This window comes from Lithobates pipiens, unplaced genomic scaffold (genome assembly GCF_037356315.1).
Source record: "Lithobates pipiens isolate NorthernLeopardFrog02 unplaced genomic scaffold, aLitPip1_a1.2 Scaffold_25, whole genome shotgun sequence".
Classification (NCBI taxonomy): Eukaryota; Metazoa; Chordata; class Amphibia; order Anura; family Ranidae; genus Lithobates; species Lithobates pipiens.
The window spans coordinates 50,863,398-50,935,486 of record NW_027507787.1 but is presented as its reverse complement, the minus strand read 5'-3'; the positions used below and the strand labels follow the sequence as shown (position 1 = coordinate 50,935,486).

At 43.0% G+C, this 72,089-nt stretch overlaps 1 protein-coding gene across 1 annotated transcript; it reads left to right on the top strand.

Annotated features, from left to right (window-relative positions):
- Positions 1–34,628: 34,628 nt before the first annotated feature.
- NODAL (nodal growth differentiation factor) lies at positions 34,629–59,075 on the top strand. Its single transcript, XM_077453735.1, has 3 exons — positions 34,629–34,923; positions 44,048–44,781; positions 58,663–59,075. The coding sequence occupies exons 1-3, from the start codon at positions 34,629–34,631 to the stop codon at positions 58,813–58,815; spliced, it is 1,182 nt and encodes a 393-aa protein (XP_077309861.1). The 3' UTR covers positions 58,816–59,075.
- The last annotated feature ends 13,014 nt before the right edge of the window (positions 59,076–72,089 follow it).

Here is a 72,089-nt window from a genome sequence, read left to right as displayed (position 1 = left end):
TGGGAACTCCTAGGCAAGGACAACGATAGGGATGAGCTTCGTGTTCGAGTCGAACGTACGTTCGACTCGAACATTGGCTGTTCGGCCGGTCGGCGAATTCCGAACGTTTGGGCCGTTCGCGTCAAAATTCGAGTGGCGCGCGCGGACCACAATGCACTGCGGTGGCGCAGTGCATTGCTGGCTCATGATTGGCCAAGCATGCACTGTGACCCCGCATGCTTGGCCAATCGTAGCGCCAGCAGCGAGGAGAGCCATGATTGGCCACAGGCATCCTGCCTGTGGCCAATCATAGCTCAGGCTGTGTAGTGCACGCCCCACACTATATAAGGCCGCCTTTGAGGCGGCCTCGTGTAGTGTGTTAGCATCTGAAGCAGTGGGTGTTCTGTGTACCTTCAACACAGTACACACCGATCGTTTTTGGCTGATTTCCTATCTTGCTGCTGTGTAGTGGTTGTTGTCTGTGCCCTGACCACAGTATACACCACTATATTCACCTCACCTATATAGCTAGTGATCTAGCTTTAACCACTTAACAACTGCCCATTGCCGATTAACGGCTTCAGGGCGGTTGTTTAACTCTGAGAGGCCGTTAATCAACGGCCTCCCAGAATTCTGCTCTCGCGCGCCCCCTGGGGCGCGCACTCGAGAGCATCCATGACGCCGTTTACCACGTGACCGCTACGTCAAATGACGGAGTGATCACTTGTAAACAAACCGGCGTCATGTTATGACGCCGGTTCCTCCCTCCCCTCTCTGTACCGATCGGTACAGCGGAGGGGAAAGAGATCGGTGTCAGCAGCGATGTGGGCTGCATCTGCAGTGCCCACATCGCTGCTCACCGAATTTAACCCCTCAATTCCCTGCCAATACTCTGCAATACCAGTGCATACTCTGCAGTACCCTGCCATTACTCTGCAGTACCCCGCCATTACTCTGCAGTACCCCGCCATTACTCTGCAGTACCCCGCCATTACTCTGCAGTACCCCGCCATTACTCTGCAGTACCCCGCCATTACTCTGCAGTACCCCGCCATTACTCTGCAGTACCCCGCCATTACTCTGCAGTACCCTGCCATTACTCTGCAGTACCCCCCATTACTCTGCAGTACCCCCCATTACTCTGCAGTACCCCCCATTACTCTGCAGTACCCCCCAATACTCTGCAGTACCCTGCCATTACTCTGCAGTACCCTGCCATTACTCTGCAGTGCAGTACCCTGCCATTACTCTGCAGTACCCCCCATTACTCTGCAGTACCCCCCATTACTCTGCAGTACCCCCCATTACTCTGCAGTACCCCCCAATACTCTGCAGTACCCCCCAATACTCTGCAGTACCCCCCAATACTCTGCAGTACCCGCCAATACTCTGCAGTACCCCGCCATTACTCTGCAGTACCCCGCCATTACTCTGCAGTACCCCGCCATTACTCTGCAGTACCCCGCCATTACTCTGCAGTGCAGTACCCTGCCATTACTCTGCAGTGCAGTACCCTGCCATTACTCTGCAGTACCCTGCCATTACTCTGCAGTACCCCCCATTACTCTGCAGTACCCCCCAATACTCTGGAGTACCCCCCAATACTCTGGAGTACCCCCCAATACTCTGGAGTACCCCCCAATACTCTGCAATACCCTGCCATAAATTGCCATACCCAGCCATACTCGGAGATACCCAGCCATACTCGGTGATACCCTGAAATACCCAGCCATAGACGCCCCCCACCCCTCACCGCCCTCCGGTGCTTCTACCAACTCGCCAGTACGATCAAAGCCAGAATCTTTTTTTTATTTTTTATTTCAGGCTTCCCAGCCTAGAGGTGAGATGTGGGGTCATATTGACCCCCAGATTTCACTGTAAAGAGGACCTCTCACCCCATATTCCTATTACAAGGGATGTTTACATTCCTTGTAATAGGAATAAAAGTGATCAAAAATATATTTTTGGGGAAAAAAATGTCAAACTAAAATAAATAAAGTAAAATGAACAATAAAAAAAAAAAAAAAAAATTTAAAGCGCCCATGTCCCCATGTGCTCGCATGCAGAAGCGAACGCATGCGTAAGCCCCGCCCACATATGAAAACGGTGTCAAACCACACATGTGAGGTATCGCCGAGAACGTTAGAGCGAGAGCAATAATTCTAGTCCTAGACCTCCTCTGCAACTCAAAACATGTAACCAGTAAAAAAAATTGTAAGCGTCGCCTATGGGGATTTTTTAAGTAGCGACGTTTGGCGCCATTCCACGGGCATGTACAATTTTGAAGAGTGACATGTTTGATATCTATTTACTCAGCATAACTTCATCTTTCACTTTATGCAAACATTGGGCTAACTTTACTGTTTTTTTTGTTTGTTTTTTAAGCACAAAACTGTTTTTTCCCCCCAAAAAACGCGTTTGAAAAATTGCTGTGCAAATACCGTGTGAGATAAAAATTTGCAACGACCACCATTGTATTCTCCAGGGTCTTTTGGTATGCATATGCTGTGTGTGTGAAATAACCTGATAATATGAAAATTTTGTGGAAAAAAAAAAAAAAGGAAATAGGCCGTCAGTACTTCAGGTGTGATCAATTTTCAGATATTGGCACCATAGCTTGTGGACTCTATAACTTTCACAAAGACCAAATAATATCCACCAATTTGTACTTATTTTTACCAAAGATATGTAGTAGTATGAATTTTGGCCAAAATTTATGAAGAAAAAATTACTAATCTGCTAAATTTTATAACAGAAACGAAGAAAAATTCTTTTTTTCGCAGAATTTTCGGTCTTTTTTCTTTTATAGCACAAAAAATAAAAAACTGAGAGGTGATTAAATACCACCAAAAGAAAGCTCTATTTGTGTGAAAAAAAGGACAAACATTTCCTATAGGTCCAGTGTTGCATGACTGAGTAATTGTCATTCAAAATGTGAGGGCACCGAAAGCTGAAAATTGGTCTGGTTATTAAGGGTGTTTAAGTGCCCAGTGGTCAAGTGGTTAATAATAGAGCTTGAAGTCAGTAGTGTTAGGAGATAGTGCGTGCTGTCTGCGTGCTCTGTACCCAGTACATACCACTATAATATAGGGCAGGCCCCTACTTTCAAACATCCAACTTACAAACATCTCCTACTTGCAAACGCAAGGAGACAGCAGCAAGTGAGATGAAAAAAGATGGACGACAAAACAAATTATACAGGGGTGATAACCCTTCCCTATGTTTTCCAAAAAGCTTAAAAATAGTTTGTTTGACTGGAGCTACACTTTAAAAATGTACCGGTTGAAAATTACAAACAGATTCAACTTAACACAACAAACCTACACAGTCCCTGTCTTGTTTGCACCGCCTGTATACTGCTGTTCTGAGTATATAGGGCCTGGGGGCCACACGCATTTCCTTTTTTTAATATGGGTACGGGGTTCCCCTTAATATGCGTACAAGACCCAAATAGGCTGGTAATGGGCAGGGAGGGCTACCCATGCCATTTTTCTCAATGATTTTCAACCATATTGCAGGAACCAGATATAACATTAAAACCGCAAGCAGTTTTAAATGGTGTTATTTCCGTTTAATGTCATTTTGTGCAGGGACTGTTCTAAACACAGGAAACACGTGGCACTTCACAGGCATACTACAGACACCCCCCAGGCACCCTATTTAAAGGAATATTCACCTTTTTTTTTCACTTTAATCGTCATTAAAATCAGTGCTCCCGCCAAAACGGCAGTTTTTAAAACTTTTTTTGCAGTGACCCATGTCCCCTGAGGCAGGAGGCAGGTCCCCAAACCCTTTTTAGGACACTATCTTGCATATTAGCCGTTAAAATTAGCACTTTCCATTTCGAACGTTCGAGTCCCATAGACTTCAATGGGGTTCGAACGTTCGTAACGAACGCGGGGGTCGTTCGCAAGTTCTGGTGCGAACCGAACCGGGGGGTGTTCGGCTCATCCCTAGACAACGAGTACGAGCTCGAGGAGGTAATCGGTAGGCCCAGAAAATTCAGCAGCTCCTTGGGGGGTTAGTGCTACACTTACTAACTATGTAACTATATAACTGTGCCATTTAGGACTAATTTACAAGGATTCCCAGACCGGTACACTTGTGCAGGGACTGTGTTTACCCACCCAGGAGGCACCTTTGGCCTGTGCGCATCTCTGCTTGTACATCCCTGTGCACAGCTTTGAATACTGCCTCATTGTATTGTAAGCCGTGAACCGCCCCTGCACAGATGTGCAAGTAGAGATGCAACTGAAGATCCATGCAGCCATTGGTCTGTCATTGATTTTAATCACTTGACCTCCAGAACATTTAGCCCCTTAATGACCAAGCCATTTTTTCTGTACAGCACTGCATTACTTTAACTGATAATTGCACAGTCATACAATGCTGTAGATCAGGGGTCTCAAACTGGTGGCCCTCCAGCTGTTGTAAAACTACAAGTCCCATAAGGAATTGCAAGGCTGACAGTTACAAGCATGACTCCCACAGGCAGAGGCATGATGGAACTTGTAGTTTCGCAAAACAGATTGAGGGCCACCAGTTTGAGACCCCTGCTGTAGATAAATGAGATTTATGTTGTTTCTTTCTCACGAATAGTTTCCTTTAGGTGGTATTTAATCACCACTGGGTTTTTTTTATTTTTTGCGCTAGAAACAAAAAAAAAAAAAAAAAAAAAAGTAATTTCTGTTATAAAACATATCAAATAAAAAATGTAAAAAAATTCAAATTTCTTTGTAAATTTAGGCCAACATGTATTCTGCTACGTTTTTGGTAAAAAAAAAATAATAATCACAATAAACGTATATCAATTGGTTTGCGCAAAAGTTCTAGCGTCTACAAACTATGATGTAAATATATAGATATAGATATAGATATAGAGAGAGAGAGAGAGAGATATATATATACATACACACACACACACACACACACACACACACAGGATTTTTTTTTAATACTAGTAATGACGGCGATCAGCGACTTATAGAGGGACTGCAATATTGCGGCGGCCAATGAGACGCTAACTGGCACTTTGAGGGAACCAGTGACGCCAATATAATGAGCAGTAATAAAAATATGCACTGTCACTGCACAAATGACACTGACTGGGAAGGGGTTAAACATCTAGGGCAATTAAAGGGTTAAATGTGGTAAATGTTCTCTCTGTGCCTGCGTGGGTTTCCTCCGGGTACTCTGGTTTCCTCCCACACTCCAAAGACATGCAGGTAGGTTAATTGGCTTCTGTCCCAAATTGGCCCTAGTATATGAATGGGGACCTTGGATTGTGGGCTCCTTGAGGGTAGGGACTGATGTGAGTGTGCAATGTACAGGAATAGGGACAATTGTAGACTGAACTGGATGGACTGGTGTCTTTATTCAACCTTACTAACTATGTAACTATGTGTGCCTAACCAGTGATTTTGTGTGTATAAAACCACCCGATGACAGGACAGAACTCTGCATTGTTTACATATGCAGAGCTCTGTTCAGTCTGTCCCATTAGTGATCAGTGGGTGCTGGCGGATATCCATTTGCTGGCACCCACTGATTGGCTTCTGCTATGATTATTCACAGCAGAAGCGGCCCGTCCCCTACCCGGTAGAGCTGAATCACGTACATATACGTGACCCTCACTGTAGCAGATGTACAGTGCATTGTCAGCAAGTGGTTAACAGGCTGACTACATAGCCCACTTGGCAACCCATTTGCGGCATGGTGGTGTGGGATTTTATGAGTTGAAACAGGTGGCATGGAGATGACATGATGGAAAAGGACTTGGGGGCTCCTAGTAAATGATAGGCTCAGCAATGGCATGCAATGCCAAGCTGCCGCTAACAAAGCAAACAGAATATTGCATGCACCAGTCCTCATGAAGGATGTACTGGAAATGGAGCGAGTACAAAGAAGGGCAACAAGGCTAATAAAGGGTCTGGAGGATATTAGTTATGAGGAAAGGTTGCGAGCACTGAACGTCTTCTCTCTGGAGAAGAGACGCTTGAGAGGGGATATGATTTCAATATACAAATACCATACTGGTGACTAGTGATGGCCGAACGGTTCGCCCGGCGGTCGTTTCGCGGCGAATTTCGGTCGTTCGCGGTCCGCTCGTTCGCTCGCCTTTTTCCCGTCGTTCGCCCCGGCGGACTTACGTGTTTAATGTGTAAAAGAACTTTGACCTATGATGACACGTCTATCATGGGGTACAGGACAGCCAATTGAGACATGACAGCACATGGACACTTGGACATTCCCCCTAACCTATAAATACACCCGATCCGGTGGCCATTTTACATTCTTTCTTCTGTCACTATAGGGAAAGGTTGCTGTGTGGAGTAGGGACAGATAAAACGCTAGCTATTTGGTACACAAAAAGTTCTTTTCAGAACTGGTATAGGTGTTAGGTGTATATAGGTTTGCTGTGCTACTGATTCTTGCAGCAGCCTGAGTGTCTTTTGTCAGTTTAGAGAAAGGGAAAGGACGGTGTGTGCTACAGGGACAGCCAGATTAGTCTTTCATCATCATCATCATCATCATCATTAGCTGTTACTATCAGGTCCACAAAAGAGCTGTTCCAGTAACCACTAATCGTTCCAGTCTACTCTTTTTTGCCACTTTGTATAGGGACAGGAAGGAAGCAGTGTTGTCAGGCAGTGAGGGTCAGTTTAAAGACTTGCTGTTACTATTAGTTCCACAAAGGTTCTTTTCAGGACTGGTATCAGTGGTACGGTAATAGGCTTGTACACGTATAATATTCTTTCTTCCAAATATAGAAAGAATATTATACTTGACTGCTACCCTTCTGCTGCAGTCTGCTAAACATTCACAACTCACTTGTTCCACAAAGCTCTTTATCAGGACTGGTAACTTGGTCTGTGTAGGGTGCTACAGTACATAGGGTTGAGTGCGGTACAGTCTGCTGTTCTGTAAGGACCGCTATCGGTCCACAATAGATAGGGTTGAGGTGCACCACTGCTGACCGCTGCCCTATACTGCAGCAGTCCTTCATTGGTATAGGGACTGACGTGCAGTCTGCTAATCACTAACACACAACCTGCTTGGTCCACAAAAGTTCTTATAAGGACTGGTAACTTGGTCTAGGGTGCTACAGTACATAGGGTTGAGTGAGGTACAGTCTGCTATTCTATAAGGACTGTTATCGGTCCACAATACATAGGGTTGAGGTGCACCACTGCTGACCGCTGCCCTATACTGCAGCAGTCCTTCAGCGGTATAGGGACTGACATACAGTCTGCTAATCAGTCACACACAACCTACTTGGTCCACAAAGGTCCTTATAAGGACTGGTAACTTGGTGAAGGGTGCTACAGTACATAGGGTTGAGTGAGGCACAGTCTGCTGTTCTGTAAGGACCGGTATCGGTCCACAATAGATAGGGCTGAGGTGCACCACTGCTGACAGCTGCCCTATACTGCAGCAGTCCTTCATCGGTATAGGGACTAAGAGTTTTGTCACAGGGTCATTTAAAAAATGACAGGCAGAGGAAGAGGCAGGCCCTTCCGCAGGGGTGGTAGGGGTAGGGCAGGAGCAACAGCCTTGAGCCAAAGTGGGAAGTTGCAGAAGGTGCGTTCAATTACTTTAAAGGACGCACCAGACTTGGTTGAGTGGCTCACTCAGCCTTACTCTTCTGCACCCTCCTCATCCTCTCGATCTGCACCCTCTTCTTCACTCTCTGCTATGTGCACCCCCAAAGACACTACCACCAACAACACCACCACCACCACCACCACATACCTTCCGCTTGAGTCACAGGAATTATTTTCCGATCCATATCAAGAGGACATTTCTGATGCGCAGCCACTCTTGGTATTGGATCAGGAAGAGGAGGTAGCAACAACCGCTACTCAGCAGTCTGACGACAGTACCCAGATCAGCCCAAGGAGGAGGTTGGTCCCCGGTGTTGCTGCCTACTCCGAGATCTCTACTTATAGCGGTGGGGAAGGTGACGTTGATGATGACGTGTCTAGTGATGTCACGTGGGTGCCCACAAGAGAGGAAGAGGAGGGGAGTTCAGAGGGAGATATGGACCAGCAGATAGGGAGGAGAAGCAGGACTAACTTACATTGCACAGGAGGGACAAAGCAGACTGCAAATGTATCAGGAGCGAGTCATCGACCATGTACGGTCATATCTGGCGCTCCCAGGACACCGGCACATGGCTCCGCAGTGTGGGCTTTTTTTAACGTGTCCGCTGCTGACAATAGCGTTGCCATCTGCAATCTTTGCAGTCAACGCATTAGTCGCGGTAAGCCCAACACTCACCTAGGGACGACCGCCTTAAGAAGGCACATGAGCAGCCATCACCGAGCCGAGTGGGAGCAACGGAACACTCAAAGCCACACTGCAGGCTCTCACCGTCCAGCCTCTTCTTCTACTTCTCCTCTCTCCTCACAATTGTCCTCCACTCCACCTTCCATCACGCCAAGCTCACGTTTTTCTGCAAAAAGGCAGGCTTCCGTGGGCCTAATGTTCGAGCGTAATAAAATGATGACGCCGGATAACCCTCTTGCCCAACGGTTGACGGCTGGCTTGTCAGAACTGATAGCCCGCCAACTACTGCCATATAAACTGGTGGACTCGGAGGCCTTTCGCAAATTTGTGGCCATTGGAACACCACAATGGAAGGTCCCAGGAAGGAAGTATTTCTCGGAGAAGGGCATCCCAGAGCTATATGGCCATGTTCAGCGGCAAGTGAATGTATCTCTGGCACACAGTGTCGGTGCCAAGATACATCTGACCACAGACACGTGGTCTAGCAAACACGGGCAGGGCAGGTATATCAGTTTTACTGCCCACTGGGTGAACCTTCTGACGGCCGTCAAGCATGTAACCCGTGGCACCCGTGTAGATTTGGTTTTACCGCCACGGATTGCATGCAGGCCTGACTCTTCTTCTCCTCCTCCTCCTTCTCCTCCTCCTCCTACTCCATCCTCCTCCTTCTCCTCCTCAGCTGGCTCCTCCTTTTCCGCTTCTAGCATCTCTTCCGCTGCACCGCCCAAGCTCCCCAGAACCTATTCCACATGCCAGGTGAGACGTTGCCATGCCGTTCTGCGTCTGTTGTGCCTGGAAGCCAAGAGCCACACTGGCCCGGCACTCCTTTCAGCTTTGCGTTCACAGGCAGATCAGTGGCTAACACCGCTCAATTTGACAGTTGGTAAAGTGGTGTGTGACAACGGTGCCAATCTGCTTAGCGCATTGAAACAGGGCAAAATCACGCACGTGCCATGCATGGCACACGTCTTAAACTTGGTCGTGCAGCGATTCCTTGTCAAATACCCTGGGGTCCAGGACATCTTGCGGCAGGCAAGGGAAATCTCGGCCCATTTCAGAAGATCTTACACGGCCATGGCTCGCCTTGCTGACATTCAGCGGCGACACCATCTGCCGGTCAGACGTCTTATTTGCGATTGCCCGACGCGATGGAACTCAACCTTCTATATGCTTGATAGGCTGCTCCAGCAGAAACGTGCAGTTAACGTCTACCTGTATGAACTCTGCGAAAGAAACGGTTCTGGGGAGCTGGGTTTTTTTTCACCGCGCCAGTGGCTGCTCATGCGCGATGCATGCAGACTTCTGCGGCCATTTGAGGAGATCACCAAACTGGTCAGTAGCAGCCATGGCGCCATCAGTGACATGGTACCTTATGCCTTCTTTATGGAGCGTGCATTGCGTCGTGTCATTGATCAAGCTGTGGAGGAGCAGGAGCGGGAAGATGAGGAAGTCGCAATGCTGGATGAGTTCCCAGGGGGGGCTACTCTATCTGAGACAAGTCAACAACAGGAGTCTGAAGAGGAGTCAGAGGAGGATGGTGCCGGGGCGGATGAGGAGGAGCAAGAAGAGCGTGCTTTAAACCTTTCTGGGATCCCTGTTGTGCGTGGATGGGGAGAGGAGAATGTAGAGGACGACATTATCCTGGATGATGAGCAGGAGCCAGGCCACCACACCGCTTCCACTTTAGTGCAAATGGGGGCCTTCATGCTCCAGTGTTTTAATAGGGACCCCCGTATAAAAAGCATAAGGGTCAAGGACCAGTACTGGGTGGCAACGTACTTAGACCCCCGGTACAAACACAAAATGGCGGAAATGTTACCGCCGTCGCAGAGGGCTGTCAGAATGCAGCACTTCCAGGCCTTGCTTCGAGAAATGCTGCATTCTGCTTTTGCGTGCGCTGGCAGAGGAGCAATTCCCACTCCCAGAGAAGGAGTTGCGGGTACCAATCCAACAGCGCCTGCAAGAAGAGGCCGGTTTGAAGATGTGTTGGTGACTACGGATATGAGGTCATTCTTTCAGCCGACCCATCGACAGGTGTCATCCGGATCCAGCATCAGGGAACGCCTAGACCGTCAGGTGTCCGACTACATTGGGTTAACGGCCGATGTGGAAGCTCTGAGGAGTGATGAACCCCTGGACTACTGGGTGGGCAGGCTTGACCTCTGGCCAGAGCTTGCCCAATTTGCCATCGAACTGTTGGCTTGCCCCTCATCCAGTATCCTGTCCGAAAGGACGTTCAGCGCAGCAGGGGGGATCGTGACCGATAAGCGTACTCGCCTAGCTCACGACAGTGTTAACTACCTCACATTTCTAAAAATGAATGAGTCATGGATCTCGGAGGAATTCAACACATGTGACCAGTAGACCATGTATATGTCTATAAACAATTTTTTTTAATCAAGCACACAGACCTTCTTTCTTCATTTGGCTCACTTCCTTGTCCCAAAAAAGCACACCGTACTATATGCCCCTACCCTCCTCTTTGAAGAGGTTGAGCGGTGTCATATTTCTACTGGGGCTGCTTATGAGGGGATCACACCATCCCTGTGCTTTGCTGACTTCCTCCTGGGGGTTCTTATTATGAGGGGATCACACCATCCCTGTGCTGTGCTGACTTCCTCCTGGGGGTTCTTATTATGAGGGGCTCCCACCATCCCTGTGCTGTGCTGACTTCCTCCTGGGGCTGCTTACGGTGCTGCTGTCAGTGCTGCATATCACGGTGCTGGTGTGAGTGCTTAATGTCACGCTTCTGATGTCAGTGCTCTCTGTCACGGTGCTGCTGTCAGTGCTGTATATCACGGTGCTGATGTCAGTGCTGTATGTCACGCTTCTGATGTCAGTGCTGTATGTCACGGTGCTGCTGTCAGTGCTGTATATCACGGTGCTGATGTCAGTGCTGTATGTCACGCTTCTGATGTCAGTGCTCTCTATCACGGTGTTGCTGTCAATACTGTATGTCACGGTACTGGTGTTAATGCTTTATGTCACGCTGCTGATGTCAGTGCCCTCTATCACGGTGCTGTTGTCAGATGCCTCTATCACGGTGCATGTGTCATTGCTGTATGTCACGCTGCTGGTGATCATCTCCTGCACCCTCTTCTCTGCCTACCCTGGTCCCTGACCTTCCCTCTCCTCCATTGCCTTCATGCGTGCCACAGTCCTGAATTGTCAGAACAATTTTTCATATAAAAAAAGAATGCTTGTAGTTATCGATCCCAAATTCACCCCATACATGTGTTATGTCATTGGCCATGTGGTGGGACTATGTTTGCCCACCTAATAATTATCCTGTGGCAGCAAATTCGACCTAAATGTTTAAAACGTTCGCCTCCCATTGAAGTCAATGGGGCCCGCCACGAACGTTCGGTTTCGCGAACGGTCGGCCCCGTTCGCGGTCCACGTTCACGAAACGTCCCGTCGGAAGTTCGTCCATCACTACTGGTGACCCCACAATAGGGATAAAACTTTTTCCCAGAAGGGAGTTTAACAAGACTTGTGGCCACTTATTAAAATTAGAAAACAAGAGGTTTAACCTCTTACAGTTCTTTACTGTAAGAGCGGCAAGGATGTGGAATTTCCTTCTACAATCTCAGAATTCTTTTTTTTTATTCTGCACTGACTGTCTTTGAAAATTGCCCCAGCTCCTGTTGAAGTCAAATCCAGGGACAAAACCGGGGCTTGACTTGGTCCGCAATCAGGGGACTGTCCTCAATCAGGGGACTGTCCCCTGATACCGGGGACATCTGGTCACCCTATACTACAAGTGTATGTCTCCATCCCTGAATCATATTGAAAAAAAAAGGGGGGGGGGGAGTGTGTGCACCTACAGTTGCGCTCATAAGTTTACATACCCTGGCAGAATTTATGATTTCTTATGCCCCATACACACGATCAGAAATTCAGACGGAAAAAGTCAGATCGGATTATGTTGTCGGAAAAAACGATCATGTGTGTGGGCTCTATCAGACTTTTTCTGTCGGAATTTGAGACAGAAAACGTTTAAGAGCTAGATCTAAAATTTTCCGACAACAAAATCCAATCCGACTTTTTCCGATCGCGTGTAGAGAATTCCGGCACACAAAGTGCTATGCATGCTTACAAAAAATTTGGAGACGAAAGGTATTGGCTACTGGCCTCTACATAGTCCCGTCGTACGTTTTGTACGTCACCTCGTTCCGAACGATCGGATTTTCTGACAACTTTGTATGACCATGTGTATGCAAGACTAGTTTCGGGCAAAATCTGTCAGAAAAAATCTGACAGATTTTGTGATCGGAATGTCCGACCGTGTGTATATGGCATTAGCCATTTTTCACAGAATATGAATGATAACACAAAAACTTTTCTTTCACTCATGGTTAGTGTTTGACTAAAGACATTATCAATCAACTGTGCTTACTCTTTTTTAAATCGTAACTATCCAAATGACCCTGATCAAAAGTTCACATACCCTGGTGATTTTGGCCTGATAAATGATAAAAAATCTGACAGCTTTTACATAGGAATAGAAGTTCTTACGGAGAGAGGGCCACCAAAGCCTGAGAGAAATCAAGGAAAATGTTTTAGCAATTCCTGGGTGCCCAACAGTCTTATCATGTGCTTCAGAAAGCACTTTAAGCCTAAGATGGAGGGGAATAAACAACTTTCCTGGGGGGAGATTGGATGGAGCCGTAGACTAACTTAAAATAGAGCCTGAAAGGTCAGGTTAAAGGCCCCTATCATTTGTGCTGCAGAAGCGGCCACACTGCTTCTGGCTTCCTCACTATGCTATATGTTTTCTGCTGCACCATTGACATGGTTATATGTTCTTAGTCCTCTCCATAAAATGATCAGAAATTTGTGCTTAAAGTAGAACTATAGGCAACACCTTTTTTTTTCCGTTTTGGATAGAATAAGGGAGGCTTATAGCCCCTGACAGTTTATTTTTAACCATCCCTGTCCCATTGCAGATTTCCCTTCACTTTCTGCCCCATAGCTGAACAGGAAGTGAGAGGAAATCTATGTCAATTAAGGGAATCCATTGCCCCCCCCCCCCCCCCAAGGCCCTCAGAACTAGTGTCCCCACTCGAAGATTTCAGGGAGGGTCTTAAACAGCAAGGGGTGTTGCCTTGACAGGAAGGGGTGGGTCTATTTTAAATTAGGGGGTGCACAAGTTTAGTCAGGCCTAGGGCAGCACAAAACCTAAATACACTACTGGTTAGGACCCATGCAAGCCTTCCATATAACCTTCAAAACCCTCTGTGGCTTCCCTCTAATTCAGAATCAGCTAACATCCCCCCTTTCATAAACAGCTTTCCTAGGGGGACATTGGATGGAGCCGTAGACTGACTTAAAATAGAGTCTGAAAGGTCAGGTTAAAGGTCCCTATCATTTGTGCTGCAGGTAAAATATTATAAATTTTAGATGATGTTCCCGAACAGGACTCAAAACTGCGAGACAAGGCATCTGCCTTGGCATTGTTAGAACCAGAACAGTAGGTGATAGTGAAATCAAAGCAGGTAAAGAATGGTGACCAACGGGCCTGACGAGAGTTAAGGCACTTGGCCATCTTAATGTATTCCAGGTTCTTATGGTCATTATAAAATACAAATGGATGATGAGCCCCCTCCAGCCAGTATCGCCATTCCTCAAGGGCGCATTTGACGGCTAAGAGTTCCCGGTTCCCAATGTCATAGTTTAGCTCTGCACTGGAGAACTTCAGGGAAAAAAAAGCACAGGGATGTAGCTCGTTAGACGAAAGCGACCGCTGGGAAAGGATGGCTCCTATCGGAGGCATCAACTTCCACAATAAATGGCTTTGTGGGGTCAGGATGGGTAAATACAGGTACTGAGACAAAGGCAGATTTAAATATAACATAGGAAGTAATAATTGGGTCTTTTCAAGCACAAAAAAAACAAACAAAATTATTTAGAAAAATAGAAAATGTATTTAGATTAAAAATTCATAAGTGATAAAAATCCACAGTAAATCAGTAACAAATATCAACAGAAATATAATTGTATCTCTACATATTTCACCGCTAATGGCTTCTTCAGGAGATTGTGTTACAATAAATTCTGTATGTATATACTGATCAGTACAATAGAAGAATATACAAGTCAGAAAAACAACAATTTAAAGAAAGCAAACAATATAAAAACAGCAAACACCAATTCTATATATTGATATAATGAACTCATACGCAGTGAGCAACGAGCACGTTCTGATCATGGCACCAACCTTTAAAGATTCAAAGTTACAATCATCAACCACTGTGGGGAGGCATGCAGGACCACTTGGGAGCATCATAGAGAAGGGTAATAGACTAGGAAGATCTGAAATTCCATCTAAATTAAAGGTAAGTATGCAAAAAATATAAATATAAATAAATATTTACCAGATAACCAAAAAAGGTATAAGAGCAAAACTCCCTATTGGTAAGAGCCTACCTTACAAATTTTTCCGGACAAGTCAGAGTCTTAGTATCACCAACAAATTACAATTGCCCTATTTGCATACAAGGGGAAAATAGACTTTCTATACCGAAAAAAAAATCTCCAAATATTCCGGACTTCCCTTAAAAAGAAATACAAGAGCTAAATTTCAATACAAAACTATTTTTAGGTGAAGACAAAGATAACCCAGTCCACATCACTCATTACCTGTTATTTACTGGAGCACTGCAAAATACTTCCTTCCATGGACCAAACCTAACAATGAATGAGGATTACTTCCCTTTATACCCCCCTCCAGACCACTTGGCGCCAAAAATGGACACACAATTGGCTAGATTCAACAAGAACCCAGTTGCACAGGGAATGATGATTCCCTCTATGCCGGCGCGCCGGAAATGACATCACGGCTGCCACAGGAAGCAAAAGAAGAATTCTATCACCATAGAGTAAACCCAGGGCCTTGAAAAATTCTTCAACTGACCCTCTGGCTGGGTCAACTGTGGGAGACTAAAAGCCCAAGACTGGGGATCCCCCTGCAACCATGTAATAATCAGGTTAACCTGCTTCTGAACCAGAAGAGTGTGGCTTAAACTTAAAATATCGCATACAACTATTTTCAAGGTTGGAAAACATATGGGGGTAACCAGAAAAATGATAGGTGGGTTAACTTTGGGTTCTGGCTCTTGCCTTACACGCAAAGATAGTTCCAGGACTTGGTGGGTCAGTTTGCACATTTCATCAGCAAATAAACGGGCCTGAGTAAAGTCCAACTTCACAGAATTGTGATAATGTTACGTCTACCCTAACACAGGTGGTCAGACACTATAGCTGGCTACTGTGTTCTTCACCTATAGCAGACCACTTTCCCATAAGGCAAGCAGGCCTACTGGTGTACTCGGTTGTCACCAGGACTTATAAACAAAGCTTTAGTGCCTGGCCACCATGCCAGGGCAGATGCGAACTGAGCAAAGCAAAGAGATACTTGCGGTTAGCAAACAGATAGTGTGGTTCTATGACAGTCCAGGTAGGCAGGCTGAGTTCAGGGAATAGTTTAAAAAACTCTGGTCCAAAGTCATACACAGGGAAATCCGATCTAGCAGAGCAGACAGACAGGGAGCTTGATCAGGAGCAACACACATATCACTGTCTATCAACAGCATGAGGCCGAATGTTTGGCTTGATTATAACAGGTGATTGACCACATCAATCACCTTGCAGGTGGACAAAGACAGGGAGAATGCAATAGCCAAAACCCTGGTACCTGCCTGCATTGTTAGTGTCTCAAGAAATTAGACAGACCATCAGTACATCAGGTATCATACATTTTTAATGATTGGTACCATAGCTTATAGACTCTATAACTTTCACACAGACCAAATAATATACATTGATTTGGGTTATTTTTACCAAAGCAATGTATTGTATTGTAGCAGTATAAATTTTGGCCAAAATTTTCAAAGAAAAAAAAAAGGAAATTTTAAAAAGAAAAATTACTAATTTGCAAACTTTTATAATAAAAACTAAGAAAATTGTGGCTTTTTTTCAAAATTGTTGGTCTTTTTTCATTTATAGCACAAAAAATTAAAAACCCAGTGGTGATTAAATACCACAAAAGAAAGACCTATTTGTTTGAAAAAAAAGGCCAAAAATGTCATATGGGTAGAATGCTGCATGACTGAGCAATGGTCATTCAAAGTGTGAGAAAACAGAAAGCTGGGCAGGAAAGGAGTATAAGTGCCCAGTAGGCAAGTGGTTAACAGGCTGTCTGCAGCGGGACTGGAAAGTGCACCTGTGTCTTCTGCCCACACCTGTATGTAGAAGCCTCATGTACAGGGGCTAAACACCCATGGGGCCTAAGTCGCATACCATCTCAGAGCCACAAAGGATATTAATGCTGGAAAGACTCCCTCTGCTATGTGCTATGATAGCAGGTGAGAACAAGAAGCAGATAGCTACATATCACTCAGCAGCTGTCACTAATTGTGAGTCCTTCTCTGATTGAAGTCTAAATTGAAGAGGATCTCTACCCAGGACCAACATCTCAACATATATTATTTTTACTGCCCTGGGGGGCAGATGCCTCATTGATGGAAGCTGTCTTCTGTCGCATCTTAAAGCGGATTTCCACCCAAACGTGTGTGCCCCCCCCCCCCCCCAGTGCCCCATTTGGTGCCTTTTGAGAGGGACGGAGGAGCGGCAAAGTCGGCAGATTGGCTCCCTCATCCTCCCACTGCCACAGGGCCAGTAGGAGAGTGCAGCGGTGCCTCACACATCAGGGACCCGGCGTGAAGCCGTAATGCTGCACTACCGGGTTCCCTTACCCGCAATGGCGGCGACAGCAGTACCTGACAGTTGATGGAAACATCATCTGCAGTGCCGACATCGCTGGACTCCAGGACAGGTAAGTGTCCTATTATTAAAAGTCAGCAGCTACAGTGGTCTCTGAGTGTTTGAGTGTCTCTGGTGCCCCCCCCCCCCACCTCTGGCCACATGCAGTACTGCATACAATAGCAGTCACTGTGGAACAAATTATCTGAGTTTCCATTGACTCCTATTGGGAAACTCACTTTGATATATGAGTGCTTTGGATTACAAGCATTCTTTTGGAACTAATTATACTCACAATCCAAGGTACCACTGTATATGATGCTCTGAAAGTGTCGCAGCATTGTCCTCTGTTATATTTGGAATACCAGTTGCTTCTTATAATAAGATTTGACTACTCTGTGCATAGACCTAATTGACCTTGCCATACTTTTTTTCTCTAACTTTTTACCAACATTTTTGTACCTTGATGTTGTCGAGTCACCTTTTCTGCTTGAGCAGTTAATTCAAATGTTGTTAGAACCAAGTTATACATATAAATGTCATCAAAACAAGTAAGTGTAAGTGCAGTATCAAAATGTAGTTAAAATACCCACTGCTTTTTATTATCCTGTAAAGCCTGTCTGGTTCTGCCAGTGTCCCAAATAATTTTACTTAGATGCCTTTGTTTATTTCCTGAAGAAGATCTGATTTATCTGGTCTGTTGAAAGTAAACCTGAACAAATCTGACCACATGAGGAACAAATACATAAAAAGTAGGATATCTTCAATAAAAAACCTTGTCAAAATAATCAATTAAGTCAGCGATATACAGTATATAGCGATACCCTCACTTAAGAGGGCCGCAAGTTTGGTTTGGGTCCTGAGCACAGCTCCGCCAACCCCCCGGCAATCTGCACTACCCACTCTGGCACAGTTAGTATCTAGCAATACACATTAAATCACTTATACTCTAAATATGTGTGTGTGCGTGCGTGGGTAACTCAAGCTCATAGACAATCTTTGAAAGTATATAACTGACTTTACTTATTGTTTTTATAAAAGGAATAACATGAATCAAACATTTGGATTGCAACACATAATCAGGTCCCTACAGTAACCAGTAATAAAGATAAATAGAGTAATCAGCATAATAAAGTATTGCTATGCAACTCTAGCGCTGCCCTTTTTCAGCTACTTCCCCACATGGGTAAACACCCAGCACTGTCTACCTATGCAGTCAGGCCTGACTGATCTAGATGGAAGTCCAGTAAAACAATATTCGCTAGCAATCTTTCGGTGGTGCACTTGAAGAACAACTTTGTAATCCAAACGAATAATAAAGATAAAGCATCTGTCTTTAAACAGCTCTCACCACCCGGACAAGTCCAAGTCCGGTTTCTCTGCCTTTTCGTCTAGGAACAGGAATCCACCGACCTCCGAGTCTTCAATCCTTCTGGTGTACAGCAGCAAGGAATGAGAAAATGTCTCTCAGGTGCAACTAGGCTGGCAGAGAGCTCTTTGGAAAAGAGCACAAGGCCCAGGCTTCAGGCCTTGTGCCTCAGCAGTTCAGCACAGATCTCCTCTTGCTTGAAGAGAGGGGGGTGTCCAAAGAGAAAGAACTAGGCCTCTCCCCCTCCTTATATATCCTCCCCCATGAGTCTTTGAGACATAACTCAAAACATCCTGGGAACCAGCGGGGTTCTGGGAACAGTAGTTTTATAGTCCTTAAAGAGACCCCGCTACAAGTATATGCAGCTGATGTTGTAATCATATCTTGACCTTGCGTGTAAATAGTGAGAGTTATGAGTTATAAGCTCAGGCTCATTCGAACAGGAGTCCAACCCTGCCTGAGCTATCCTGCCTGGTCAAAGCTGACAGCCAACCATAGGCCGTGGAGGCATTCTCCACCCTACAGCCACACCTATGCAAGGGGCGAACACATACACGCGTTTGTGGGGTGGGTAATGCTTCTGCCATCTATTTTGTGCTGCCAGCATCCCAGGGATATAGTTCAGGGACATTCAAACTCTTGTCCGAACACCCCTGAGGTCATCCCTGCTCATAAGTATGTATGAGCTTATGGCTCGGTCCGAACACAAGTTTGGCTCGAACCTTGGCTGTTTTGGGTGTTCGAATGAACTCCTGAACATTTACCCCTTTTGGCGGGAGCCACTCATCATGTATAATAGCAGTTTTAATACTGCGATTAGCTTCCCGCTTTCGATGGTTGTTAAGGATGCCGGAGGGTGACATCACCGGACACCCATTCACTTACATGGCCGGAAATGCACAGGTATGTAACAAAGGAGCCTGGGATAGTTAAAAAAACAGTGTGTGGGTTCTCTCACAATTCATACCAGGCCCTTCAGGGTTTGGTATGAATTATAAGTGGGACCCCATGCAAAAAAAGACAGGAGTCCTTTCCAAATTTGATACCAGTCCCTTCCGGTCTGGTATGGATATTAAGGGGGAACCCAATGCAAAAAAAATAAAAGGAAAAAAAGCATAAGGTCTCCCCCAAAAATCTATACCCTTATCCAAGCATGCAGTTTTCCAGACCAGAAAAGGGGAGATGAGAATGCGCCCCCCCAAAACACACAACATGGGGGTGCTACCTTGTCAGGGGGATCCCCCTGTCAAAGCAATGTGACCCAGTGGTTGCAGAGGTCTGCAGGAGCCTTTTGAAATCTAGAAGACCCCTTTAACAATAATGGGCCCCCAAATAAGGGGCACATAGTACTTCCACTCATTCACCAAAATTTGAAAAGTCTAAACAAACATAGGGGCCATTTTGACGAGTCCTTCAATTTAAAAAAAAAAGTCCCTTGATGTAAATCCACTGTCAATTATGTCATCAAACAATATGGATCCATGTCAATAACGATGTCCACCGACACATTGCTGCTTCTGTCACTTCACTCCCGTCGAATGTCCGCCAGGTTCAGCAGATGACAACTGATATATATATATATACACACAAGGGGGTGGGGTATCCCAAGTGGCTAACAGGCATAGTCATGTCCATATATGGTCAATGATGTCACCCAGATAAATATCTTCAGCCTCACTCCCAGACCTTCACTATGCAGTCCTCATGACGCTGAGCACCCTTTGCAAGGGAAAAATACCTGTTGCATTCACTGCATATGTTCTGCATGTTACTTTAATTCTTATGGCTAGTACAGGATGGCTGGGGCCACCATAAATATGAGTCCAGCCCCCGGAATGAATGGAGGGATTGGCAGGCATCCCTTCTAAGCCCACGTACACACGGTCGGAGATTTTGCCAACCAAATCCGTCGGATTTTGCCCGTCAGATTTAGTCCGACGGATTGTATCCGAAACTGTTGCATACACACAGTCTGGCCAATTTGGCGAAAAATCCGATCTTTCAGAACGTGAGGCCTTATTTTCTTTACGATGGGACTACATTCAGGCTAGTAGCCAATAGCTTTGATGTAGGAATTTGATCTGAGCATGCGTGGCACTTGGTCCGATGAAAATGCTCTACACATGATCGGATTAGGTCCGTCCGGCCCAGTTGGTCGGGAAATATTTCCAAGATGTTGGAAAATTGGGTCGGACGGAGATTCGGACAGAATCAGTCCCATGCATACCACACACAGTCGGATTATCTGACGACACGGTCCGATAAGACTCATTCCGACAGATTCTCTGACCGTGTGTACAAGGGCTAAGAGCTGAGAATTTGCTTTGCAATGGCTGTGTGGTGTCAGCCCTGCCTGAACATGAACATTTCAGGAGCAGATTGAAGGTTAGTATTGTGGGCAATGCTGAGGGGGTGGGAGTTTTAAATTACAATCTTACTATAAGTAAAATTGTACTTTAAGATCATGTCACTTTTTTATTTAAAATGCCTACTTCACATTCCTTTACAGCCTGAAACATAAAACTGTAAGAACATTTGCATGTCAAAGACCCACAGAGATTACAGATTATATATTTTAATTTATAAGGCTAGGGTTAAACAGACCATTAAATCCCTTGCTGTTGGGGTTACTGACAACTTGTTAGCAGTCATCTCTGCACTGAACACTGAAATAAATCTGATGATCATTAAATGTTTAAAATTCTAGCAGCAAATACTACTTGTTTAGCCCTAGACTAGACTTTTTTTAACCAGGGTGTCTAGGCACCTTGGGGTGCCTTAAGGTTTCTTCAGGAGTGCCTTGCCAAAATGCCTAAAAATCATCCCAAAATTGTATACAAGCCAGCAGGTGGATGAAGCCTACCTTTTAGTTACAAAAAGCTACAGATTTTCATTGTGCACCATTATGACCTTCTAGCCGCCAGCATCCTAATAACCAATGATGTCATCAGTTGATAAGAAAGATGTTGGTTGTTTGCACAGCACCCTTTTTTGTCCCTCCCTTGCCCCCCTCTGTCAGTGCTGGGGTCACATTAGCTGAGTGATGGAGAGAAATTATAACACTTTTTTCCATTTTAGAATGGGGTGCCTCAAGACTGTCCATAATTTTAGAGGGTGCTTCGAGATGCATCATTGTCAACGTGCATCATTTTAAAGGGTGCCTTAAGTGAAAAAAGGTTGAGAAACGCTGCTCTAAACTAACTATTCTCTACCACCTTTTTTCAGTAGCTTGTGCTGGTACTTTAAAAATGTCAGCAGGGGTGTCAAGGCCCATTAACACTTCTCCAGTGTGGTGTTGAAAACGCATGTTATGTATTTTAGCCCCTTATAATGCCATTCGTTTACAATGACACCCCAATGCACCTCTAAAGCATATGCATTGCAGTGCACTTCAATGTACGGTAATGTGCCACTGTGTGTGCCCTGTCAGAAAAAAACACATGTCCAATTGTTGGTCAATTTTGGTGCATTGTTAGCTGATTCAATTGAAAAGGCTGCTTTAATGCAACGCATCAAGTTTGACCAGCAACATCACTAAGTGATCATGGCAGTCTTATCAAGAACAACATTACATATATTTGCATACTGTTTAACCACTTCCCGACCAGCGCACGACGATGTACGTCGACAGCATGGCACGGGCAGGCATATTGGCGTACATGTACGTCCAATATTCGTTGCCGCCGTGCCATCGGGAGCGCGCCGCCGGCGGCGCGCTCTCGCGCTGGTCGGGACCTCCGTGAGTCCGGTCGCGGGACCCGCGGACTCGATCGCCGCGGGCATCCCCGCGATCGTCTCACGGAGCGGCGGAATGGAGGAAATGCTGTATAAACAACATTTTCTCATTCTGCCTAGCAACTAGTGACGCTGATCTCTGCTCCATGTGATTGGAGCAGAGATCAGTGTACACTAAATGAAAGCCCAACCCCCCCACAGTTAGTAACACACCCCTAGGAACACTTAACCCCTACACTGCCACCCACAGGTTAACCCTTTCACTGCCAGTGTCATTTACACAGGAATCACTGCATTTATATAGCAGTGATTACTGTATAAATGACAATGGTCCCAAAAATGTGTCAAAAATGTCCGATGGGTCCCCGACAATGTCGCAGTCACAATAAAAATCGCAGATCGCCGCCATTACTAGTAAAAAAAAAAATAATAAAAAATGATTAATAAAAATGCTATAAAACTATCCCTATTTTGTAAACGCTATAACTTTTGCGCAAACCAATCAATAATCGCTTATTGCGATTTTTTTTACCAAAAATATGTAGAAGAATACGTATCGGCCTAAATTGAGGGAAAAAAATGTTTTTTTTATATATTTTTGGGGGATATTTATTATCACAAAAAGTAAAAAATAATGTGTTTTTTTCAAAATTGTCGCTCTATTTTTGTTTATAGCGCAAAAAATAAAAACCGCAGGGGTGATCAAATACCACCAAAAGAAAGCTCTATTTGTGGGAAAAAAAGGACGTCAATTTTGTTTGGGAGCCATGTCGCACGACCGCGCAATTGTCAGTTAAAGCGACGCAGTGCCGAATCGCAAAAAGTGGTCTGGTCTTTGACCAGCAAATTGGTCCGGTCTGAAAGTGGTTAATAGTTGATCTAGGAATTTTTTTTCATAATAGTAATACCAAAGTATTATTAATATATAATATATTAATTATTATATATATATATATATATATATATATATATATATATATATATATATATATATATATATAATATTACTATTATTAATGGAGACTGGCTGATGATCTACCTTGGTTATGTTATACTTTTTTTAAATGACTAGCATACTAGCTCATTATGAATAATTTACCTGAGAACGAAGCCCCCGAAGCGGTCCACCATCTTCCTCTTCGTCGCTGCCATGGATTCCGGAGCCGCGATGACGTGACACCCACGCATGCGCACGGGAGCCGACACTCGCACCATATCGCTGTGATCTGCGGCCTGCCCAGTGCGCCTGCGCGCCGCTGTCTTCGGGTAAATATTTAGGAGATATTTCTTGGACCTACAGGTAAGCCTTAATCTAGGCTTACCTGTGGGTCAAAGTGGTTTGTAAGGGTTTATAACCACTTTAAAGGGCCACCAATATCCAAGTTCTTTTTTTCAGGTACCCAACCTCCACTTATCACAAGCAATTTCCGCAGAGTAATCCCATAAACAACACCGCTATCTTGCAGCAAAGAACCCCAAGGAAATGTACTGCATGTAACAGCACTGCTATCTTAAAGGAAAGAACCTTAAGTAACATACCTGCCAGTGACAGCAATACCCTCCTGCAGGAAGGAACCCCCAAGTAACAGGTTACAGAACTGTCGGTGCCCTGCTATCCTGTGGAAAATAACCCAGAGTACCAGCTTTGCTTGTGACAGCACTGCTTACCTGCAGAAAGTTACCCTCTTTACAGCTTTGCCAGTGACAACTAATATTCCATCAGAATGACCCCCTAATTATTGAAGCCAAACTTTTGCTTTTCTGAGATAGAGAAAGTCTCTGGATTCCACTAAGTTGTAAACCACCTATCGCCATATAACTCAGGCAGTGAATGTCATAACTGCTATCATTTATTACAAAAAGAATACATTAACATTAAAAGAAGTTTGGTGAAAAAAATGTCCCAGTGTCTCCTTCTAAGCACTCTAATCTCTTAATTGGCCATTCTCCCAGTGGCAACTCCATCAGCAGTTGCCCCTTTCCCACCCTGCATACATTTTAAACTCCAAAAAATATGTTTTATGTGAAATCAAAACCTGCTTCATGTTACAGTAACTTAAAATGTATTGGGGTGATTGGATCAGCATAGCAGCCAGGCAAATAGCATTTTTAGAATGGGTGGTCAGCAATGACAGCCTATACAATACAGTCCATGCAGATTTCTATTATTACAGGGGAACCATTATAAATTACCAAAAATATCTAACACAGCTCATTACTATTTTCCTGTGTCAGACAGGTGAGGGGTTTTGGGGGACTGGGGCCCACATAAGGACACGAAGATCAGGTGACAATTATCTATATATTAAGGATACCCAAACAAACCTTTTTTTTGTGATGCACTTTTGTTAGAACCGAAAATATTCAATTTAAATGAAAAAAAAATATGTTGGAGTAGTAAAAGAAATACTCTGATCATTTCCCACTGCACACCAGACATGTGTGGATAGTATAATCCAATTGTAGCTACACAGCTTTCAACATCCTTACTGTGTATTGATGGGTGGGCATGGCTTGAATTTACTTATAGCACCTTGTCTGGGCCTTACATTTTAATTACAAAACACATTTACTCAGCAGGAAGCCATTACCTTGAGGAGGTAAGCGTCTGCTCAACAGCTAGCTCTACTAATTGTCAAACATCGCTAATTTATTGCGGTTCAAACAGTAGCAAAATCTGCCCTGTAAATAAAGCAGGCCATAGATGATACGTTTTTCTTTCCTTCCACAATGGCTGGAAGGAAAGAAAATTGCTTGATTCCCCCAACAACAAATTCAGTGTTGATGGGGGAGTGCCTCCTGCAGCACTATTGTCTTCTCCAGCAAGGGGCATGGGAAGCCTTCACAGCTAGCAGAATACTACAGTTATCGCTACCGGCTATAGCCACTGGCAGTACAACCGACATGCTGATTGTACTCAACACGACTTGGGTACAATCAGCCTGCCCATAGATGGATCAAAACTTGGCCAGCCCCTGCTGAACTGGCCAACTTTTGATCCATGTATAGCCAGCTTAAGTAATAAAAATTCTATTTGAGCAATTTTCAGCCATTTTTATGTGTTTTTAAGTGTATTTCAAGCATTTTACATGTGTATTTAAGCCTTGTGTGTTTTTGTGTTAGCAAATAGAACGCACCAGGGGGAGGAGACCAAAATAAAAATGAAAAAACATTAAGAAATGCATGATTGTGCTTTTACGGGCATTTCTGTTAGAGCCCTTTCACACAAGCTTTCCAATCAGATCCATCTGTCAGTTTTTCAGGTGGACCTGATCGGACTCTATTAACCTCTATGGGGCGGCGTATGTCAGCGGTGACATGTCCGCTGGCACCAACTGTTATCCAACCGATCCTGTACGTGAACTCCAGACGGATGGTGACCCTATTTCCATCGGTCTGGCGGATTGGATCGGATGAAAACAGACAGGAGGTCCATTTTCATCTGATCTCTCCATAGAGGAGAGCGGGGCTCTGACAGGCCCGTCTCAGCATAGTGAGCGGAGACGAACCTGTTATCCGCCTGCTCAGCGGGGATCAGCGAACCGCCCATGTGAAAGGTCCCTTTAAGTCTATATGATCAAAAGTACCTAAATATGCTAGAAAAAAAAAACAACTCATACACTTTGTTGAGCATAGAGTATACAAGTGTGAACAGGAACAATTAGAAAGAATGGGATTTTGCATAGTCAAGTGTAGTAAGGTGTAGTCAGGCATAGGGAAACAAGCAAAAAAAAGCTGTAAATGGGGGCAAAATGTTTGAAATGCTCCCAAAATAAAACTGTGTCTGGACTGGAGCAGACATGACCAAACATGATGAATCAGACAGAACAGCTTGTATATTTGTGTATCTTCTGACCACAATAGAAACAGCAGATTTTTTTTTACATTTTTTTTTTTTAAAGAAAGCTCTCACATGAGATTAAAAATGAACTATGAAAAAATAAAATAATTAAAAAAATTCCAAGTTATAGCTATATTAACTGTATATTAACTGTACAAATTAATTAACTATACCCTGTATTTATGCGGGGTACTTATGATATGAGCAGTACAAAACTAGAAAATGGATTAAGCTTGGTAGCATAACATTTAGGCCACCTTCATGATTATATACATGGGTTCCTGCATTAGTGGTTACTCACGTTCCTTGGTGTGAATGGGCCATTAGGCTTTAAATATGTACTGTACTAGACTGCAGCACTTAAATGTGAATCTCCACATAGGAAATTATTTTAAAGGGTGGATTAGTGGTTGTGCCGGAACCTTGAAATTTTTATCCTGATGATCTCACAGTGGAGCATCCACATAAGAGGCAGGCTCACCCGCATGCCTGACCCACCAACGAGACAGGGTAAGTACCAGGCAGATGGCAAGTGGGCGGGGGGGTCACAGTGACAGCATTTGATGGGGCACAGTGGCACTATTTGATGGGCACCGTGGCTGCGTTTGATGGGCACAGTGGCTGTGTTTGATGGCATAGTGGCTGCAATTGATGGGCGTGGTTGGCTGACTTTGAGGCACAGTAGCTGCGTTTGATGGGGCATAGTGGCTGCATTTGATGGGGTACAGTGGCAGCATTTGATGGACGCAGTGGCTGCATTTGATGGCACAGTGGCTGCAATTGATGGGCACAGTGGCTGTGTTTGATGGCACAGTGGCTGCAATTGATGGGCGTGGTTGGCGGAGTTTGATAGCACAGTGGCTGTGTTTGATGGGGCACAGTGACAGCATTTGATGGGGCACAGTGGCTGCGTTTGATGGGCACAGTGGCTGCGTTTGATGGGCACAGTGGCTGCGTTTGATGGGCACAGTGGCTGCGTTTGATGGCACAGCGGCTGCGTTTGATGGCACAGCAGCTGCAATTGATGGGCATGGTTGGCTGCATTTGATGGCACAGTGGCTGCGTTTGATGGGGCACAGTGGCAGCATTTGATGGGGCACAGTGGCAGCATTTGATGGGGCACAGTGGCAGCATTTGATGGGCACAGTGGCACAGTGGCTGCGTTTTATGGGCACAGTGGCTGCGTTTGATGGGCACAGTGAGGCTTCAATTGATTTTTTTTTAAAGAATTTTTCAGTTTGGTTGCGCCCTCCCCCTCCAGATATTTTGATCACTAGCCACCACTGCCCAAATGAATAAACTTTCTGTATACAAGAGAACATTTTCTTATGTCTGTGGGTAATATTAGAGAAGGGAGGCTGTGCCACCATTACAAAAACACATTACAAAAGAATACAAGGGCATCCGCACACTACCCTTTGCTTGTGTAGATTTCTGACTAACTAACCTGTCACCAGAGATCATGAGAACTTTGCAATTTAGAGAAACATGAAGGTGGCAAATAAACAGCATGGAATCACAGGTGTATCTCATATCATAGCCTAGAAATACCATCAAGGTTCTCTCCCGAGTTACATGTTATATTTACTCTTATGCCGCGTACACACGATCGGAATTACAGCCAAAAGAAGACAGATGAGAGCTTTTCATCGGAAAATGTGACCGTGTGTATGCTCCATCGGAATTTAGCTGTCCGAATTTCCACCAGACAAAAATTGATAGCATGTTCTCAATTTTCCTGAAGGAAAAACTTTCTATCAGTAATTCCAATCGTGTGTATGCAATTCCAACACGCCAAAAATGACGCATGCTCAGATTCAACGACGAGACAGAAGCTATTGGCTACTGGCTATTGAACTTCCTTTTTCTAGTCCCGTCGTACGTGTTGTACGTTACCACATTATAAATGATCGGAATTTGATGTGACAGCTTGAGCCGAATTCCGTCAGAATTCCGTCGGGAGAACCATCAGAGCTTTTTCCGACGAGAATTCCGATCGTGTGTACGCGGCATTAGGCCTCTTTCACATGAACGATCCGTTCAGGTCCGCCTGTCAGTTTTTTAGGCGGGCCTGAATGGATGCTCCATAAACCTCTATGGAGCATCGGATGTCAGCGGTGACATGTCCGCTGACATTCGAGTGTGACGGATGAAAAACCTACTTTTCCCTCCGTCTGCGGATCGGATCGGGTGACGACGGACTCTGCGGTCCGTCGTTATCCGATCTCCCATAGGGGAGAGCCGTGCTCTGACAGGTCCGTCCCAGCACAGTGTGCAGAGATGAACCTGTCATCTTCCTGCTCAGCGGGGATCAACAGAGCGATCCCCACTGCGCAAGCGGATATCCATGGGGCGGATCATCACGGATCAGTCCCGTGTGAAAGAGCCCTAACAGAGGCCAACCCTAAAAAATTATGCTCACAATCCAACAAAATGTGTATTCCTTATTCACTATTAATATTATTATTACATTATGAAGGCATCATAAATTCAGAATATAAGATGGACTGCAATCCATATATTGGACTCTTGTCCTTATATAGTGGGGGCAATTTACAAATCATAGGTATTATAAACTGTTTATATAGCAAATACATCAATCGAGATTAAGAGAGAGGACCCAACCCCTTTGAAGGACCACATTTTTAACAAATTCCCTTCCATATTGTGCTAACATATACTTTGCAACTAAAAAGCTTTATATACTTCAACCAAGCAAGTTAAATGAAAAAAACTGACAGCTCCAGTCAGAGCTGCTGTACTAACAATCCAACGTTAGTACAACAATCTCCCACACTGAGTTGTGGTGTTCTGACAGGGGAATGGCCGCTCTTCTAAAAACACTTTGGTCAGAGCTCTCAGCCATTGGCTGAGAGCACATATTGGAAGCAAATGCTGTTGGCTGTTTTTTAATGAACCGGCCAATGTCTAGCATTCTGCCCGTGTGTACGAGGCTTTATACATACAGTCATCAGTCAGGTACAGCCACCAATCGGCTGGTTCTAGATTTCTTAATTAGCCAATTAGTAGCTTGGATGAAGACGTTTCCTGGATAATGTCAGCACACACAACACCCAGCCACAAATAAAGCTGGGGCCCTTAGTACAAACAAGCCTGCAGTCGGTGTTAGGTACATACAGTAAGTTAGGTTTCTCTGAGGATTGAGGTCTGCTTCCAGTGTGACCATACATTTTATAAAGACAAAAAGCCTGAGCATGGCAGTAGTGAGACATTTGCACAACCTTAAACTTGACAGAACCCAGCATCATGTCAACTTGCAGATGAACTGATATGTATAGAAGCACACATGAGGATAGCATCATCCTTCCTTGTTCTACAAATGAAAGGTAAAGCTGGCCATAGAAAGAGCAACTGTCTTTCCTGCAACCACTGCTATTGTGTTCTCCCGGCAGGGGGGTGGGGGGTTGGGGTCCCCGTGGGGGGGGGGGACACAGTGAATACTGCTAGGGGCTATAATAGCCTCTAGCAATAATTGCATTGCATGTAAAATGAGACAGGTTGGTTGTACCCAAGTTGATCCATTTATCAACTTTGGTACACTCAGTCTGCTCATACATGGTTTGAATCTCGGCCAGTCCCTGCTGAACCGGCAGGCATTCAAAGCTGCCGTCTATGGCTGGCTTAAGATCACCATTCATTTCAATCAACGAAATGTTTAAAAGTACTGACTATCACATGTACATGGGCAAGCCTGTACATGGTTCAGTCATGCTACCAATGCACGGCAAATCTGAGTATAGAAACTTTAAGGGTTCACATATAAGCATTAGTGGCTCGGCTCACAGCAAGAGTTTGGTGCATTCACCGTGTCAGGTACAATTTCAGCTGACTTTTTGGCTGAATTCCGACCTGAAACGGATCAAAAGACACAAAGGGCTCCCGTGCAAATCAAAGCGAAGCCACTGCAGAGACATGTGAACTACATAGAGAGCAGGTCACAAGCTCTTGCTGTGCGAATTGGATGCGGGGAAACCCTCACCCAATTCACAATAGTGTGAACCCAGCCTAACTGTTTGTGCCACAAAAAATGGAGACTGAATTGACTAGACACATGATGACTTAAATTATTAAATGTCTAAGCCCTTGTACACACGGTCGGAGAATCTGTCGGAATGAGTCTTATCGGACCGTGTTGTCAGATAATCCGACTGTGTGTGGTATGCATCGGACTGATTCCGTCCGAATCTCCGTCCGACCCAATTTTCCAACATCTTGGAAATATTTCCCGACCAACTGGGCCGGACGGACCTAATCCGATCATGTGTAGAGCATTTTCATCGGACCAAGTGCCACGCATGCTCAGATCAAATTCCTACATCAAAGCTATTGGCTACTAGCCTGAATGTAGTCCCATCGTAACGAAATTACGTCATTACGTTCTGAAAGATCTGATTTTTCGCCAACTTGGCCCGACCATGTGTATGCAACAGTTTCGGACACAATCCGTCGGACTAAATCCGACGGGCAAAATCCGACGGATTTGGTTGGCAAAATCTCCGACCGTGTGTACGTGGGCTTAGAGTGGCCATACATGCACAATTTCCACACCAATTGAATAGTCTTAGGCAAAGTTCAGCAAAGGACTAGGCTGTGTAAAGCTAATCCATACATGGGTAGAAAATTGTTAAAAAATTGTATTTATTTTTTTAATAAAGATCTGTCTAACAACTGTGTTAACACCATCATTGTATCAAATTGTTTTACACATATTGTCGATTAACGACATAATTTTTTTTTGTTGATCAATGCACATGCGCTATACATTTTTAAATATTAATGATCAATTTCCCTACTAATGTTTAGAAAATCGTTCAACTACGCAAAAAAATTCCGACATGACGGAGCTTTCTTTTGGCATAAAACTTTGCATTTCGAGAATCAAAATGTGCCCACTAACATTTCTAAAGTCAAGCGATCGGGCTTTTTCAAACTTTTTTGAATGAAGGCTTTTTCAAACTATTTTCTATCCACATATGGCCAGCTTTACACTTGCCTATGGGCCAATAACAAGGGGTTCTGACCATTTGAAATACCAGAATGTTTAAGGATGGGCAGATGTCTTAGTGGAACAGCCTTTTAATATGTAAATTAATACCCTAATGATGCTGGCAACAGACAGGCAGAAATATCCCATACCATACACTTTACAATATGGCCATACAAACTTTGTACAATCAGTTTTAGATAAAACTATGTAATATGGGGACCTACCTAAACTACCTAATCAACTTGAATCCAAAAAAAACAGTACTTTGAAATACATACTTGTTGGTAGAGCTCAAAGAGATTGTACAATAAGATTGAAACATGTATGTGAGCCATAGAATGATTACCAGTGATGTAGAGAAAATGGTAAACCTCTAGTAGTGGGATTTTTAAGGTCGACAAAAATCAATGTATTAAAAATGTATTATACAAAAAATTTATTATACAAAATTTTATATATATATGTGTGTGTGTGTATATATATGTGTGTGTGTGTGTGTGTGTGTGTGTGTATATATATATATATATATATATATATATATATATATATATATATATATATATATATATACATACATACATACATACATACATAAACAATTCATGATTCATAGAAACATCCATCCCTATCTAAGATAGAGCAAAAATAATTCATTTAATACATATAGTATTAGGAAATTTCCCAAATGCATCATATTTCATGTACAATACAGCTCTTACTAGTATACAAAAAGACTTACTCAAATGAATATCAAATGGCAGATATATTCCCCATGATTTCCAAACGGGAGAACTGGTCCTGACAAGCACAATGAAACCTGTGCCCCTAGTATATCCCATACAGGAAGGCCAGATAAAATGTATCCAAAAAAGAGCGGTTGTATTTCCGGTCCCTGACCCTGGAATCCCTGAGGATGAACGGATGATCCACCAAGCCTTACATGCAGGACCCTCTGCATTCCTGCCTAAGATGGTGCCCACCACCCGCAGGTTATACAGGTCATCTTGTTGTGTACCTCCATCTGGGCCATCTCCTCCAAACCTTGCTGGGACGCCTTCAGTGTTTCTGCAGCGGACTTCACCTGTGAATATAGACCCCCATACACGTCTTACATGCTTGATTCTCACTTCAAATTTGTGAGTATTCATTTGGCCACCTTTTATTTCAGCATCATTATAAACTGTCTTTACATACTGCACTTAAATTGGCATACATTGCCTCTTTCTCCATTTGTTTTACAGAGTTATTGCTTCTACTCCCAAGGGAGCTGCCACTGGTGCAAAGTCATTTTAATCTAATTCCCCATTTTTTCATTGCCGGGACTTATTTCTCAAAACATTTTATATCAACATCAGATAATATCCTTCCCTGCCAGTGACATTTATACAGTAATCAGTGCATTTTTACAGTACTGATCGCTGCATAAATATCAATGGTCCCAAAAAAGTGTCAAAGGTGTCTGATCTGTCCGCCGCAATGTTGCAGTCTCGTTAAAAATCGCAGAGTATATCTCAGCCTAAACTGATGGAGAAATTTGTTTTTTTTTGGGTGGGGGGGAATTTATTATAGCAAAAAGTAAAAAATATTGTTTTTTTTCAAAATTGTTTCTCTGTTTTTGTTTATAGCACAAAAAATGTAAACTGCAGAGGTGTATACCAGCAAAGGAAAGCTCTATTTGTGGAAAAAAAGGACGTCAATTTTGTTTGGGTACAGTGTCGCACGACCGGCATTTGTCAGTTAAAGCGACACAGTGCTGTATCGCAAAAAATGGCCTGGTCATTAAGTGGAAAAAATCTTCCAGTATGTAAGTGGTTAAACAATGCGCTGTTTATATTCATTACTGTGGTTTTACATTTGTTATTTATTGTTGTTTTTATTCATATATTTTGTAAAATATATTTTTTTTATTTATTAAGATGCTTTGTGAAAATTCTTTGAGTTTTTTTACAAGTTTGTGACAAGCAAATAAAACCTTTTTATTCTTTTATAATCTCTTGAGTTACAGTTCTTCATAATTATAAAGAAGCTATCATTAGTCTGTATTGTGCTTTGAAAACTGTCACATGACATTAACAAAAAGTATCGGTAATCACTATCGTTGAGTACTTGAAAAAAAGTATTGGTACTTGTACTCGGTCGAAAAAAAGTGGTAGCGGTGCAACCCTATTTTCCACAGTCAGTGATGATTTGGGGAGCCATGTCATCTGCTGTTCCAAGTCCAAAGTCAGCGCAGCCCTCTACCAGGAAATTCTAGAGCACTTCATGTTTCCCTCGGCTGACCAGCTTTATTGAGATGCTGATTTCATTTTCTAGCCGGACTTGGCACCTGCCCACACAGTCAAAAGTACCAATACCTGGTTTACTGATCATGGTATCACCAACCATTTACCAATGTCATGCTGAACAGTGAGCATATCTTGTTACATATTTCTATGCCCACTACTTAAAGCATTGCAGTTATGTTTTTGAATTAATGTTTTTCACTGTATGTGCGTTAATGAGCTAAACTTCCCATGTAAGGCAGTGATAAGACCCTGTTAATAGTTTTGAAACATAGAAGCAGTTTAAAAGTAGGAGTAGAATCTTGAATTTACTGCAATGTCTGGTATACACTACAGTTTTGTTTCGTGCACCCCGACAGCTCCGGTCAGGAGCCACTGTACTAACCATGGCGAGGTTAGTCCATCGATCTCCCCCGTTGAGTTGTTGTGTTCTGACAGGGGGGTGACCCCCCCCCTCCCGCCGCCAGAACACTGTGATCATCGCTCTCTGCTATTGGCTGAGGGCGCTGATTGGGAGTAGGACGGCTACTGGTTTCCCAGCATGCACGTCCGACAGTAGCCAGCTGAACGTCTGTCAGACAGACAGACTTACACACAGGCAGAATGTCGGCAGGTATTTTTTGTACCGGCAAATGTTTCCCGACATTCTGCCTGTGTGTAGGAATGAGCTCCGGCGTGTTCGCACACTGCACGTGCAGAGCCCGCCAGGAAGTCAGCGCAGCACTGTGCTAATCACAGGCAGTGAGACATTGCCCCAATGCGCGGCTGCAGAGATCTCACTGCCTGTGATTAGCGAAGCGCTGTGCCGACTTCCTGGCAGGCTCTGCACGTGCAGTGTGCGAACACGTCGGAGCTCATCCCTACCCGTATGTACGGGGCTTAAGTTGGGCTTGGTAATTAATCAAAGGAACATTAATTATGCTGCTATATGGTTACTATATGAATCCCCATTACTAACTTCACCCCTTAAAGAAAATGTTATTAAAACAATCCCGCTGATATATATTTCAAATTAGAAAGTCTGCATTTTGGAAACACTTTCTTTTCCAGCTGTTAAATAATGAGGTACTAATAAATAATCCTTATGCTTATTTTTTTTAGTGCTTAATTCAGTGGATGAAGTGTTATGATGTAGATACGTAAATGGCATTGTCAATTATATTAATTTCCCTAATCCATATTGGCAAACAGAGTGAATGATCTGGGCAAAGGTGTTACTGTTTCTTGGCTTCCAATAGGCTTAGGCTGAATGACCGGCTAATGGACCTTTGAATATGCATAAGCTATTCAGACCAAGCCAATAAAAAGCTGTCCTCACTGAACAATGTCAGTCAAGCCAGTGCACAGACATACAGGGATATCATGTCTGGCTCTTTCTATTGTATTCTGATAGTGCTACTTATACCTGGAGCAGCTAACTACCTTGCAAAGAACTATCCTAGAGATCAGCCTGCCAGTCTACAAGAATTTGGCAATAGGACAGAAGATACAGTGAACAAGAGTGCAGTCCCTCCTGAACTACCCAACTTTATGATGAGTCTCTACCAAAATTTTCATCGCTTAGAGACCAGAGAGGGTACAGAGCTAAGATTCCCACCGCAACAAAGTTCTCCATCTAGTCCACAGGCTGATATTATCAGAAGTCTCTCTGCTAAAGGTAAGATAACCAATTCTTCTTATAATAACAGTTTTAAAAAAAAATGTTATATCAAAGTATTAGCTCTACACTGACCAGATATTTTCAGGTTATATGAATAATAATACTATTAGTTCTATCACTAGGGTTAATTTTAAGGTATATTAAAAAATGGCATTTCACACTATTATAAATACAGTGTAAATTAACACACCAGCTACCATATTTAATAAAAATGGTCTATATCACAAGCAAAATAAAATGAAATATCAGTATTTTAAATATAATATTCTATTATAAATCATCATTCCAATTCAGAAGGCAGCCAGTGCATTACTTGAATTAGTCACAGCTTGTAAATATCAGGGCATGTATTACAAAAGTAACGCTACCATTTTATAAGCAGATATTGGAGTTGATTTAATAAAGGCAAATAAGCTGTTAGCTTTACAAAGGTATTTTCTCTTGTAGCTCGGTGAATGTGGCGAAGATTCACTTTGAAAAAAATTCTCAATCAAGTGCAAGGAAAAAATAAAAACAGTATTTTTCTGTGCATGATTGAAACCAGGAGGATTGAAGGAAACATTCTCTTGCAAAGTGAACAGCCTATTTGCCTTTAGTAAATAAATCCCATGGCTGGCTACTATGGACATGATTCCAAACACTGTGCACTGGTACTCAAAAAAAGGCAATGATTAATGCTTAGTTCCCTAACGATGTGGAAAATTAGGTAATTCAAATTGGACTGAAGTGTTTTTCTAGCATCCTGGAAAATATCGTTGATTCAATTTTGGTTGTGTCATATCCCATCTTTTCTGAGTTGCATAAGAAGCAAAATGTGTCCTGCATATAATCAACCTTATACTATGGAGCTGGACTTGGACATTAGAAGGGGCTCACATATGGCAGTAGTTATTGAACAATAATTGCCTAAAACAAGTGTTGCATCCATGTTTGTATTTTCCAAGCATGATGCAAGGATTACACATTTAACCATTGCACCGGTCTTAGCATTGATAAAACAGTTTTTCTATTAGACAAAAAAATCCTATCCAGCTGAGCGACCATTACTTTGAGTATAACGATTGTTACAGATTCTTTGGAAATAATCTGGATTGGGTAATGAATATCTATGAGCACTTAGGCAGTCAAGCAGAACTAATTAATTTGGCGTAATTGAGTGGGAAGTTCAATAAGTGATAAAAGTGTTAATGAAAGTGTTAATAGTGTTACATTTAGCATTCACAAGCCCTGCTACTGTATGTGTTTGTACAATGTACATGGATTACTATGTATAGTATATCACTGCCAGGTGGCATAACCTGGGTATTGGCTTTTAACAAATGTATTTCTGTTAAGGTAGGCCTACCATAGAGTGGCAGATGCCAAAGGCAACTAAAATACCTGTCTGCCCTTAGAACACTAAATGTCACAATGGGTCCTATTCTGTCACATACAGGTGGCTGTATGTCGTTAAATAAATGATCAGCTGCCAAGGTTTCTAGAACATTGTTAGAACTAGAAGCTGCATATTTTAAAGTGGAACTAAACCTTCCTATTCTCTCAGCTAAGGAAGCTGCCATCTTAGCCTCTGCTTGATCTGCAGTTGCCATGATGCTCCACATGTGATTAATTATGACACTAGCCATTTGACACTTTCACAGTTTAACTGGAAGCAAATGTGATATTTATCATTCATGGCATGTCTTTTAATGCAACTAATTTAGGAAACCATTAAATCATTGGGTTTAGTTCCTCTTTAAGTCTTGTATACTAACCAAATATTTCTGAGATGCTATCCAAATGCATAGAATTCATGTAGGTTTTTTCCTAGTCTTTCAAAAACATAATTGTAAAACGAAATATTTAAATATATTCAATTAGTAGTTTTAATCTCTGTTTTACTAGTATAGGGACAGGTATATAGACTGATCTAAAGAGACAATATTTCCCATTGTTTATCTATAAAGAAAAAGGGGGAAAAAAATCACGGAATATCATATACAGAAATTATTCTTGCCTAGCTTTCCAAACAAATGCGTTTCATGCCATATTACCATTTCTATTTAAAAATTTGTACAGCTACAATTTTTGGGGCTCAGAGTCTTGAGTTATAGAACATTTAGAACTAATTTACATTTGTGTGGTGCTTTAACGCACGTGCATTAATGCACGTTATGTCATGCATTAAGATGTGGGTAATTGCAGCTTGTTGAGATCAAACTGAAAAAAAACTTCTGAGGCACAAAAATTTCCAATTTTTGGATGTCGCAAAATGTCTGTTGCAACACATTACATTGTAGCCTGTTGCAATGCCTTAGACCCCTTTCACACTGGGGCGCATTACAGGTGCTACAGCACTAAAAATAGCACCTGTAGAGCGCCTCTCTTCTCACTCGCTTTCCCACTGGAGCGGTGCGCTGGCAAGATGCTCAAAAAGGTCCTGCAAGCAGCATCTTTGAGGCGCTGTAGGAGCGGTGTGTACACTGCTCCTAAAGTGCGCCTGCCCATTAAAATCAATGGGCAGCACCAGAAAAAACACAGCTGCAGCGGCATTTTGCAGTTGCTTTTAACCCTTTTTCGGCCGTTAGGGGTTAAAAGTGCCCCGCTAGTGACTGAAAATCTGTGCAAAAACGACGGTAAGTGCTGCTAAAAATGGTGGCGCTGCCAGTGTGAAAGTGCCCTTGGTGTAATGGGGTGCTATTCAAAATTATTAGCACTGTAATGCATGAAGGCTTGTAATGTGCATTGCAGTAACACACGTGGTGATGCAACACACAGATGGAAATTGGTCCTAAAGACGGCCATAGATGGATCAAATCTCAGCTGGTTCAGCAGGGACTGGCCGAGATTTGATCCATCTATGGGCAGGCTGCTTGTACTCAAGTCGATCTGTTGACTTATGCTGGCCAGGCATTATACAGTTTTCTCATTCAATTTGCTTTAGATTTACTTTAACTGTGTAGTGCCAGGGCCTGCTGATTGCATAGAAAGTGTTTAGGTTTGACCTCCTATTATATGGTTTTGGCAAATCTACAGGAAAATTGTACAAGAAAATTGCATAATGTATGGCCAGCCTTAGTTGGATAAATAACTATTCTGTCTGGGGTGATCAGAAACAAATGATATTCTTTTTGGACCAGATAGTCATATAGATTAGTATTACAATTTTGCTTTTGATGTCTCAAAAGGGCTGTGCAGACTATGTTTAAATCTCTGTACCAGACACACTTCACAAGCACTAATTACACCAAACACTAATACACATCCTTTTCATAGCTTGTCTGAGTGTGTCTTTATTATTAGAAGACTGCTAGCCATCCTACAGCACCTTAGGAGTCTTCATCAGTATTGTCCTTTTTCAAAGCTTACGGTCATTGAATAGAGACATAGGTCAGACAGCCCTATAGAAATCCCATAAGACAGGCAGTCCTGCAATCCACATCTTGCACATAAATACAGACATGATTGAATTACTTTAGTTGTACTAAAGTACATTCTAAAATAAAGTTAAATTATTTTTATAAAAACATTGTTTTGGAAATCCTGAACAATTATGCACACTCTGAATCAATATAAAAAGATAATGTTAAATGCAAAAAATGCAAACAAACACTTGTTACACTGCAAACGTACATCCATGATTTTTTCTCAGAATTAGGAAAATAAATTCTATAAATGGATTGGATATAGTAGGTGTGTTCAGGGTTAAAGTTGGCTCAAAAAAAAAAAAACATGGACGAAGCAGTGAAGTGTTTACATCATCATATATTGGTTTGGGTGTACATTTGCTTTAGGCTGGGTTTGGATGCAATTCACAGCAAGGGACCAGTGCATCCCTGTTCTCCTTTTCAGGCCCGCATTTTTGACTGAATTCGGACCTGAAACAGAGCCAAAGATGCACAAAACTCATTTGCAATCTGCTCTGCGGCTGCCACAGAGATGTGTGAACCAGCTCCACAGAGAACCGGTGTCTTGGCGAATAGTGTCCGCCCCGTACTGCGCTTGTGGAGGACAAGGAGACGCCGAAAGTCTCCGAAGATGAACGGCGCCTGCGCACTGAGTCCAGGTTCAAGCCCCACCATCTAAGTGGATATAGAATTAGAATAAACAATTGGCAGCGAAACGAGGGATTGCCCGAAGCATGGCGAGCGAAGCGAGCCCGCGAGGGGCCCTGTTACTAAGTGCATACCGTATGTCCACTTGCATGGTGGGGCTTGAACCTGGACTCAGGGCAGAAGGTACTATTAAGTGCGCATGCGCCGTTCATCTTCTGAGACTTTCGGAGTCTCCTTGTCCTCTGTACTGCGCAAGCGCTGAGCCTGCGCAGTACACGGTGGACACCATCCGATGGGGGACAGTTTTCGGCAGAACACCGGGTACACACTCCTGTCATGCATATAGGATGTGGGGAAACTCATCCAATTTGCACTAGTGTCAACCCAGCCTAAAACCCTTTTCCATGTGTGGGGCAATAATGTGTGTTATGTCGCACCTTATGTTGCTACGCATTACGGCATGCTACAAAGCAGGTGCATTGGGGTGCCACTCAAAATGAACGTAATGCGGTAATGTGGGTATTACCACTATGCAAAATGTAATCCAGCCGAAACATATACGAAACATATATGTGTCCAACCCCATAAAATTCAGTTTAACTTTCTCTCTTCTTGCTTAATTTGACCTTGTGTTAAAGTAGAAACCGTTTTTTTTGGGGGGGGGGTTGAAGTGTTTGTTACCCTAAAAAAAAAAAATAAAAAAAAAAAAAATCCCGTTCGTTTAATGCAGGTTATACAGCACAGTGCTTGTGTTGTGTCATCTGTAATGCCTGGCTATGCCCCCCCCCCTGTAAACTGACCATGGTTATCAAGGCTGTTGTGTCCCTGACACTGATCAGTTTACATGCCTCCGTCATCCGCAGCTCTCCTGTCCTCCTCTGTCCTGTGCCTGCCCCCTCCCCTCCTGCTTCTGAAATAACTTTTATTGTCTTATATAATCCTGTTTTGTTTCATAATGCTAGGTGCTCCTGTCTCTGTGTTTTATATAAAAAAATGCTGTGTATACCTGATTTCAAAGCGTAGCTCAGCGTTCACTGGACCAGCCGGCTCTCTCTTCCTCTTGTCCCGACTAACATCAGTGGGGGATCTTGGCCCCGCACGCTGCAGCTCTCAGACGGGGAGAGCTGGCCAGTCATTTGAAACAAACAGGATTATATGAGGTTATAGCAGTGGGTTAACAACCATTTTAAGAAAAAAAAGGTATAGATCCTCTGTTGTGTTTTTACTGCTTTTTGTGTCCCTGTTAGGGAGATTTCCCGTCCCAGAGAAAAGTAGTCATTGGTGAACAGTTGTTCAATAGTGAAGAGATTATTGGGTTGACTAACCACTTCCCGCCCACGCTATAGCCGAAAGACGGCTACAGCGCGGACGTTACCTGCTGGGAGGGCGTCCCTGGATGTCCTCTTATTTACTTCCGCAATGCGCGCTCCTGAGAGTGCGCATCAGGGAAGTTCTGTGCTGCCCGTGCCCCTCGGACACAGCCAATCACAGATCGCTGTAAACGGCCAATCACAGCGCCGCTCTCCCTCCTCACACAGACAGCTTGTGAGGAGGAGAGATGAATGGCTGCAGCGGCCGTAAGTAAAAAAAAAATAAACTGCCATCTGCCCCCAGTGCCATTTGTCCCAAGTGTCATCTGTCATCAGTGCCACGCATCAGTGCCATCTGTCATCAGTGCCACGTGTCATCAGTGCCACATAGTGCCATCTGTCATCAGTGCCATATCAGTGTCATGTGCCATCTGTCATCAGTGCCACGTATCAGTGCCATTTGTCGTCAGTGTCACGCGCCATCTGTTATCAGTGTTACGTGTCATCAATGCCACCCATCAGTGCCATCTGTCATCAGTGTCAAGTGTCATCGGCCCACGTATTAATGCCATCTGTCATCAGTGTCACGTATAAGTGCCATCTGTCATCAGTGCCCCGTATTAGTGGCATCTGTCATCAGTGCCACATGTCATCAGTGCCACGTGTCATTGTCCTGGTGCTCCAGGGCCTTCAAAAGTGTAATAGGTAGTCAACAAGTTAGATGTGTAATTTATGCTCCCTGCATGTTGGGTCTCTCTAAGTGGTTAGGCTGTGGAAAAGTCCCACACACGTGGCATCGTAATACTCAGGAGGAGTAGCAGAATGTATTTTGGGGTGTCATTTGTGGTATACACATGCCATGTGAGAGAAATAACCTATTACAATAACAATTTTGTGGAGAAAAAAATATCTTCATATTGCAAAGAATTGTGGGAAAAAATGACAACATTAAAAACCTCACCATGCCTCTTACTAAATACCTTGGAATGTCTACTTTCCAAAAAGGGGTCATTTGGGGGGTATTTGTACTTTCCTGGTTTGTTCGGGTCACAAGAAATGAGATGGGCCACCAGTACATCAGGTGTGATCAATTTTTTATGATTCACACCACAACTTGTAGACTCTCTAACTTTCACAAAGACCAAACAATATCCACTAATTTGGGTTATTTTTTACCAAAGATATGTAGCAGTATAAATTGTGGCCAAAATTTATGAAGAAAAATTAATAATTTGCGTAATTTTATGCCTTTTTTTTTTCGAAATTTCCGGTCTTTTTTCATTTATAGCGCAAAAAATTTAAAACCCAGAGGTTCTCAAATGCCACCAAAAGAAAGCTCTATTTGTGGGGAAAAAAAAGGACAGGGACATTTGGGTACAGTGTTGCATGACTGAGTAATTGTCATTCAAAGTGTGAGAGCACCGAAAGCTGAAAATTGGTCTAGGCAGGAGGGGAGTTTAAGTGCCCAGTAGGCAAGTGGTTAACTAAAACCGGAGAGTGCAAAATCTGGTGCAGCTCTGCATAGAAACCAATTGGCTTCTAACTTCAGCTTGTTCAATTAAGCTTATTGGTTTCTATGCAGAGCTCCACTAGATTTTGCACTCTCCAGTTTTAGTAAATCAACCCTAATATGTTGCACCTGGGCTGTAAAGACTTGTATAAGCTTTTCAAACATTTGAGGCCATCCTTAATACTTTTTTGGGATGAGAGTAATAACAGTTTTGTGTAAAGCCTTTTATAGAAAAAGTGAATACTTTTTGGAAAAAAAAATGCATCTGCATTGTGTTTGTATATCCAGCTCTATGGGGTTGGTTTACTAAAACTGGAGAGTGCAAAATCTGGTGCAGCTGTGCACGGTAGCCAGTCAGCTTCTAACTTCAGCTTGTTCAATTAAGCTTTGACAAAAAAACAAAAAACCTGATTGGTTTCTATGTAGAGCTGCACCAGATTTTGCACTCTCCAGTTTTAAAAAAATCCTTCCCTATGTGCTTCTATTATTATAAAAAAAAAAAAAAAATTGTCACAGTATTTGTAACTTTTGCCAATATCCAAACTTTTCAAGCATTATTTGCCCACTACAAGGATTAACTAAATGATAATGATTGTGAGGGTTGTTTAGAACGCATTTGTCACTCTTTACAGTTGCAAAAAAAGGGAAGTGTGAAGCCAGCCCCTACAAGCATAAATTTACACCTTGTCTAAATCAAATTAGCAAAAACTAATCCTTACAGCTACTAATACAAATGAGGTACACAAGAGAAAATGAGATGCAACAGGAGATTAGACCTGGGTGATATAACAGGAACATGACTGAATGGGAACTTCCATCATACAATATTTGTAAATATTTACTAGAGCTAGTTAATACACATAGGGAACAATATTTTGAGACTCTAATGTAATGTCTGGTATGAGATCATCAGACGAATAATCATCTGTTTTCTTTGCATGTTAATCTCATTTTAAAAATGAAGAGGTTACTAAAGTTACGAAAATTCTCGTATGACAGAATAAAAATTCAGAAGTGTTGTATTTGTATTGTATTTTCGGACACAAACTGTACTGATTAAATGAAAATCGTCCAATCTGGTATTGCACAAGATATTTTCACGCTTGTCTCATTGGATAAAATTGGATGAACTGTCGTGATCGGCTCTCGAAAGCTGTGCATTAACGATCCAATTATTCTACGATCACTTCAAAAGCAGTATATTTTGTATGATTTCCTTATCGTGTGTACAGTCCATACGGCTAAGTTTACATTTGTGGTTGGCAGGGCAGTAAGAACAGGCAGTCAAGCTGCATTTTTACCGCCCCTTCCCCCTCTAGTAACCCCCCTTTAAGCTGTAAAGGCAGACGGACAGGGTCATATACTTGCCACAGCCACTACACTTTGTTTCACGGTGCAGCAAGTTTGAAAAGATGGGTTTACAAAACCATTTTCTATTCATAAGTCTGGCCATACATTATACAATTTTCTGATTCAATTTAGATTTACCTTCAACTATGTAGTGCAATCCTAATGTATCCTAGATAAAAACATAATCACCACCCTATAAATGTGTTGAGTACAATATAATTGGTCTTGCTTTAGTGAGAAGAATGTGCAGATTCTCTTAGCGTTGAGAAACCAGATCGCTTTTTTAAGGTTTTTGACAGGCGGAGAGGAGGCAATGTTACCTCCTCAGTAGGGATGAGCTCAGGCGTGTTCGCATGCTCCACGTGCAGAGCCCGCCAGGAAGTCGGCGCAGCTCTGCGCTAATCACAGACAGTGAGACATTGTTCTCTGCAGCTGCGCATTGGGGCAATGTCTCACTGCCTGCGTAGCGCCGACTTCCTGGCGGGCTCTGCACGTGGAGCATGCGAACACGCCCGAGCTCATCCTTACTCCTCAGCACCCGTCCAAATCCTGTAAAGTCTACACCACTGCACCACATCTGCATACATTTCACATTGCAAGGTGGTTGCAGTGCAGCCCCATTCACTTGAATGGGTCATGTTCACTGGCAATACTGCCCACTATACATTAAAGGGGGTAACATTTTTACCACATCCCTAAAGTAAAACAGCGCAACTGTGGCATGTGTGCAGCCTTGTCTGGCTGCCATTGCAGCTTAAGGGGTGTGGTTGGGGGGGGACAGTAAAAACGCACCACAACTGTCTATTTTATACCACTCTCCAAGCAAAAGTGTAAAGGAACCTCTAATGATAAACTTGCTTTTGTTTTAATGGCGCGTCTTAGTTATTTACTTTCTTCTTTACTATCTTTTTATTCAGAATTTGAACAAGTTGGCCAGAGATGTATTCTAGTTTTTGACTTCTCATCTCTCAGTCATGATGAACAACTTCAGTTTGCAGAGGTGCGATTTGGGAAAGACACATTAACAAAAATGCACAGTGATGGGATGCCACTCAACATTGACATTTTCCATCAATACTACACATGCCAAGATTCTGAGGAGCTATGCCAAAATTATGTCCACTTGGGCTCAACTACCTGTGAAAACAAGGCCTCAGAAAGTCGGCTAGTGGTGGATGTTACAGCAATGGTTCATAAGTGGTTTCAAAGGAATTATAAAGATGATTATAACACAGCTGTTCATCTCAAGAGGAGATACAAGGAACAAAAGCCTGAGGATCAGCAGGTGCTGATGTTTGTATATTCCAACGTGTCCAAAAAAGAAAGGTCTTCTGTGACTGCGACCCTCTTGCTAGATGCCGCACATTCTAAATATCTAACCACAATTCCATTCTTGATAAACAAATCTACATCAAGAAGACGGAGAAGAAGCCACATGATCAGGGATCGTGTCATTGGCATAAAACAAGCCCCACTAGCTGACAGTAAGATAAATCTTTGTAGAAGAGTGGACTTGATTGTGGACTTCAGAATGATTGGCTGGGATGCCTGGATCATTCACCCCAAAACATTTAATGCCTACCGGTGTGAAGGTACCTGTCCAAGCCCCGTGAATGAAAGTGTAAAACCAAACAATCATTCATATTTGCAGGTAAGAGCTCATTTTTTTCACTCTATGTATGGTCCTAATGTCATTAGCTTTGGGTAGGCAAGCTCTGGCATTTTCCAGATGGGCTGGTGTGGCTTTAAGTATTTAAGCTTTGGTGGCCTGCTCAATTCGTTTTCAATTTATGTGCACAATCTTTACTTTTGTCATGCTTATACTGCATTCAATCAGTAAGAAAAGACAAGGGAGAAGTAAGTGAGAAATCTGCCCATACTTGAACACATTGAGGGGGATTTCCAAAAGTTGGTGTGCTCAGAGTCTGGTGCAGCTGTGCATGGTTGCCAATAAACTTCTAAAGCCGCGTACACACGGGCGGACTGTCTGGCCAACTAGTCCGTCAGACAATCCGACAGACAGTCCGTCCTACTTTCGAATGAACGGACTTGACCACACACGATGAACAAACAGTCCGCTGAAAGCTTGCGCGATGACGTGTACAGCACGTACGACGGGACTAGAAATACGACGTCCAATACACTGCAATGCAACCTTTCGCCGTGTAAATCCTTTCTGAGCATGCACCATACTTAGTCCGTCCAACTTGCCTACTCACGAGCGGACTGTCCGCTGAAACCAAAGTATGACGGACAGTATTACGGAAATTCCGAAAGACTTAGTCCGCCAGACTGTCCGCTGAAAAAGTCCGCTGAAGCCCACACACGAGCAGACTGTCCGCTGAAATGTGTTTCAGCGGACTAAGTTGGACAGACAGTCCGCCCGTGTGTACGCGGCTTAACTTCAGCGAGTTCAATTAAGCTTGGGCAATTAAAACCTGGAAGCTGATTGGTTTCTCTGCAGAGCTGCACCAGAGTTAGCCCTTTCCATTTTTAGTAAATAACCGTCACTGATTCTGTCCGAAGAGATTTTTCCACCAAGTTCTATCATAGTAGCACTGTATATGTTTAAATGTGTTCATTATCATACCCTGGCTCTAGTCAGCTGGCTATACAATAGACAAGTTTTCATTTTCAGAACATTTATTCTATTTTCTAAATGTTAATGTGATCAAATTGATGATCATTTTCAATTGCAGTGACAAGAAAATTTGAAAGAGCATGTTGGAAAAATTTTATTGAATGAACAAATCCCTAACAATGTGTGTGGTTTTCTTTCGGGGAAATTCTATTTATCCCAAAATCAAATGTTAAATGCAATTTTGAACAGCATTCATAGACTTGCTGTTGGAACTTACAAATGTACTGACCAGATTTGTGTTAGGAAAATATACAAGTTAATGGCCAGCTTTAGAGTGGGAGTGACCTATATATTCTACCATTTGTCTGAGAATCTGTTCTGGGCTGGATGAAACCATTTTTGACCACCCTAACTGCTGGCTACTACTCTATTTCCCCGAAAATAAGACCTAGCGTGATTGTCAGTGATGGCTGCAATATAAGCCCTATGCCCCAAATAAGCCTTCCCCCAAAAATAAGCCCTACCCTGAAAATAAGACCTACAAGGACTTTAACTAGGGCTTATTTGGGGGGTAGGGCTTATATTGCAGCCATCACCGACAATCACACTAGGTCTTATTTTAGGGGAAACAGGGTATGTATTGGCAGGTATTTTAGGTGCTAGGCATTTTTTTTTTTTTACCACACTTTATTTGTTTACATATATAAAAATATTTTCCCCATAATCTATACTTAATAGTGTCCAGGTTGTAATTTAGATTTATCGGCCTACCTATATAATAATATATTATTATTTTTTTATTTATTTTACACCAAATCCTATAAGGTGAAGATCTGCACAAAGAAGTTGCTGACACTTTTTTGCTACAGTTTCCTAGCAGGAGCTAGCGTGATCTAGTCATATGAGAATGAATGGGAACTGCTTGCATTGTAACACCTGTTTGCAATTTTTTTTTCCTGCTTGTTATCATCCAACATGCTTATCTGACAGCTTGTTGGCAGATCTACACTGTAAGAAATATAATTATAGAAAAATACACCTTGACTAGGGATCAGCTTGGGCGTGTTCGCGTACTCCACGTGCAGAGCCCGCCAGGAAGTCGGCGCAGCGCTGCGCTAATCACAGGTAGTGAGACATTGCCCCGATGCGTGGCTGCAGAGATCCGGCAATGTCTCACTGCCTGTGATTAGCGCTGCGCCGACTTCCTAGCGGGCTCTGCGCGTGGAGTACGCGAACACGCCCAAGCTCATCCCTAACCTTGACCTAAATGAAAATAGAGTGCACAAAGGATCATTTTGACATCCGCTGTATGCATGTGCATCTCTCCACTGATCCCCGTTGAGCAGGCGGATGACAGTACTGTGTCTACTCCGCTATGCAGGGTGTACATGGACACAGCACGCTGTTATCTGTGGGGCGGTCGAATGGAAATGGACTGCGTGTCCATTTTTTTTTTTCCATCCAATGTGATCTGCCTGACAGATTGGCAAACGTATCCCCATACATGTGTTTTTAGCGACTGGATCGGATGCGACCCATGTCCATTGACATCTGCTGCCCCATAGAGAACAATGGGTGGTCCGATCAAATCAGCCTGAAAAATGGACGGCGCCTTTCTTTTCCTTTTTTATATCTTCAGAGTTGCTTCTCCTCTAACCAAAGTGTTGCCAGAGATGCCATCTAATCACTATCATCCCTGACCAGCTATCCACCTCCACCAGAGCGCCCTTATCTCTTCTCTGTACAAGCCTTTTACATGCCTAGCGTAATTTCCGGGTATTTTTAACGAGATTTGCAAGTGTTGTATATAGCCTACCATACAAGTGAATATGCTGTAAACGGCCATGCTGCTGTAAATGCTGATGCTTCTATCGTCTGTTAAGTTTTGCATGCGTCTCCATAGCGTATGTGTGGGTAAACACTGATGCATCAGAAATTACAAGTGCAGGACCGTGTACAGCATATTCACTTGTATGGAAAGCTCTACAATGCACGTGCGGCTTCCCAGCTGTAGAAAAGCAAAAAGTCAGCGGCTTTTGTTGCAAGTTTGATTGAAATCACAGTTATTAGGAAAATAAATCTTGTGTGCTTTTTAAAAGGGAGGTCCTGAGTGCAAGTCGTGCTTCCCAAACCAAATATTTTCTGTATATCAACTATAATGTTGAACTTGTTGTTTGCAGTGTTTTGACCTTCAAACTTCTGGCATCCTTGGCCACTTGCTGTGAGAAAAAGTGAGATAATCTCGCATTCGTTCTCTGTGGGAGACAATCAGCAGGAAGTCCTGTTCAGTTAGCATAAGACTTGCTTCATATTTAAATGGAAAAACGGTTAACAGCATCCTTTAGTAAAGTTTACAAATAGCAGTGTATATATAAACCGTGGAGTAAATAAGACTGGATGTCAAACAGGTGGGAAGTACATGCTGAACGCAGTATGTGTATTTTATATAACAAATAAAAGCTTTAGTAATACATCTTTATAAGATGAGCAAAATGAAACCATGTATGGTACGGTATTGAGGTCATCTAATAACCTCATTATTCAAGGTATGTTTGGAGGTGGGCCTGGGTTAAAAGCCAAGTCCACCTTGTGCAAAAAATAAACAAATAAATGCACATAGTTTAGCAGAAAAATGTACATGTATTGCTGTTTGCAAATGAGCCTGTAAAGCATTGTGCAAGTGCCAGGCTCCTGCTCTTCCTCTGGCTCCATGTACACTATATCCCAAAAGTGAGTACACCCCTCACATTTTTGAAAATATTTTATTATATCTTTTCATATGACCACACTGAAGAAATGACACTTTGCTACAATGTAAAGTAGTGTGTACAGCTTGTATAACAGTGTACATTTTCTATCCCCTAAAAATAACGCAACACACAGCCATTAATGTTTAAACTGCTGGCAACAAAAGTGAGTACACCTCTAAGTGAAAATGTCCAAATTGGGCCTCAAGTGTGTATTTTGTGTGGCCACCATTTTTTTTTCCCCAGCACTGCTTTAACCCTCTTGGGTATGGAGTTCACCAGAGCTTCACAGGTTGCCACTGGAGTCCTCTTTCACTCCTCCATGATGACATCACGAAGCTGGTGGATGTTAGAGACCTTGAGCTCCTCCACCTTCCGTTTGAAGATGCTCAATAGGGATTAGGTCTGGAGCAGGGATGTGAGGTGAGGTCAGTGGCTGGTGAGGCACTGGCTAGTATCAAAGCCAGATACACACAGGTTACATACGCCGCAAACGTTAGAGCGAGAGCAATAATTCTAGCACTAGATCTCCTCAAAAACTCTAAACATGTAACCTGTAAAAAAAATTGAAAGTGTCGCCTATGGAGATTTTTAAGTACTGAAGTTTGGTGTCATTCCACAAGTGTGCACAATTTAATTTTTTTCTTTTTCTTTCTTTTTTTTCTTTTTCTCTTTTTTTTCCTCCTTCCCCACCCTACCCCACCGGTCGCTCCTTTACTCTGCTGGTGCGTAGGTAGTAGACCCCGGGTACTAATATGTCAAATATACAGTGTATAACCTTAAATGTTAATGGATTAAATATGCCGGAAAAGCGTACAATGGTTTTGCGGGAACTGTGGCGTATGCGAACACAAGTCGCATTTATTCAAGAAACACATTGTCAAATGGGGAAGATTCTGAAATTTAGAGATGAACCTTATACACAGACATTCCATAGTACAAATTTAGATGCTAAGACAAGGGGGGTGAGTGTCCTGCTCTCGAGTTCAGTTTCATGGTCCTTTCCTGAACAGATGAGCAATCCGGAGGGACGGTATCTATTTGTTAAGGGTGATCTAGCGGGTCGGCAGGTTACATTGGTTTCTCTTTACCTACCGAATAGAGCCCAGCTGAGCTGTTTAGAGAGTAATCTTAATACCTTACAAAGTTTTATGGAAGGAGGGGTAATATTGGGTAGAGATCTTAATGTGGCCCTTGAACCACTATTGGATGTTTCAAAATCAGCTTCATATCTTCCATATCGTTACCTTAAACGGATAAAAAAAAGCCCTTCAAACTGTGCGTTTGGTAGACATCTGGAGAATTCAACAACCAGCAGAGCGTGATTATATTCAATTTCTTCAATTGGTGTACAAACCGTTTCTGATCATGCTCCAGTGTTTATTGATCTCCAGTTGGCTAAGAAGGCCAATAGACCCTGGTCATGGAAACATAATGAATCATTAATTCAGGAAGGCCAACTACAAAATCATTTTTTTAAGTACATTGACCAGAATTTTCAATGAAAACGATTCAGATGAATTTTCCCCACTGACTTTATGGGAAACGCATAAGTGTGTTATGCGAGGGGTATTTATCAAAAAGGCAGCAGAATTAAAGAAAAATAGTCAAGCAGTATTCCAAGCCCAATTAAACCGGGTAGAACATTTAGAGATCAAACATAAAAAAACACTGGTACAGTCTTTAGCAGTGGACCTTAGAATAGAGAGAGAAGTTACATTCATTAATTAGGCAAGAGACTAAAATACAGATGGCGAAAATTTGAAATAAGCACCAAGAACTAGGGAATAAACATGGTAAATTACTAGCACAGTCACTTAGGGAAATCTCTAGGAAGAATTATGTCCCATGTATTGAATCCGACAGTGGGAACCGTTGCTTTAAATCTAATGAAATTACAGAGCTCTTTCGAAAATATTATACAGGACTGTATAATCTGCAGACTAACATGGTGTCAGATCAGATGCCTACAAAGCAACAATAAATTAGGGATTATCTTTCCTCTTCAGGATTACCGTCAATTTCAGAGGAAGGGTCAGAATTACTCAATTTACCGATTTCAATTGAGGAATATACAAAGGCTATCAATATGTTCAAATCTAATAAAGCTCCCGGCCCTGATGGGTATACGGCTGTTTACTATAAGGCATTTGCTTCTATTTTAGGTCCGAGATTCATAAGAGCTCAATTCATTATTAGAGGACAAGCCCATATCGGAAGATACCCTTAAAGCACATATTACTGTTGTTCCTAAGGAAGGTAACGATCACGTTCAATGCAAGAATTACCGACCGATTTGCGTTGATTTAAAAAATTTTACTCTGATATTAGCTACCAGGTTACAGCCCCTTCTTCAGAATGTCATCAACCCTGATCAGGTGGGTTTTATGCCCACCAAAGAAGCAAAAGATAATACCACAAAAGCCTTAGATATTATTCATTTAGCGCATGCCCAAAAAATAACGATGTGCTTGTTATCTTTGGATGCTGAAAAAGCCTTTGACAGGGTGGATTGGACATTTCTGAAGGAGACGCTGAGATATATTGGAGTGGGGAAGTCATTTAGTAAATGGATAGATGCAATCTATTCCGTTCCATCAGCAGCGGTAAAAATTAATGAGGTGACCTCTTCATATTTTAATATGAGGAATGGTACTAGACAAGGTTGTCCTTTCTCCATCGATTTTTAAACTAACCCTTGAACCATTTCTAAGACACGTAAGACAAAGTAAGGATGTCTAAGGCTGTTTAATTGATAAGTCAAAGCATAAAACTGCGGCCTTTGCTGATGATATATTGTTTTTTATTACGTCACCAGAAACAACTCTACCAAATTTACTAAAGGAGTTTGATCATTACAGCAACGTGTCGAATTTTAAAATCAACATTCAAAAATCCGAAATATTGAATATTATGCTGCCAAGTAAACAAGTACAGGCTCTTCAATCCTCCTTCTCATTCCCTTGGGCATCGACTTCGTTGACGTATCTTGGGGTAAAATTGACACCCTCAATAGATAAGGTTTTCCAGGCAAATTTTCCACCATTATTGCGGGAATTCTCAGTAGATTTGGATAGATGGAATAAGGGTCCCTATACCTGGATGGGTAGAAATGCTATCCTTGAAATGAATATTCTACCAAGATTATTATACCATTTGCAGACCCTACCAATAGCTATCCCAGAGTCATTTTTGAAGTCACTCCGTAGTGCCTTTATTAGATTTGTTTGGGCCAAAAAAGAAAACCCTCGAATAGCTTTTCATTATTTATCACTGCCAAAAACCAAGGGGGGTATGGCTCTTCCAGACCCGCTAAAATATACAAGGCAGTTCATCTCGCTAGGGTTTTAGCCTGGTGTAGAGATGCGAGACATAAAACCTGGGTATCGATAGAGCAGTCATGCACAAAGATCCCACTCCGATGTTTGCCATGGTTACGGCCAAAAACGTTGGGAACATTAAGACAGCACCCCCTAATAGGGGCAACCTTAAAAGTAATTCAACAAAGTAATTTATTCCTAAAAGTGGAGGGGGAAATCGCACAGCTTTATCCAATCTTGGAGAATCCGTTATTTCCCCCAGAATACATGGATAGTAGATTCAAACAAGCCATGGGAGAAGGCAGAATTAGATTAAGTGATTTTCTAGAAGGGTCAAGGATAAAAACTGAATCGGAAATACAGCTTATGTTCAATCCGCCTTTGGACCCGGCCGTGGCGGAACAGCTTACTCATTTTCTCATCTCTCTTACTCGTGGAGAGAGATCAGATCGTTTAAATAAGCCAATGGAAAATCTCTGTCTGGTAGACAAACCTACATCCCACGGGGTATCAGAGGTGTATAAAATATTAATAGATCCTCCGGAAGATTATGTTCCTAAATTTCTCGAGAAATGGGAAAGCGACTTAGGTACCACATTTTCTAAAGAACAACGTAATCAAATTTTATATTTTGCTCATTATTCTTCTACTGTCTCCAATCATCAAGAGTTATGTTATAAAATTCTTACAAGATGGTACAAAGTCCCATTCTCCCGCTGTGGAGAGTCAGTGGGCGATATGCTACATATTTTTTGGTCATGTCGAAACGTATTACATTTCTGGGCCAAGGTGCGAAACATCGTTAAACAATTACAGGCATACCCCGCTTTTAAGTACACAATGGGGTTTATTTACTAAAGCTGGAAAGTGCAAAATCAGGCTCACTTCTGCATAAAAACCAATGAGCTTCTAGGTTTTATTACCAAAGCTTAATTGAACAAGCTGGGGTTAGAATCTCACTGGTTTCTATGCAGAAGGGAGCCTGATTTTGCACTTTCCTATTTTAGTAAATAAACCCCATTGTGTGCTTAAAAGTGGGGTATGCCTGTAACTGATTGTGATTTAGGATCTGACCCAGCTATATATCTCCTTCATTTTTCTGATTCCTCAAAACGTAGATATCGTAACTCGTTGGTTGCTCAAAGGCATGTATTCCGACTTTGTGGAAGCAGAGAACCCCCCTCGACTTCATTGTGGTTTTAAAAAATAGCTGACATATATGCTATGGAAAAAGGGATTGCAACCACACGGTAAAGAGGAGAAGTTTGAATCAAAATGGATATCTTGGTCCCATTTTGTATCTAAAAGAGAATATGGCAGGGAACTTGTGGAGGGAGGAGGAGAGAGGGATTAAGAGGAGAGAAAATTATTTATTTATTTTTCTCTTTATTATGTGCATGTATAACTGGATAAAATGAAATTATATATATATATATATATATATATATATATATATATATATATATATATGCAAAATGTTTTGTGATACGCATGCAATGAAATTGTATTTGTGTTGATGTATAAAAATTTGTTGAAAATAAAATATAGAATTTACAAAAAAACATTTTTTAAAGCATGACATGTTGGGTAACTATTTACTCTGCGTAACATAATCTTTCATAGTATGCAAAATAAAATCGGGCTAACTTTATTTTTTTTGTACTTATGGAAAAAAAATGTGTTTGAAAAATTGCTGCTCAAATACCGTGTAACATTAAAAGTTGCATTGACCACCTGCAGCGGTCTTACAAGTGCACTTTTTTGGGATAAAAAAAATAAGTTAGTCCAATTATTTTTCATAGTTACATAGTTAGTCAGGTTGAAAAAAGACACAAGTCCATCCAGTTCAACCACAAAAAAATAAAAATAATAATAATATCATACAATCCCATATACCCAATTCTATACCCACAGTTGATCCAGAGGAAGGCAAAAAAAAAACCCAGCAGAGCATGATCCAATTTGCTAAAGCAGGGGAAAAAATGCCTTCCTGATCCCCCCAAGAGGCAATCGGATTTTCCCCGGATCAACTTTACCTATAAATGTTTGTACCCAGTTATATTATGTACACTTAGGAAATAATCCAGGCCCTTCTTAAAGCGGGAGTCCACCGGGACTCCGCGTTTTTTTTTTTTTAAAAGCCAGCAGCTACAAATACTGCAGCTGCTGACTTTTAAAATAGTGACACTTACCTGTCCAGCGCGCCCGCGATGTCGGCACCCGAAGCCGATCTGTAGATCGTTTCTCGGGTCCTGCCGCCGCCATCTTGGGTATGGGAATCAGGAAATGGAGCCTTTCGGCTTAATTTCCCGGTTCCCTACTGCGCATGCGCGAGCCGCGCTGCGCAATAAGGACGGTCCCCGCTGCCTGGGATCTGTGTGTTTTCCCAGCAGGCAGCGGGGCACTTGCGGAAAGGGGCGGGACTTGCGGAAAGGGGCGTAATATACGCCCCTTTGCGCAGAGAGCTATCCCGGAAGTGGGTGCAGATACCTGTACTGTACAGGTATCTGTACCCCCCTCCCCCCTGAAAGGTGCCAATTGTGGCGCCAGAGGGGGGGAGGGTTCCGATGAGCGGAGGTCCACTTTAGGGTGGACCTCCGCTTTAAAGCAATCCACTGAGCTGGCCAGATCCACCCCTGCAAGTAGTCATATTGTGAAAGATAATGTTACACAGAGTAAACTGATATCCAACATGTCACGCTTCAAAATTGGGCCCACTCCTGGAATGGCGACAAACTTTTTACCCTTAAAAATCTCCATAGGTGACATTTAAAAGATTCTACAGGATGCATGTTTTGAGTTACAGAGGAGCTAGAATTATTTCTCTCACTCTACCGATCAGGGCGATACCTCACATGGGTGGGTTGAACACCGTTTTCATATGCGGGCACTACGCACGTATGCGTTTGCTTCTGCACGCAAGCTCAGTGGAACGGGGCACGTTTTAAAAAGAGACATTTTTTTCTTCTTTATTTTTACACTGTTCTTTTAGAAAAAATAAATAAATAAATAATTGTGTCACTTTTATTCCTATTACAAGGGATGTAAACAATCTCTGAAACCAGAGATGATAGAATTTTGACCAGTGGTGGGGTAGGACTTCAGCTACATAACCCCCCAAATTTGTTTGTTTTTTAATTTCTTTATGTTCATGGCTCTGCCTCACCTGCCTCCCCGGATTGAACATCCCTGGTCTGGAGACATGCTTGGCCAGTCCATCACCTTTAGTGCCCGTTCACACTACCGCGACTTGTCAGGCGACTTGGCCGCCTGACAAGTCGCGCTCCGTTCTGTACTATGGAACCATTCTAATAGGAGCGACTCAAGTCGCTCCGACTTAGAAAAAGGTTCCTGTAGTATTTTCGGGGCGACTTCAGGCGACTTGCATTGACTTCTATACAGAAGTCATTTTGCAAGTCGCCGCTGAAGTCGTGTGCAGGTCGCGTCTGTGAGTCGCGCTGCAAGTCGCGTCGCCCCTGTGTGAACGGGCACTTACCCTCAGCTTCTTTAGCAAGGCAGTGGTCGTCTTGGAGGTGTGTCTGAAGGGAGGGGATCATACTCTGCTTAACCCCTTGCCGCCCGCCCTATAGGCAATTGACGGTGGAAAAGTGGTTGCATAATGCTGATCGGACGTCATATGACGTGATCAGGATTATGAGCCGTTGCGCGCCCCCGGTGGCGCGCATCGCGGCGATCGTTGTTGCGGGGTGTCAGTCTGACACCCGGCAACTACGATCTCGGTAAAGAGTCTCCGACGGAGACTCTTTACCACGTGGTCAGCCGTGTCCAATCACGGCTGATCACAGTGTAAATAGGAAGAGCCGGTGATCGGCTTTTCCTCACTCGCGTCTGTCAGATGCGAGTAGAGGAGAGCCGATTGGCTGCTCCTCTGACAGGGGGGGTCTGTGCTGATCGATTATCAGCACAGCCCCCCCGAGGATGCCCACACTGGACCACCAGGGACGCCACCAGGCCACCAGGGATGCCCAGCAAAAGGTAATCCTCCCTAGACCACCAGGGATGCCAGTCAGTTCCACAATGGATGCCAATCAGTGCCCATAATGGATGCCAATCAGTGCCCACAATGGGCATCACTGATTGGCATGCATTATTGTTTGGCACTGATTGGCATCCATTAGTACAGTATAACAATAAAATGCCGCCTATGAGTGCCCACCTGTGCCGCCTATGAGTGCCCACCTGTGCCGCCTATCAGTGTCCATCCGTGCCACCTATCAGTGCTGCCTATCCATGCCCATCTGTGCCGCCTATCCATGCCAATCCGTGCCAGCTATCAGTCTCAATTTGTGCCACCTATCAGTGCCCATCAGTGCCGCCCATCAGTGCCACCTATCAGTGTCCATCAATGCCCCCTCATCAGTGCCACTTCATTGGTGCCACATCATTGGTGCCCATCAGTGCCGCCTTATCAGTGGCCATCAGTGTAGCCCCATCAGTGCAGGAGAAAACGTACTTATTTACAACGTTTTGAAACTGAAACAAAAAAAAACATTTTTTTCAAAATTTTCGGTATTTTTTTATTTGTAGCGCAAAAAATAAAAACCGTAGAGGTGATCAAATACCACCAAAAGAAAGCTCTATTTGTGGGAAAAAAATGATAAAAATGTCATTTGGGTACAGTGTAGCATGACTGTGCAATTGTCATTCAAAGTGCGACAGTGCTGAAAGCTCAAAATTGGTCTGGGCAGGAAGGTGTTTAAGTGCCCGGTATTGAAGTGGTTAAGTATGTCACAGTACATGTTGGCATTCATGGTTCCCTCAATGAACTATAGCTCCCTAGTGCCCGAAGCACTTATGCAGCCCCAGACCATGACACTCCCACTACCATGCTTGACTGTAGGCAAGAAACATTTTGTCTTTGTACTCTTAACCTAGTTGCCGCCACACATGTTTGACACCATCTGAACCATATAAGTTTATCTTGGTCTCACCGGACTACAGGACATGGTTCCAGTAATCCATGTCCTTAGTCTGCTTGTCTTCAGCAAACTGTTTGCGGGCTTTCTTTAGAAGCTTCTGGGGTGGCAGCCATGCAGACCAATTTGATGCAGTGTGCGACCTATGGTCTAAGCATTGACAGACTGACCCCCCTTGGCAGCACTCATACATCTATTTTCGAAAGAAAACCCCTGGATATGACGCTGAGCACGTGCACTCAACTTCTTGGGTCGACCATGGCGAGGCCTATTCTGAGTGGAACCTGTCCTGTTAAACCGCTGTATGGTCTTGGCCACCATGCTGCAGCTCAGTTTCAGGGTCTTGGCAATCTTCTTATAGCCTAGGCCATCTTTATGTAGAGCAACAAATCTATTTTTATTTTTTTAACTTTATGTTGAACTTCCAGTGAGTGAAAACACCAAATTTTAACACCCCCTGCTCCCCAGTCACACCTGAGACTTTGTAACACTAACGAGTCACATGACACCGGGGAGGAAAATGGCTAATTGGGCCCAATTTGGACATTTTCACTTAGGGGTGTACTCCCTTTTGTCAGCGGTTTGGACATTAATGACTGTGTGAGTTATTTAGAGGAGACAGAAAATTTACACTGTTGTACAAGCTGTACACTCACTACTTTACATTGTAGCAAAGTGTCATGTCTTCACTGTTGTCACATGACCAGATAAAATATTTACAAAAAATTTGAGGGGTGTACTCACTTTTGTGAGATACTGTATATGCACTGCTATACACCCTTTCTAAACTAAATATTTTGGATGAACCCACCGCACACTGCTATACATGCCATCTAGCAAACAATGCACAAAAACAATTGTTGTTTTCACATATATTACAATACATGTTTAAGCTGGCCAACTGCATCAAAGTGATCACCCTCTGACCAGGCCCTACTTTGCTCTACAAATTGCAAATGTTCCAATGGATATACTACCAAGATTAGGCAAATAGACACAAGTTGTGGAGAGCTGCAGGGTGTTTTAGTGGAGGGACAGGTGCAGCGTCCAGCCCAGCTGCAGGCAACCTGTCAAAGTGTGCAGTTTTCCCAAAGGTGTTCTATCAGGTTGAGGTCAGGACTCTGTGCAGGCCAGTCAAGTTCCTCTACCCCAAACTTGCTCATCCATGTCTTTGTGGACCTTGCTTTGTGTACTGGTGTGCAATCATGTTGGAACAAGAAGGTGCCATCCACCAAACTGCTCCCACAAAGTTGGGAGTATGAAGTTGTCAAATGTTTTGGTATGCCGATGCCTTAACAGTTCCCTTCATTAGGATTAAGGGGTTAAACCCAACCCCTGAAAAACAACTCCACATCATAATCCCCCCACCTCCACCAAATTATTCGGTGCACAAAGCAAGGGCCATAAAGACCTGGCCTTAACCCAATGGAACACCTTTGGGATAAATTAGAGCCAAAACTGCGAGCCAGGCCTTCTCCTCCACATCGCTGCCTGACCTCACAAAAGTGCTTCTGGAAGATTGGTCAAACATTCCCATAGACACACTCCTAAACCTTGCGGACAGCGTTCCCAGAAGATTTGAAGTTGTTATAGCTGTAAAGGGTGGGCCAACACAAGACTGGGAGACCATTCTAGTTCACGTTTGTGTAAGGGCAGGCGTCCCAATACTTTTGGTAATATAGTGTGTATATTTTTCCCTTTTTAAGAGCAAATATGCATTTTTGAAAATTATGTAATTTTGCTTCATGGTGTGTGTGTGTGTGGGGGGGGGGGGGGGGGGGGTTGGGGGGAGATTCTAAAGTATCTAGCTATCTGTCTTAATGTTTCCCTGTTTAATTTTACAAAAAAGTGTTTTATTTATTTTTATTTTTTTTATGAAACCTGAAATGTTTAATCTCTAAATTATGATATTCAGTCTCCTAAATGTTTCTTGTCTTTTTATTTCAGAGCTTGATAAACTTGTATGACAGCAAAAAAGCTCCAGAGGTATGCTGCGCTCCCATCAGGATGAGCTCTCTCAGCATGGCTTACTATGACAACATGGATATTGCCTTCCAAAGTCATGAAGCCATGATAGTAGAAGAATGTGGATGCCAGTGACAGGACATGTCACATAAGATATAAGACTGCTCTTATAAAAACCATTATCAGTTTTATTGATTACATGTATATGACTGTCATACTGCTGATATCAGAATCTATCAGTGACAATCTTTATGCTTCACATACAGTGAAGTGAGTAAAGATGGAATTTTTGGATACATTGCACATCCTTATATGATACACTTGTTTTACAGATGGTAATCTGGCCACATTATGAATAAAAACCTTGATAACAATCGACGAAAAATACCATCCAACCAGGCCAATAGCAATTACTGTAAATATGTATGTTATGTAAATATTATTGTAATTTATTTTTTTATGTAGTTTAATGCAAAGCAATATTCAAAATTAAAATGTTTCATTTTACAATCCGCAATTCTTTCTTTGGACGTTATATTTCCCATGCACCCTGCTATGCAGTGCTGGTAAGGGTAGGAGAGCCAAAATAGGGTTGTTGTATAATTTTCCTAAGCTCCTACAGATATAGCAATGTTCCATCAATCTAATAGACTGTGGGTGGAGCTAGACATGGCTATTCACTGATAGAAATATCAACAGTGGCATCATCTAAGGCTGGCCATAGATGGAGAGATTTTTTTTTTTTCCTGCAATTTCATTGATTATGTTTATGGGGGGAATCCCTTCCGAAAAGCTATTGTGTACTCCCAGCATGTGGGTGGGGGAAGCTGTCACCATCGGGAGAACACCGTGATTATTGCTAGCTACTGTAACAGCTATAAAAGGCGCTAGCACCCCGACAGGCTGGTTGTACCCAAATTAATTGATCAACATGGTTTGAATCTCGGCCGCAGGGCTGGCCCAAGACATTGTGCTGCCTGGGTGCAAGAATGAAATGCCACATCATACAAATAAATCAATCGTACCTAAAGCTTCAAATTATATATTCCTCTGTATATTGCTGAATGCAATAATACATAATGATGTGTACCACATAACTAGATTAACAAACTGTATATCACATTATTGTATAAAAAAATCAAAAACTTGGGGGGCATGACCGGATGTAGTGCGGGATGTCTGTGGAGTGAGCTTCATGACAATCCTGCTCTCCATTGCCCTTTTCTGTGAGAAATTTACTAGCCGAACAGACTGTCAGCTCCTGCTGGCCCTGGTGAGTCCTGCGATGCCTTCTAAGCGCCGATCCTCTGCCGAGACAGCGTGCCAACAGCTGAGTACTCCCGCCGCTTTATGTCCGGATGCCATCTTAGCTCACAAACGGGGCATTACTATCTAACATGGATCTCTCCGCAGGATGTTGCCTCCTCTGCTTAGCCGGAGTGTGCAGATACGCAAATTTTACAGGCGATAGAGCAGAGCATTACTTCTATGCTGGTGAGGATTGACCGTTGAGAGTATCCTGACCAGCAACAACTGACAAAATCAGGGGCAGACTCACTGAAGCCAAGTTCCACATGGCAGCCGTGGAAGATACTACTGCTCAGCACGACCAGCTCCTGCAATCTCTGCAGCAAACGATCCATACTCTCATGGCTAAATATGATGATGCTGAAAATTGCCAGCGCGGAAACAATGTTTCAGGTACTGGGTTTGCCAGAAGGATTGGAAGGTGAGCACACAGTTTGCTGAGTCCTTTTTTAAAGACCTGCTAGGCCTCACTGATCTCTCACTCACCTACGTAATGAAACGCACGCACAGAGGGCCAACACATCCTGGGTACCCGTCCAGGCCATTCCTAGTCTGGTTCCTCAACTTGAGAGACAGAATCCTCAGCGAAGCCAGGAAACACCCGGACCCTTCCTACCACAATTCAGTGGTGCATCTTTTCCCGGACTTCTCGGTGCAACTCCAGAAGAAAAGGAATTCATTCAATGACAGCAGAGTGAGGCTTCGTACAAGGGGAATCCCATACAGCATGTTATATGCCAGCCGCCTTAGAGTCCCCTATCGAGGGTCGGTGAGGTTCTTCGATTCGCCTGAAGATGCTGACACCTGGCTCATAACTCTCCGCAGAGAAGATTGCTCTGCCTGAGATGTCTGCAGAGCCCAGTGAGTGTAACAACCATCCCTTTATCTTCTCACCCATGCAGTTCACCTGTCAAGGCCATATTCTTCCACTGTCCATAGCACCTCCTTATCTAGCTCTATTCTCCTGATGGTATGGGGTGTGCGTGTCCCCCTCTTGCATGAATTTTTGCAGTCCTTGTTTTTCCTTTTTTTGTTTTGTTTCTTTTTGAATTTTGCACTGCTCTTACGCCCAATGCAGAACTATCCAAGGTGTGCTGTACGGGCTCATTGCTGTAGCAAACTTTTTCTGCAATAGTTCGATCAAACTACTAGCCTAGTTATGTTGGCTACATAATAGGGCATCCCCGATGTTTTTACTGCTCGTGTACTTTTATCTGCTTATACTTGCCATAATTATACCTCATTATTTGCATTTCTGTGCACTGTGGGAAATTTTTATATATGGTTACCCCCGAGGGGCAGAGAATGGTCTTCACCGATTTTGTTCTTACTCCAATATGGCTGTATCTGACGTTAGATTAGTCTCCTGGAACATACGAGGTCTCAATGACAAATTCAAAAGCTCCCTATTATTCAAAGTTTTTGCAAACCCCACATAAACGCATAGTTTTTGCGTTTTTGCAAACCCCACATACTCTTCCCGCAAGAATCCCATCTCACGGGTAGTTGTATACTGGCTTTACATCCTGGACGAGACAAGCTTTCCATGCTACCTACTTCACTTATGTGAGAGAAGTTGCCATTTTTTTAAATAAAGCACTGCCCTGTAGAGTGGAGAGTGATACTGGACCCCAGTGGCAGGTACATAATCTTACTACTGGAACTTCACTCAATACTTTGGGCCTTTGCCAATATGTACCTACCTCGACCGGTGGAACACGTATTTTATATTCTCCATCTATGAAAAGCTAGCTCCCCTCCCTTCTACACACACCTTATTTGTTAGTGGCTTTAATTCTATCTTAAATGCTGTCATTGATTCCTCTAATTCAGATCTCACCCAATGGGCTGACTTACCTTTTCAAACGAGGGGGGGGGGCGGGATCTGGGGGCCCCAGATTCTGATAAGCCCCCCGCCTGCAGACCCCCACAACCACCGGCCAGGGTTGTGGGGATGAGGCCCTTGTTCTCATCAACATGGGGACAAGGTGCTTTGAGGGGTCACAGACCCCCAAAGCATCCTGCCAATGTTGAGGGCATGTGGTCTGGTATGGTTCAGGAGGGGGGCGTTCTCTTGCCCCCCCTCTTTTCCTGTGGCCTGCAAGGTTGCGTGCTTGGATAAAGGGTCTGGTATGGATATTTAAGAGGAACCCCACATAATTTTTTTTTCATTTGACGCGGGGTTCCCCTTAATATCCATACCAGACCTGAAGGGCCTGGTAATTGAACTTGGGGGAACCCCACGCTTTTTTTTTTTTTTTAATCAATGACTTTCAATGACTGTTCTCTGTATTATGGCTGCCAACAATTCATTTATAGCCACGAGTGATTTTAACCACTTCCCACCCGGCCAATGCACATATACGGCTGGGTGGGAGCCGTCTACTTCTGATAGGACGTTCAGGAACGTCCATCAGAAGGAGCGGGATCGTGCCCGCGCAGCGGCGCAATCCCGATGCGCCCGTGTCACCCAGACACGGCGCATCTCAGATCGGCAGGAGGGCTCTCTGATTGGCTGATCACCAGTCTAGTGTAAACACACAACACACCACACAGTGTAAACACAGTCCCCACATATGTCCCCATAACACACATGTCCCTAATAATAAAAACATGTCCCCCACATATGTCCCACTAAAATCACATGTTCCAATGATTATCTGCACACATATATACGTGATCACCTGCACATATGTACATGATCATTTGCGTACATATGTCCGTGATCACACAAACCAATTATTATACACTTAACGGAATTTTTTTTTAACAAACACATGTAGCAGAATACATTTTGGCTTAAATTTATGACAAAATTTGATTTTATTGGATTTCTTTTAAAATAGAAAAAAGAAAATATTGTTTTTTTTCCAAATTTCCGCCTTTTTGCGCTTATATCGCAAAAAATAAAAAACGGAGTCTCGAATAAATACCACCAAAATAAAGCTCTATTTGTGCGGACAAAATGCTAAAAATTTCATATGGGTACAGTGTAGCACGACCGCGCAATTGTCACTGAAAGCGCTAGAGTGATGAAAGCTGAAAATTGGGCTGGGAAGGAAGGGGGCGAAAGTGCCCTGTATTGAAGTGGTTAAATGACTTTTTTTTTCCTGCAGAAATGACACTTTGTGCAGGGACAGTTCTAAGCATGGGAAACATGTGCCCCTTTACAGGCATACTATAGACACCCCCCAGGTACGAAATTTAAAGGAATATTACACTTTTATTGTTTCACTAAAATCACTGCTCCCAAAAAAGTCAGTTTTTCAAACATTTTTTTGCATTGATACATGTCCCCTGTGGCAGGATCCAGGTCTCCAAACATTTTTTAGGACAATAACTCGCATATTAGCCTTTAAAATTAGCACTTTAGATTTATCCCATAGACTTGTACAGGGTGTTCCAGGGCTTTTCGAATTTGCTGCGAACACCCCAAATTGTTCACTGTTCGCAGAACAGGCAATGTTCGAAACGAACATGAGTTCGACCAGAACTCGAAGCTCATCCCTAGTGCCCACATTATACTCATTCCCAAACCAAGCAAAGACCAGAAACATTGTGCCTCCTATAGGCCAATTTCCCTATTAAATTATGACCTCAACATTTTGGCCAAGGTCCTTGCAACTAGGTTGGTCAAAGTCCTGCCTGAGTTAATAATAATAATTTGCCATTGTCCCTCATAGGCAGGATAAACCTGATCAAAATTAAATTTCTACTGGTTTCCTTTATGTACTAAGACACTCACCAATTTGGATCCCTAAAGCTTTTTTCCAACAATTTGACTGCACTATTGCTTCCTTTCTGTGGAGAGCTAATCCCCCTTCAGAAATATTTTTATGAGGCCCTCCTATCCGATGCCCATATTGTTGCCACCCAAATGCATTATTTTACATTTTTTCTACATAAAACCTAATTTGCCATGTAGCTACCCACCCCATTAATTTGTTAATATCTTCTTGCAAGCTTTTCCACATCCTGCGGAAAAGTTATTGCCCTGCTTAGCTTAGTATCGTCTGCAAATACAGAGACTGAACTGTTTACCCCATCCTTCAGGTCGTTTATGAATACATTAAATGGGATTGGTCCCAGCACAGAACCCTGTGGGACCCCACTACCCACCCTTGACCATTCCCCATTTATCACCACCCTCTGAACTCGACCTTGTAGCCAGGTTTCATTCCATGCACTCACCCTATGGTCCATGCCAATGGACCTTATTTTGTACAGTAAACTTTTATGGGGAACTGTGTCAAATGCTTTTTCAAAATCCACATACACCACATCTATGGGCCTTCCTTTATCTAGATGGCAACTCACTTCCTCCATAGAAGGTAATAGATTGGTTTGGCAAGAACGATTCTTGAATCCACACTGATTACTGATAATGATAGTTTTTTTCATTACTAAAATCCTGTATACAGTCTCTTATCATCCCTTCCAAGACCTTGCATACTATTGATGCTAGGCTAACTGGTATGTAAATACCAGGGATGTATTTTGAGCACTTTTTAAATACTGATGCTACATTGGCTTTTCTCCAATCCACTGGTACCATTCCAGTCAGTAGACTGTCAGTAAAAATTAGGAACAATGGTCTGGCAATTACTTGACTGAGTTCCCTAAGTGCCCTTGGGTGCAAGCCATCCGGTCACGGTGATTTTAATGTTACGTTTCCCAAGTCTAATTATAATTCTGTCCTCTGTTAGCCATGTGGGTTCTTTCCTGTGACGTGTCGTGAGGATGAGCACTGCAGTTTTGGTTACAAAAGCCCATGATTCTCTCGTGAAAACTAAGGAGAAGAATAAATTCAATACCTTCGCCATCTCCCCATCGTGTGTAACCAGATGTCCTTCCTCATTCTTTATGGGGCCAATATGGTCTGTCCTCCCTTTTTAACTGTTTACCTACTTAAAGAATTTCTTGGGATTTTTTATTTTTTGCTCTCCCCTGCTACGTGTCTTTCGTGTTCTATCTTAGCCATCCTAATTGCACCCTTACGTTTCTTGTTGCATTCTTTATAAAGTCTGAATGCTGATGATCTCTCAACCGTGTATTTTTTGAAGGCCCTCTCCTTTGCTTTTATATGTATTTTTACATTGGAGTTAAAGGGGTTGTAAAGGTAAATGTTTTTTCACCTTAATGCATTCTATGCATTAAGGTGAAAAAACATCTGACACTGCCTGTGCCCCCAGCCCCCCCATTTTACTTACCTCACCCCTCGAAAATCCCGCGCTCGTCCCCCGACGTCCTTTCCACCGTTCAGCCTGGCCGCTGATTGGCTGGAGTGGATGGATGGAAAGCAGCGCAGCCATTGGCTTGCGCTGCTGTTAATCACATCCACTGACGTGGAGCGCCGGGGGCGGGGCCGTGTGATACAGCGAGCGGCTATAGCCGCCAGCTGTATCACGGGAGCGCACCCGCAGATGCTTCTCACCATGCGAGGGAGCTCGCATGAACGTGAGAAGCACCTGCGGGAGGAAGCTGAGACAGCCGCCGGGGGACCCCAGAAGAGCAGGTTGGGGGGCCACTCTGTGCAAAACGAGCTGCACAGTGGAGGTAAGTATAACATGTTTGTTATTTAAAATAAAAAATAAAAATCACTTTACAATCCCTTTAAGCCATCCGGGACTTTTGTTCACTTTAAAATGTATTACCCAATGGGATGTACTGGCTAATGCGCTTTATTTAATATGCTCTTAAAGTGAACCCATCTCGCTTCCGTGTTCTTTGTTCCTAAGATTTTATCCCAATGTATGCCTTCTAGCAAGGTTCGTAGTTTAGGGAAGTTGGCTCTTTTGAAATTCATTGTCTTTGTATTCCTCCTTATGTTTCCTATTTGTGTGATTTATACTGAAGCCAATTGACCTGTGATCGCTGTTTCTTAAATTTCCCTGTATTTCCACATCCGTGATTAGGTCTGTATTGTTGGTAATCAGTAGATCTAGTAACCCTTTATTTCTAGTTGGTGCACCTACCACCTGACGCATGAAATTGTCCTGCAAGACAATGACTGGCTTCACATGACATTGCTGGTGGTTGAAGTCCTTAAATCTGGCTGTAAACATGAGATGACAGTGATCCCATTTTCACCTAGATCTGGTAACCCTCTCATATGTATTGTGGCTGGGATTGCCTGTCAGATAACTAGTGTACACAGTATTATTATATAAGTCTCCATTTACACATGTGAAAACATCTTCTCTGTGGCAAGTCAACACTGACTGGAGTACATGAATGGTATGCCATCTGATTTATTTATAAAAGCGATAACAACATGTGCATTTTAGGTATTTTTATTTGTATACATTTAGGAGCTGTTGCTGCAGCTCTATGGCTAGGTTCACACATATGCGAGTTGGGGAACATGTGCTAATTGGAAGGGTTCCCAGACCCACAGGCAAAACGTGCTGCTTTTTGCAGATGTGCAGGTGTCATTAATTCTTAACACCCCCATGCATTCGAAAATGCGGTGCACTGCATTTTTCTGTTGCGTGAAACTACGTGATGTCAAAGCACAAAGGGTTGGGGACTTTTTCTCTGCATTTCCTGCAACTTTAGAGAACTCTGTGTCTTTCTTTTCTGTGCCCCTGTTCTCGTTTGCATTTAGCTCTGCAAGGCCACATACAAGACTGCCAAGCAAGTCTGCTTTAAGTAAACAAGCCAAGTGTATTATATGTGTGAGTATTGGGAGGGATTACCTCAGTATATAATTACATACCACCTCAGCCAGGGCCACCTACCCTAAAGATATATTACCCCCCCTCCCCTTTTTCTATACATTTTTTTTTTTTAGTTACCTTGTATGTACCCACACCCTGACTCATGTACTAACGGTGGCTACTTCCTGGTTCAAGAGGCCCAGGTGGTTGGTTTCTTCCCCTCTCACCTTTTGGGGGGATTCTTGCGGTCTACGGCACAAGTGAGTTTAGATACATTATTTATATACATTAAATTTATTGCAGCAATTTAGTTTTTACTGTTATGATTGTAAGTTGTTCCGTAAAAAATACAGTTACTAAAAATATTTTTTCATATATAGAAATATTCCAACTCCTGAATAAGCAACGGATTTATCCGTGAAACATGTAGAGCAGAACTGTTTGTAATCAATTACTGGAGAAGTGAAATCCCAACCAAGAGGATACACCTGTGTGAATGCACCTTCAGTATTGTCACACAGTAAAATGATATCCAGTTTGTACATTAGGGGAACCACTAGCAGTCCAGTTTTTATGTTTGACGCTATATATGTACTATAATATTGTGATATATATGTAGATTAAGACATTACATACGTGCCCTTAAAGTCCATCTTTTCAAACATTGCAAATTCTACATACCCTATAGGACGTGGTACATTTTTATTGTTTAGGTGCCTCACTGCCACCTAAAGGCACCAACCAAATTTCCATTTTCTTTCAACAATGGCTTCCTTTTTTGCCAGTCCTACTTCCTCTTTGTTTCACTGCAAAGGTAAAACATAATGGGCTACTATGCATCGCATAGTAGCCCATTATGTGTCACTTAGCTGACACAGGAGCCAGCGATGTCACCGTTGCCCCCTCTTCCATGGAGCGTTCATCTTCTTTCTGGGTATCGTGGCTCCAATGCTGCGATTGGCCAGGGGCTGCGATGACCTCACTCCCATGCATGCGCACAGGAGCCTCCACTAACAGCAGCATGCTCAGTGCGCCTACGTGCCGCTGTCAAATATCTCCTAAACCGTGTAGGTTTAGGAGATATGTCTTGGACCTACAGGTTAAGCCTTAATCTAGGCTTACCTGTGGGTCATTTACAACCACTTTAAAGGTCAGATTTGTCGAGTGCATGACTAATAGTTGTCCTATGGATAGATTCTCCTTCCTGAGCTGTGGATCTCTGCAGCTCCTCCAAAGTTACCATGGGCCTCTTGGCTGCTTCTCTGATTAATGCTCTCCTTGCCCGGCCTGTCAGTTTAGGTGGACGGCCATGTCTTGGTAGGGTTGCAGTTGTGTCATACTCTTTCCATTTTTGGATGATGGCTTGAACAGTGCTCTGTGAGATGTCCAAAGCTTAGGATATTTTTTATAACCTAACCCTTCATTAAACTTCTCTACAACTTTGCTTCTGAACTGTCTGGTGTGTTTCTTGGCCTTCATGATGCTGTTTGTTCACTAGGGTTCTCTAACAAATCTCTGAGGGCTTCACAGAACAGCTGTATTTATACAGAGAAATTACACACAAGGTGGACTCTATGTACTAATTAGGTGACTTCTGAAGGTAAATGGTTCCATTATATTTTAGTTAGGGGTATCAGAGTAAAGCGGGCTGAATACAAATGCACACCACACTTTTATTTGTAAAAAAAAAAAAAAAAAAAAAAAAAATGAAAACCATTTATCATTTTCCTTCCACTTCACAATTATGTGCCACTTTCTGTTGGTCTATCACATAAAATCCCAATAGATTTATGTTTTAATTGTAACATGACAAAATGTGGAAAATGTCAAGGGGTATGAATACTTTTTCAAGGCACTGTACTTGGACTGTATGATGTAGGGCAAAGTAAGATCAACATGGTACCTTTTATGAAGCCTGCACTTATCCCTCCATGTACAACCAGTGATCAGTTTATATAACTGGTCTACACAATGACAATGGTTGTCCACTGGGATGCACACCAGCCCCTATGGGAAGAAATACTAGTGTGCTGAAACACACAGGACTAATGAAATGTGCCCTAAATTATGTACATAGGTAGCCCTCCCTTAAAAAGGAAGTAAAGGCAGTTTAAAAAAAAAAATACAACCCAGAAGGCAAAGGCATAATGAGCTAGTATGCATAGCATACTAGCTCATTATGAATAACTTACCTGAGAACGAAGCCCCCAAAGCGGTCCTCCGCCTTCATGTTCGCCGCTGCCATGTATCTCGGAGTGACTTCCAGGTCTCGCTGTGATTCGCCGGAGCCGCGATGACGTCACTCCCGCGCATGCGCATGGGAGCCGAGACGAGTGGCATATCGGCGTGATCTGTGGCCTGCCCAGTGCGCCGCTGCCTACGGCGCATGCGCCGTAGACAGCGGTCGCTGTCTTTTTGTAAATATCTCCTAAACTGTATAGGTTTAGGAGATATTTCTTGGACCTACAGGTAAGCCTTAATCTAGGCTTACCTGTAGGTCAAAGTGGTTTGTAAGGGTTTACAACCACTTTAAGGGCAGAACTACGGTGTGCTGGAAAACACAGAGGGTTGCTGCAAGCTCAACACTGAAGTGGAAGGAGACAGCAGCTGGTGGAGGATGCAGGCATGCACTGATTCGGCCCTGCCGAAGGCTTCCTACCTACAGACAGGAGTGGCAGGGGTGCGAGACAGCACAGGCAGTCTTTGGTCATTTATCTGCCAGATTGATCCCCACTTCCAGGTGATGGCAATCCCAAGTACTACTGAATATCTAGAAACAACTAATAATGTACACATTTGAAAAAAACAAGGGGGAAAACAAATTCATAGAACTGTGGGTGGGATAGAGGTGCATAGACACTAATCCATATGTGTCACCAGGTACAGCGCATGCACCTATACTTACTGGTAACAAACAATACAATGCTTGACTATTGCTTTCAGACACCACACATAAAGAAAATATAATATAATAAAATATACCACCTTCAAAACCAACCTCCAGATACAAAGGAAAATAATAAAAAGATGTACATACATATAAAAACGAGGGATGCACTGATCCCATTTTTTTACAATGAGTACAAGTATCGATACTTTTTTAATACTCGCCGATACCATTTACCGCTACTGTTTTGTAGTAACTTCAGCTGTACAAAGCATTGAAAAGTTATTTACAAATGAAATTATTTAATTAATTACATTTAATCAATTAATAGATTTTTTTTTTAATTTAGCACTTTTTCAATGTGAAATGTGTAAATATGTTAATATATATGTGTAAAAATATTCACTAACAAAGCAAGCAAAAAAAAAAAAAGTTTTAATTGTTTATCGTTTATAAAACAAGAGCAAAGAACAAAAGAAAAAAAGCAGGGAAATAATAATTAAATGGAGGAGAATAGGGAGTTAATTAAGGCTGATTAGCGTAAATTAAGGGTTATTAAGGGGTTAAACAGAGGAACATTTGCAGATGAAGAAACAGAAATATACAAAAAGGAACAGTGTTTCTTTTTATTTTAGTGTTTCAGGGCTGAGCAATGTTGATAATAAACATTGTCGGCTGCTTTTTTTTTTTGACAGCTCCAATTGCCGGACTTCTTTAACACTGGGAGACCCACTGACAGCTCAAAGAGCCGAGCCTGAAAGTATTGGTTTCAGGTATGCATTTGCATGAATACCGATACTTGTGAAAATACTCCGTATCGGTGCAACCCTAATAAAAACAATGTATTTAGAAAGCTAAAAAAAAGTATCGGTATAAATAGATAAAAAGAAATACCTTAATTTTATTAGATTAAAAAATATATAATATTACACTTTTGGAGGTATCTGGAGGTTGGTTCTGAAGATGGTATATTTTATGTCCGGCCGAGCACTGGTAGGGGGAGTTTTCATTCTTCTCTGACTGTCCTACGAGGCTGACTGACCCCTGACCCACTGTCTGGACAGTGCTGATTGGCCCTGTGCCGATCACATGCACAAAAAACTCTCTCGCAATACACACCAAACTGAGCATGTGCAGAGTGCCCCCTAAGCTATCAGGAGATGGATTGGGGACTGTGGAAGAAGGGGGGGACAGAGAAGATGAGATGAAACAGCCTTTTTACACAATTTGGAGGATGAACCCCTTAGGATCCACAGTGAGTATAACAAGCATGCATTACTGTAATCACTGTAGTTACAATCACAATCCATTCAATCAGTGTGTACTGTTGTGATTAGCTGTGTTTTGCCACAGCTAATCACATAGTGCAGATTGGCTCTGTCTGTACCATGTGATCACTGTGACCAATCACAGATATGAACACAATAGTACACAATAAATGGACATAAGACAAGTATTTGGCGCAAATCAAAGATATTAGGTTCCCACTTGAAAAAAAGGGAGTCTATAAGGTTACATATGGTGAGTGCAGGGAATGCACTACTTTGTCCAGACCAAAAAAAGGAGGGAATAAATGTTCTTTAGTTCATGGAGAGGGGGAGGGGAAAAGGGATGGGGAGGGGGGGATGGATCCGCATGCAGGGCTGCCACCTTAAAAGAGCTGAAACTTGAGCTCCTGGATTGCTGTAGATAAAGGAGAAAAAGGAGAGAAAGGGGCGCCTCTGGGTGCAGATTTTTTTAAAAGGTTTTATTTTCAGTGTAAAAAACATAAAATTTTGCACTCACATTTAGTAGGCAAAAAGTAAGCATTAAACACCAGGGGTCATCTGGTATATCTGATTTTTGGGACGTCAGCCAGTGGTCCGGTCCACATCTGTCATCTCATCGCGTTGTTCCTGTTCCTCTCACATGCTGTCCACTGCAGGTGTTTTGTATGAAGCAGCCGGCTTGTGGTGGACACGAGATGTGCGGTCTTCAAAACGAGGCTTGGGAGGCAGAGACGACCAGGGCGCGGGGCTGTGACGTCAGCGGGTATGCGACGCGTTTCTTGAGCGTGCGGGTCGAGATTGTCGGACGACCGCGCTCTTTCATCAGGCAGAATCAGGTGATTCTGCCTGATGAAAGAGCGCGGTCGTTTTGAAGACCGCACATCTCGTGTCCACCACAAGCCGGCTGCTTCATACAAAACACCTGCAGTGGACAGCATGTGAGAGGAACAGGAACAACGCGATGAGATGACAGATGTGGACCGGACCACTGGCTGACGTCCCAAAAATCAGATATACCAGATGACCCCTGGTGTTTAATGCTTACTTTTTGCCTAGTAAATGTGAGTGCAAAATTTTATGTTTTTTACACTGAAAATAAAACCTTTTAAAAAAAAAAAAAAAAAAAAAAAAAAATCTGCACCCAGAGGCGCCCCTTTCTCTCCTTTATCCACAATAAATGGAAGCTATCCATTGTGTACAATTGTCATGTGATGTGCTGTGATTGGTCACAATGATCACATGGTTCCAGTAACAGCCCGGTACACTGATCTGTCATCCGCTGTTGGT

Coding starts and splice junctions, on each gene's coding strand:
- NODAL (XM_077453735.1), top strand. CDS start 34,629: ATGTCTGGCTCTTTCTATTGTATTCTGATAGTGCTACTTATACCTGGA. Junction 34,924..44,047: donor CAGAAGTCTCTCTGCTAAAG/GTAAGATAACCA, acceptor CTTTTTATTCAG/AATTTGAACAAGTTGGCCAG. Junction 44,782..58,662: donor ACAATCATTCATATTTGCAG/GTAAGAGCTCAT, acceptor TTTTTATTTCAG/AGCTTGATAAACTTGTATGA.